We start from the raw sequence: 72089 nt of genomic DNA, 5'->3' as shown, positions 1-72089 counted from the left end.
ACGCCGCAACCTGCTCCTCTGTTGTCTGTTATCCTCGTCATCCAGCTCTCTGGACTACTGGCTCTCCACCCCACTCAGCTCCTACCCCGGCCTGAAGCTACTCCACCCTGAACTGCTTCTCTCTGCCAAGACACGCTGAATAAATTACATCCTAATCCACCCTCTTTGTCCGTGTGTCCGTCTCTGCACCTGAGTCCCCCACCCAACCTAATATGTATATTCTTTTCTCCTTCCTTCTTTTCTCTATTTCTCTTTCCTTCTTTCTCTTTATTTCTCTTTCCTTCCTTCTTTCTTGACATATCATTCACACAAATCACTGGAGACACCCAGGGAGCTAGGCTATCAATAAAGTTGCTAGGGTAAATATTTGAATAGGCTATTTTATATTCCGCTGTTCTGATAGTAGGTAGACCTACAGTGGGGAGAACAAGTATTTGATACACTGCCGATGTTGCATGTTTTCCTACTTGTAATTTTTATCATAGGTACACTTCAACTGTGAGAGATGGAATCTTAAACAAAAATCCAGAAAATCACATTGTATGATTTTTAAGTAATGAATTTGCATTTTATTGCATGACATAAGTATTTGATCACCTACCAACCAGTAAGAATTCCGGCTCTCACAGACCTGTTAGTTTTTCTTTAAGAAGCCCTCCTGTTCTCCATTCATTACCTGTATTAACTGCACCTGTTTGAACTCGTTACCTGCATAAAAGACACCTGTCCACACACTCAATCAAACAGACTCCAACCTCTCCACAATGGCCAAGTCCAGAGAGCTGTGTAAGGACATCAGGGATACAATTGTAGACCTGCACAAGACTGGGATGGGCTACAGGACAATAGGCAAGCAGCTTGGTGAGAAGGCAACAACTGTTGGCGCAATTATTAGAAAATGGAAGAAATTCAAGATGACGGCCAATCACCCTCGGTCTGGGGCTCCATGCAAGATCTCACCTCGTGGGGCATCAATGATCATGAGGAAGGTGAGGGATCAACCCAGAACTACACGGCAGGACCTGGTCAATGACCTGAACAGAGCTGGGACCACAGTCTCAAAGAAAACCATTAGTAACACACTACGCCGTCATGGATTAAAATTCTGCAGCGCACTCAAGGTCCCCCTGCTCAAGCCAGCGCATGTCCAGGCCCGTCTGAAGTTTGCCAATGACCATCTGGATGATCCAGAGGAGGAATGGGAGAAGGTCATGTGGTCAAAAATAGAGCTTTTTGGTCTAAACTCCACTCGCCGTGTTTAGAGGAAGAAGAAGGATGAGTACAACCCCAAGAACACCATCCCAACCGTGAAGCATGGAGGTGGAAACATCATTCTTTGGGTATGCTTTTCTGCAAAGGGGACAGGACGACTGCACCGTATTGAGGGGAGGATGGATGGGGCCATGTATCGTGAGATCTTGGCCAACAACCTCCTTCCCTCAGTAAGAGCATTGAAGATGGGTCGTGGCTGGGTCTTCCAGCATGGCAACAACCCGAAACACACAGCCAGGGCAACTAAGGAGTGGCTCCGTAAGAAGCATCTCAAGGTCCTGGAGTGGCCTAGCCAGTCTCCAGACCTGAACCCAATAGAAAATCTTTGGAGGGGAGCTGAAAGTCCGTATTGCCCAGCGACAGCCCCGAAACCCTGAAGGATCTGGAGAAGGTCTGTATGGAGGAGTGGGCCAAAATCCCTGCTGCAGTGTGTGCAAACCTGGTCAAGACCTACAGGAAACGTATGATCTCTGTAATTGCAAACAAAGGTTTCTGCACCAAATATTAAGTTCTGCTTTTCTGATGTATCAAATACTTATGTCACGCAATAAAATGCAAATTAATTACTTAAAAATCATACAATGTGATTTTCTGGATGTTTGTTTTAGATTCCGTCTCTCACAGTTGAAGTGTACCTATGATAAAAATTACAGACCTCTACATGCTTTGTAAGTAGGAAAACCTGCAAAATCGGCAGTGTATCAAATACTTGTTCTCCCCACTGTATACTCTTATTCAGAGCTGTTGATGTCATAAAACACTGTCATTAGTCTGGCTTTTATTGGTCCTAATACCTACATCTATTTTATTTGAATTTATTATGGATGCCAAGGCAGCAGCTACTCTTCCTGGGGTCCAGCAACATTATTGTACCTTCTCAAGAAGTAATGTCTAATGACTAAGGCCCAGAGCTTTTCATGGTCAGGTCATGTGTTCAGGAAAACCTCCTGGTCCTACACATAAGGAATTCCAAACATGACTTTTATAGCAAAGGGCTATTGTCTTAGCGTGGAGAAAATTGGAGACATACGTTTCATAATAAAACACCCTGTGATGGTAATCAGAGCTCCTTCCTGTCAACGTTTATTAGCAGGAAAGTTTAATCACCTATTTAGAACACTTTGCTTTACTTCTGTAGCAGCAGCAACAGCAGCACAGGATCTAATGCTCTAGTCGATAGTGTTCTGGAATGCTCCGTTTTACTGTGGTAGCCACAGACCAACGACCTACACTACCAGTCAAAAGTTTGGACACACCTACTCATTCAAGGGTTTTTCTTTATTTTTACTATTTTCTACATTGTAGAATAATAGTGAAGACATCAAAACTATGAAATAACACATATGTAATCATGTAGTAACCACAAAAGTGTTAAACAAATCTGAACATATTTTATATTTGAGATTCTTCAAATAACCACCCTTTGCCTTGATGACAGCTTTGCACACTCTTGGCATTCTCTCAACCAGCTTCACCTGGAATGCTTTTCCAACAGTCTTGAAGGGGTTCCCACATATGCTTAGCACTTGTTGGCTGCTTTTCACACATAAATCATGAAGTGAAACATGTGGGAGTGGTAAATATGACGACACAGTGAGAGCGCTGGGGAAGACAGAGGGAGACTACTGCAGCACTGAGATGACATATAGACACTTCTGGACGACGGGCTTTATTTTCCAAAACATGCATTGCCTTTTCATAGTCACACTGAAACAATATTGCTTTTACATCGTAAAGTCCACTTTGATTCAGGCAAAATTCACTTTGATTGAGAGATTGTATTTCATTTATAAAATATTGTGTTTCATTGATAAAATGTTGTATTTCATTGATAAGAGATGGTATTCCACTGATGACAAGCCACCTGGGTCTGACAACTTGGATGGAAAATTACTGAGGATAATAGCAGACGATATTGCCACTCCTATTTGCCATCTCTTCAATCTAAGCCTACTAGAATGTGTGTGCCCTCAGGCCTGGAGGGAAGAAAAAGTAATTCCAACAGTAGCTAAGATTGGGAGAGGTCTGACCATAATAAAGCGCTGTGCTGCCTTCTTCACAACGCTATCAACAAGGCAGGTCCTACAGGCCCTAGTTTTGTCACACCCGGACTAATGTCCAGTCTTGTGGTCAGATGCCACAAAGAGGGACTTAGGAAAATTACAATTGGCTCAGGACAGGGCAGCACGGCTGGCTCTTAAATGTAGACAGAGAGCTAACATTAATAATATGCATGTCAATCTCTCCTGGCTCAAAATATAAGAGATATCGACTTCATCACTACTTGTATTTGTGAGAGGTATTGACATGTTGAATGCACCGAGCTGTCTGTTTAAACGACTAGCACACAACTCAGACACTCATGCATACCCCACAAGACATGTCACCAGAGGTCTCTTCACAGTCCCCAAGTCCAGAACAGACTATGGGAGGAGCACAGTACTACATAGAGCCATGACTACATGGAACTCTATTCCACATCAAGTAACTCATGCAAGCAGTAAAATTAGATTTAAAAAACAGATACAAATGCACCTTATGGAACAGCGGGGACTGTGAAGAGACACACACACAGGCACAGACACATGCATACACACACACGATAACATACTATACACACACGTACACATGGATTGTGTGTTGTAGATATGTGGTAGTAGAGTAGGGCACACACTTAATGTGTTGTAAAATCTGTTGCGAAATGTAATGTCATGTTTTTAATTGTATATAACTTCCTTAATTTTGCTGGATCCCAGGCAGAGTAGCTGCTGACTTCGCAGGAACTAATGGGGATCCATAGTAAATCATAATAAATAAATAATAAATACAAATATAAATACAAAACCAATTTTTTTAATGCTTCAAATCTGACTCTACCCAGAGAGAACTGGAAGTGACTGTAGACAATCATCAAACGCACACCACTGTTTCATATCCTGTTTTGATGGAGCTTCTCGTAACCATGGCACAGGACACACAACCCTGATAAATAATTACCCGTTGCCTAGGAAACCGTTATTTTAATCCTGTTGTTTGTTTGTTTGGGGATTTTCTGACAAATAGTTGTGTTCTTGCCAACACCGTGCCCGACATGAAGTTGCTCTTTATGACAACTGTTTGAGGGTGGTGGGTTTGAGTTTAGATAATTGTTTTCTGAACCTATTCTCAATGGCTTCCATGTGATTGTATCACGGATTCTGCCGAGACTGCCCTTCCTTCTGGTTCGGGCAGGCTACGGCGTTCGTCGTCACCGGAATACTAGCTGCTGCCGATCTATGTTCTATGTTTCTATGTTCACCTGGTTGTTGTCTAGTGTTGCACCTGTTTCCCATTATGGTATTATCTCCTTCCCTATTTAACCTGTTCGCCCCACTGTGTGTTGTGCATGTTTGTTACTTGTTACCAGTGTCGTTTGTGAGCGGGTTTGCTCCTCCCTGTGTTTAGAGGTTTTGCTTGTTTCTTTACTATTCAGTAAAGTAGATTTTCATTTCATTCTGTGTCCTGCGCTTGACTCTGGCCTACCGCATTCCACAGACATTCATGACAGATTGTCCTATTATTGTCATGCACGTTGACTGATGACTCGTGGAACCAAGGCGCAGCGTGATAAGCGTAAATTTTATTTCGTACACAACACACGAACAAAACAACAAAACGATACGTGAAGTCCTGAGGTTACACAACACAAACCTTTACGGAACAAGATCCCACAAACTAACTGGTGCCAACAGGCTGCCTAAGTATGGTCCCCAATCAGAGACAACGAGCTACAGCTGTCTCTGATTGGGAACCACCCTGGCCAACATAGATCAACACGATCTAGAACAAAAACATAGAAACCTAAACAATGAAAATCCACACCCTGGCTCAACATTTAAGAGTCCCCAGAGCCAGGGCGTGACAGTAGCCCCCCCCCAAAGGCGCGGACTGCGACCGCGCCACACAAACACAAGAGGGTAGGGGCCGGGTGGGCATTCCGCCTCGGAGGCGGATCCGGCTCCGGGCGTGACCACCACCTTTTCTCCACCTCCCCATTGCGCCCCTGGTCTGGTCTGGCCCCGCTGACTGGAGCTGGACCCGACGACGGTGGACCAAACCTTACCGGCTCTGGACTGGAGCCGCTGGCCAGAGCTGGACTGGACACCGGTGGAGCGGATTGCTCTGACTCCGGAGTGGAGCAGCTGACCGGTGCCGGACCAGGCACCGGTGGAACAGGCACGGCTTGGTGCGGGGAGCAGGAACAGGCCGGACCGGGCTGGCGACGCGCACCACTGGCTTGGTGCGGGGAGCAGGAACAGGCCGCACCGGGCTGACGACGCGCACCACTGGCTTGGTGCAAGGGACAGGAACAGGCCGGACCGGGCTGGCGACGCGCACCACTGGCTTGGTGCAGGGAGCAGGAACAGGCCGGACCGGGCTGGCGACGCGCACCACTGGCTTGGTGCGGGGAGCAGGAACAGGCCGCACCGGGCTGATGACGCGCACCACTGGCTTGGTGCGAGGGACAGGAACAGACCGGGCTGGCGACGCGCACCACTGGCTTGGTGCGGGGAGCAGGAACAGGCCGGACCGGGCTGGCGACGCACACCACTGGCTTGGTGCGGGGAGCAGGAACAGGCCGCACCGGGCTGACGACGCGCACCACTGGCTTGGTGCGAGGGACAGGAACAGGCCGGACCGGGCTGGCGACGCGCACCACTGGCTTGGTGCTGGGAGCAGGAACAGGCCGGACCGGGCTGGCGACGCGCACCACTGGCTTGGTGCGGGGAGCAGGAACAGGCTGCACCGGGCTGATGACGCGCACCACTGGCTTGGTGCGAGGGACAGGAACAGACCGGGCTGGCAACGCGCACCACTGGCTTGGTGCGGGGAGCAGGAACAGGCCGGACCGGGCTGGCGACGCACACCACTGGCTTGGTGCGGGGAGCAGGAACGGGACGGACCGGGCTGACGACACGCACCACTGGCTTGGTGCGGGGAGCAGGAACAGGCCGGACCGGGCTGGCGACGCGCACCACAGGCTTGGTGCGGGGAGCAGGAACAGGCCGGACCGGGCTGGCGACGCGCACCACTGGCTTGGTGCGAGGGGCAGAAACAGGCCGGACCGGGCTGTGGAGGCGGACTGGAGGTCTGGAGCGGAGAGCTGACACAACCCGTCCTGGCTGAATGCCTATTTCCACACAATATGTGTGAGGCATCAGCACAGGACGCACAGGGCTGTGCACTCGTACTGGCGCTACAGCACGTGGCACTGGCGCAGGATATACGGGACCGAGGAGGTGTACTGGAGGCCATGAGCGTTGAGCCGGCACACCCCGTCCTGGCTGCATGCCCATCTTAGCACGACACGTGCGTGGTGCTAGCACCGGACGTACAGGACTGTGCCGGAACACTCGCGGCACAGTACGTGGAGCCTGCCCAGTCTCACGCTTCCTAGCCTGAGTACGGGGAGTTGGCTCTGCTCTAACTCTAGGCTCCGCCAACCACCCTTTTAGCCCCCCCAAATATTGGGGCTGTCTCTCGGGCTTCCTCCTCGGCCGGTACCCTCTGCGTTGCCGCTGCTCCTCTCTGTAGCGCGCCTCCACAGTCTCCTCCCAAGGACGGCGATCCATTCCGGCCTGAATCTCTTCCCAAGTCCAGGATCCCTTCCCGTCCAGGATCTCCTCCCAAGTCCAGGCTGTCTGTTCCTGGACACGCTGCTTGGTCCTCTTTAGGTGGGATCTTCTGTCACGCACGTTGACTGATGACTCGTGGAACCAAGGCGCAGCGTGATAAGCGTACATTTTATTTCGTACACAACACACGAACAAAACAACAAAACGATACGTGAAGTCCTGAGGTTACACAACACAAACCTTTACGGAACAAGATCCCACAAACTAACTGGTGCCAACAGGCTGCCTAAGTATGGTCCCCAATCAGAGACAACGAGCTACAGCTGTCTCTGATTGGGAACCACCCTGGCCAACATAGATCAACACGATCTAGAACAAAAACATAGAAACCTAAACAATGAAAATCCACACCCTGGCTCAACATTTAAGAGTCCCCAGAGCCAGGGCGTGACATTTATTCAATTATGAGAAACTTCTGTGAAATGTTCTTGTTTCATGTTGCTTTTGATTGTAGATCACCTCACAAATACTAAATGCAAATATTAAACACTCACATATACTGTACATGCTTAGAACCCAGTGCACACAAGGACAGATACATTATTTACATGTGCCCATATTGGTGTCCAGAATGTGTGAGAGTGTGTGTCTGCATGTGGGCGTAGGATATTTCTTTTGACAGTAAGCCACTTCTTGACACATGTCAAACAAAAATTGAACTTGTCTGCAGTCTCTCACTTCTTGCAGAGAGGCTCTGGAATGTTTTCTATGTGAGACCGTGAGCTGAGCAATCATCCAACAAAGGGATTGCCAACCTACACAGAAACATCACTCATAATACTATGACGCAAAGTCGAAAAGTCACACGTGGTCCTCTGTAGCTCAATTGGTAGAGCAGGGCGCTTGTAACGCCAGGGTAGTGGGTTCGATCCCCGGGACCACCCATACATAAAAATGTATGCACACATGACTGTAAGTCGCTTTGGATAAAAGCGTCTGCTAAATGGCATATTATATTATATTATTACAAACAATACAAGTTGTTGTTACTGCAGCCGTCAACTCTTTCACAGAGTCAACTGTTTCTGTAACAACAAGGATGCAGCCAACATGTTGATCTCTATGACTTGTTGGTCCTGGATCTGCTGTGAAGTCCTACAGCTATTCATGATGACTGTAGCGTATGTGGACAGGCTGGATCTGCTCTGAGGGGCTGGAGGTATGAAAGGAAGGAAGAAAGCTAAGCCTCAGATAAAATGACATGATACAAAAGGCCTACATAAATCCCATAAACATGTCAATTATAATAGTAAGAGCAACGTTTAGGGCTTTTGGGTAAAAACTCTTTGTGGATATGATGTGTTTAAATTCTACAGTATATCAATAAAAAGGGGTTGTTTCAGTGCTATGATTTTACCACCAAAGCTGCCACTGGAAGATGTTTGTAACATTTGAAGCATGGGTGTGGTACACAGTGGTTACTGTCCTGTCTGCAAGTTAATGATGTGTCATTACCCTGTTGATTGACAGCACAGGTGTTTATGGAGCCAATCAGGACAAGCTCTGATGTGGTGGGAACATTAATCCGCCTAGCAACCTCATCAAAGCGTAGCTAGTGGCTCAACGTTTCCCATGCTGATGACATCATAATGTGGGGTTATCAGTATAATGAGGTAATGGGAGTATTAAGAGAGAAGAGATAGGACAGCCACAGGTGGTGACTCTACAGAACATATCCTGTGTGTGTGTGTGTGTGTGTGTGTGTGTGAGAGAGAGAGAGAGAGAGCATGTGAATAACAATCACTTCCCATGCTCTGACAGCACCTCACTGTCCCTTTGTCTCTGTTCAAGCCTCAAAGAAGAGGACATTGAGTCCTGTAGCTTGAATCTACTGGCCAACAGTCCTGGCCGGCCTCCCTCCCTGTATCCCTCTCTCCCTCCCTCTCTCTCCCTCTCTCTCCCTCCCTGTATCCCTCTCTCTCTCCCTCCCTCTCCCTCCCTCTCTCCCCCTCCCTCTCTCTGTCTGCAGCATGTTATCCTCTCAATCCTGGCTCTTTCTCTCTCCATCTCTCTCTCCATCTCTCTCTCCATCTCTCTCTCCTTCTCTGTCTGACAGATTTGCAGGACTGGTTTGTTTTACTAATAGTCTTGATCCCAGCCTGTATGTTTTGTGTTGAACTCTCCTCTCTCTCCGCTGTCACCCTGCTGGATGGACCCCTATCCATCATTCTGTGGAGTTAAGCTACTCCCGCAAATAAAAGAGGCCAACAATGTCCCGGTTCAAATAAAACAAGCTACTGGAGATTCTTAACAGATTCATCGCAGGATTGATTTTATTAGCTCAGAGAGAGGGAGTTGATCAGTACTTACCCACTGTCCACTGTCAACATCAGTATATATAGCGTGCCTGGTTGGTCCACTGTCAACATCAGTCTATATAGCGTGCCTGGTTGGTCCACTGCCAACATCAGTCTATATAGCGTGCCTGGTTGGTCCACTGTCAACATCAGTCTATATAGCGTGCCTGGTTGGTCCACTGTCAACATCAGTCTATATGGCGTGCCTGGTTGGTCCACTGTCAATATCAGTCTATATAGCATGCCTGGTTGGTCTACTGTCAACATCAGTCTATATAGCGTGCCTGGTTGGTCTACTGTCAACATCAGTCTATATAGCGTGCCTGGTTGGTCCACTGTCAACATCAGTCTATATAGCGTGCCTGGTTGGTCCACTGTCAACATCAGTCTATATAGCGTGCCTGGTTGGTCTACTGCCAACATCAGTCTATATAGCGTGCCTGGTTGGTCCACTGCCAACATCAGTCTATATAGCGTGCCTGATTGGTCCACTGCCAACATCAGTCTATATAGCGTGCCTGGTTGGTCCACTGTCAACATCAGTCTATATAGCGTGCCTGGTTGGGTCACTGTCAACGTCAGTCTATATAGCGTGCCTGGTTGGTCCACTGTCAACATCAGTCTATATAGCGTGCCTGGTTGGTCCACTGCCAACATCAGTCTATATAGCGTGCCTGGTTGGTCCACTGCCAACATCAGTCTATATACCATGCCTGGTTGGTCCACTGTCAACATCAGTCTATATAGCGTGCCTGGTTGGTCTACTGCCAACATCAGTCTATATACCGTGCCTGGTTGGTCCACTGTCAACATCAGTCTATATAGCGTGCCTGGTTGGTCCACTGTCAACATCAGTCTATATAGCGTGCCTGGTTGGTCCACTGCCAACATCAGTCTATATAGCGTGCCTGGTTGGTCCACTGTCAACATCAGTCTATATAGTGTGCCTGGTTGGTTCACTGTCAACACCAGTCTATATGGCATGCCTGGTTGGTTCACTGTCAACATCAGTCTATATGGTGTGCCTGGTTGGTCCACTGTCAACATCAGTCTATATAGCATGCCTGGTTGGTCCACTGTCAACATCAGTCTATATAGCGTGCCTGGTTGGTCTACTTTCAACATCAGTCTATATGGCGTGCCTGGTTGGGCCACTGTCAACATCAGTCTATAAAGCGTGCCTTGTTGGTCCACTGCCAACATCAGTCTATATAGCGTGCCTGGTTGGTCCACTGCCAACATCAGTCTATATGGCATGCCTGGTTGGTCCACTGCCAACATCAGTCTATATAGCGTGCCTGGTTGGTCCACTGTCAACATCAGTCTATATGGCATGCCTGGTTGGTCCACTGCCAACATCAGTCTATATAGCGTGCCTAGTTGGTCTACTTTCAACATCAGTCTACATAGCATGCCTGGTTGGTCCACTGCCAACATCAGTCTATATACCATGCCTGGTTGGTCCACTGCCAACATCAGTCTATATACCGTGCCTGGTTAGTCCACTGCCAACATCAGTCTATATAGCGTGCCTGGTTGGTCCACTGTCAACATCAGTCTATATAGTGTGCCTGGTTGGTTCACTGTCAACATCAGTCTATATAGCGTGCCTGATTGGTCCACTGCCAACATCAGTCTATATGGTGTGCCTGGTTGATTCACTGTCAACATCACTCTATATAGCGCGCCTGGTTGGTCCACTGCCAACATCAGTCTATATGGTGTGCCTGGTTGGTCCACTGTCAACATCAGTCTATATAGCGTGCCTGGTTGGTCCACTGTCAACATCAGTATATATAGCGTGCCTGATTGGTCTACATTCAACATCAGTCTATATAGCGTGCCTGGTTGGTCCACTGTCAAGATCAGTATATATAGCGTGCCTGGTTGGTCCACTGCCAACATCAGTCTATATGGTGTGCCTGGTTGGTCCACTGTCAACATCAGTCTATATAGCGTGCCTGGTTGGTCTACTTTCAACATCAGTCTATATAGCGTGCCTGGTTGGTCCACTGTCAACATCAGTCTATATAGCGTGCCTGGTTGGTCCACTGTCAACATCAGTATATATAGCGTGCCTGGTTGGTCTACTTTCAACATCAGTCTATATAGCGTGCCTGGTTGGTCCACTGCCAACATCAGTCTATATGGTGTGCCTGGTTGGTCCACTGTCAACATCAGTCTATATAGCGTGCCTGGTTGGTCTACTTTCAACATCAGTCTATATAGCGTGCCTGGTAGGTCCACTGTCAACATCAGTCTATATAGCGTGCCTGGTTGGTCCACTGTCAACATCAGTCTATATGGGGTGCCTGGTTGGTCCACTGTCAATATCAGTCTATATAGCATGCCTGGTTGGTCTACTGTCAACATCAGTCTATATAGCGTGCCTGGTTGGTCTACTGTCAACATCAGTCTAGGTGGAGAAAGGAGGAGAGGGAGCTCTAGTACACAAAACCTCCATGAACAAGTCAAAGGATGTGTGGTGGTGTTGTGGGGTGTGGTGTGTGGTGTGGTGGGGTGGTGGTGTTGTGGTGGTGTGGTGGGGTGTGTGGTGTGTGTTGTGGTGGTGGTGTGGTGTGTGGTGGTGTGGTGATGTGGTGTGTGGTGGTGTTGTGGGGTGTGGTGGTGGTGTGGTGGTGTGTGGTGGTGTTGTGGGGTGTGTGGTGTGTGGTGTGGTGGTGGTGTGGTGGTGTGGTGGTGTGGTGGTGTGGTGGTGTTGTGGGGTGTGTGGTGGTGTTTTGGTGTGGTGTGTGGTGGTGTTGTGGGGTGTGGTGGTGTGTGGTGATGTTGTGGGGTGTGTGGTGTGTGGTGTGGTGGTGGTGTGGTGGTGTGGTTGTGTGGTGGTGTGGTGGTGTGGTGGTGTTGTGGGGTGTGTGGTGGTGTTTTGGTGTGATGTGTGGTGGTGTTGTGGGGGTGTGGTGTGTGGTGTGTGGTGTGTGGTGTGTGGTGTGTGGTGTGGTGGTGGTGTGGTGGTGTGTGGTGGTGTTCTGGGGGTGTGGTGTGTGGTGTGGTGGTGTGGTGGTGTGGTGGTGTGGTGGTGTTGTGGGGTGTGTGGTGGTGTTTTGGTGTGGTGTGTGGTGGTGTTTTAGGGTGTGTGGTGTGTGGTGTGGTGGTGGTGTGGTGGTGTGGTGTGTGGTGGTGTTGTGGGATGTGTGGTGTGTGGTGTGGTGGTGGTGTGGTGTGTTGTGGTGTGGTGGTGTGGTGTGTGGTGGTGTTGTGGGGTGTGTGGTGTGGTGGTGTTGTGGTGTTGTGGTGGTGTGGAGGTGTGGTGTTGTGGTGATGTGTGAGCTTGGTAGATGTTTGCAATTTAATCACACACTTCACATACTGTAGATTCAAGTGTCTGTGTTTTAACTGGTTGCCTATGAGTTAAGAATACAAGCTCAGGTTATGACCAAGTAATATTAATTGATCAAGGCTAAAGTATTAGAAAAGGTTAAAGTCTTGTTCTCTGGTCCTAGGCGTGGTGTAATCATTACACAAGCCTGACAGGGCTGGCCCGGATCGGCATTCACACGTTCAAAACACTCCCTGTCTCTTTGGCAAAGACATTTGTGACGACACCACACCGTAATCACTGTAGTCACAAGTCAATGAAACTCCTACACTGTCCTAGATTGTCTGTTAGAGACCGTAACCAACAAACAAACAGTAGCTTTGGTCACATGGATAGAAGCATGGTTACTAGGCTGTAGTAAAGGTCAACTACAGCCTAACCCAAGAACAGGGGCATGATCAATGCTGCCGTGATTGTATAATTGTTGTGTAATTTGTGAGATGCAGGGCTCCCTTGCAAAATAGACCTTGGTCTCAATGGGACTCAATGGGGTAAAATAAATATTAAACATTGTGGAAGGTTGCAGATACAAATGTCATGATTATAGAGTCCATGTTCTACATGTCAGAGAAGCATGTTTATTCTACATATATATTTCTGCCTGAGTGTTCCACAACGTTGTGCCCTGCTGAACGCAGCCCAGGCCAAGAGGATGTCTTCAATCATCTATAAAAATGAGGTAACCTCACTCCCTGGGCATGATCATTTATCAGCTAAAGGTTCCCTGTAATTCAGGTGGAACAGGTAGGAGGGTCAGATCATATTGTTGCAGTGCAGACAGGTCCCGATGTGTTAACAATCCATTGAAAGGTGAGGCACTCTCTCCATTAATAAAATATGTTTGCTATAAAGTAATTATTATACGTTTATTATAAAGTTTTAAAAATGATGGTCATATTCTGCTCAAAACAACTTCATATTCTCTCACATTGCTTTTCCTGTTTGATTTTCTATCAGCGTTGAGTCACTGCGGTGTTCAGTAGGCTACAGCTTGCGGTGGACATGGGAGTGGGTTGTATTGAAACATCCGCACCTGCACACTAAGGAAGGAAACTGAACTTTGAAGCTGGGTGTTGCCTAGTGCCTAGTGAGCAGAATACTGTGACCTTATAAGCATGCAAATTATGACCCTTCATATACAGTGTCTTCAGAAAGTATTCACACCCCTTGACTTTTTCCTTATTTTGTTGTGTTACAGCCTGAATTGTAAAAAAAAAAAAAAAAATGTCACTGGCCTACACACAATACCCCATAATAACAAAGTGGAATTATGTTTTTAGACATTTTTACAAATTAATTAAAAATTAAATAACTATTCAACCTCTTTGTTATGGCAAGCCTAAATAAGTTCAGGAGTAAAAATGTGCTTAACAACTCACATAATAAGTTGCATGGACTCACTCTGTGTGCAATAACAGTGTTTAACATGATTTTTTAATGACTACGTCATTAAATCTGTAAGGTCCCTCAGTCGAGCAGTGAATTTCAAACACAGATTCAACCACAAAGACCATTGAGGTTTTCAAATGCCTCTCAAAGAATGGCACCTATTGGTAGATGGGTAAACATTTTTAAAAAGCAGACATTGAATATCCCTTTGAGCATGGTGAAGTTATTAATTACACCTTGGATGGTGTTTCAATATACTGTACCAAGTCACTACAAAGATACAGGAGTCATTCCTAGCTCAGTTGCCGGAGAGGAAGGAAACCAATCAGGTATTTCACCATGAGTCCAATGATGACTTTAAAACAGTTACAGAGTTGAATGGCTGTGATAGGAGAAAACTGAGGATGGATCAACAACATTGTAGTTACTCCACAGTACTAACCTAATTGACAGAGTGAAAAGAAGGAAGCCTATACAAAATACAAATATTCAAAAACATGCATCCTGTTTGCAACAAGGCACTAAAGTAATCCTGCATAAAATGTGACAAAATGAATGTACTTTTTGTCCTGAATACAAAGTGTTATGTTTGGGGCAAATCCAACACATCACTGAGTACCACTCTCCATATTTTCAAGCATAGTGCTTGCTGCATCATGTTATGGGTATGCTTGTAATTGTTAAGGACTGGGGAGTTTTTCAGGATAAAAAATAAACGGAATGGAGCTAAGCACAGGCAAAATCCTACAGGAAAACCTGGTTCAGTCTGCTTTACACCAGACACTGGGAGATGAATTCACCCTTCAGCAGGAAAATAACCTAAAACACAAGGCGTAATCTACACTGGAGTTGCTTACCAAGGAGACAGGGAATGTTCCTGAGTGGCTGAATTACAGTTTTGAATGAAATCTGCTTGAAAATCTATGGCAAGACTTAAAAATGGTTGTCTAGCAATGATCAACAACCAATTTGACAGAACTTGAAGAATTTTGAAAATAATAATGGGCAAATTTTGTACTATCCAGGTGTGCAAAGCTCTTAGAGACTTACCCAGAAAGACTCACAACTGTAATCGCTGCCAAAGGTAATTCTAACATGTTTTGACTCAAGGGTGTGAATACTTATGTAAATTAGATATTTCTGTATTTCATTTTCAATACATTTGCAAATTATCTAAAAATATGTTTTCACTTTGTCATTATTGTGTGTAGATGGGTGAGAAAAATATATATATAATCGATTTTAAATTCAGGCTGTAGCACAACAAAATGTGGGAAAAGTCAAGGGGTGTGAATACTTTCTGAAGGCACTGTATGTTGCAAACATGTTTTTAATAACTGATATATATATGTATATATATATTGATTAAATTCAATTATTTAGAATATAGCCTATATGAACAGAAAGGGGTGAATAAAACTTTAACTATCCAAAAGGAATAGGGTAGTGCACAAAAGCGTTTCTGACATGATTTCCTGACTTGATCTTAGAGGCACACTGACTCAACTCCAAAAATCGCTCTCTCTGTCTCTGTCTCTGTCTCTCTCTCTCGCTCGCTCTCGCTCTCGCTCTCTCTCTCTCTTTCACTCGCTCTCTCTCTCTCTCTCTCTCTCTCTCTCTCTCTCTCTCTCTCTCTCTCTCTCTCTCTCTCGCTCTCTCTCTCTCTCTCTATATATATATATATATATATATATATATCTCACACACAAACACACACGCATGCACGCACACACACGCACACACACACACACACACACACTGTCAAAGCCTCACCCTCTATTCAGTTACACCGAGCGCAACTATTTCCTGAGCGGTATAAATACGAAGGCGCGCAAACATCTGCACTTCACAACGAGGCGTGGTTTAGAACGGACAGGTGGGCTGCTGCTGTATAACTGCTGTGAACATTAATTCAACTAGGATACTTCTTTCTATCCCGGAGACCAACACTTCACCATGCCAAAGTGCCCAAAATGCACGAAGGAAGTTTACTTCGGTAAGACATCTTTATTGTGTGGATCAAAATTATTATTCACTATTTTTGCTAAACATTTTGCATTTAATTTATTCAACATACCTGCTCGGAGTTATCGTACCGTATTTTACATTTGACGAAACCTGCAGACAGTTCAATACAATTTAGTTAACCAACTTGTCTGCAGCTGTAAAAAAACGCTTGAGAGATTATGAGAGAGATAAGGAGCAATGCTTCACTTGAGCAATTTCCTGTTAGGAGTTATATATAGAATGAACATGTCTGTGACTGCAAAATATTTTTGGGGTGCAAACTTTTAATAACTAGTTAATAACAATTTTAGTAATACTAGTTGACTAAATGGTTAATGACTGCAATGTTTATTTGCCCTTCCCAAAAGAGGAAGACACAATTCTACTCAAATCCGATGCAGTGAAAGCTATGCATAGAATTTAATGGGAGTCTTTTCCCCCTCAGACTCTGGAGATTTTCCAAAAGTGTTAACATCTTTACAACAGACTAGCTGTGGTGCTGCAGGTCCTGCCAAGTCAGTGGCTTAGCATACGGCACTTACTGCATTAGGAAGAGAGGGGATCAAATAACACAGGGATAAAGGCTACAGCGGGCAGTAAGACATCCTAATACAATATATCTCTCAGACTTTTATTGGACTATGAAATCATTATCTATATATCAGGTTTGAAATGTGAAATTCATACATGGTCAAGTCGGCAGTAACCATCAGTCAGATTAATTGACCCTGCAGTCAGATTAATTTTTCCTCTCTGCGGATCAACTTTCTCGTTTTTTTAATGTACTTCTGAAAAAGCCCCCGTGAAAAAACAGCTCTGTGTCTCTCTGCAGCTCTTGAATAAAACGTCTCAGAGCAAAAGGGCGTTGAAACTAAGCTTTGTTTCTTTAGCTTGTTTTTTCAGTTTTCACTTTCATAAATCTATGAAATAGTTGTTTTCAGAAAGTATCTGTCATTGCTCAAGGGAGCAGCTATACTAAATTACATTTTAGTAGATACTCCTATCAAGAGCAATTAGGATAAACTGCTTTGCTCAAGGGCACATTTTTCACCTAGTAGGCTTGGGGATTCAAACCAGCAACCTTTCGGTTCATGGCCCAACAATCTTAACCGCTAGGCTACCTGCCACCCGATCTAGCTTGGGAATGCTTGTGCAGCAACTCTCTATCCTATCGTAAGTAGCTTTTCATGACCTGTTCCACTGTAGGCCTGTTTTACTACCTGACCGGGCCTATTTCCGATTCTATACATATAATTTACCTCCACATCTCCTTTCTTGCTAAACTGTCTTTTTCCTTGGCTGATCTTCTCTCATCCCACCTCATAGCTCCCCCAGCTCCCTCTCTCTCTCTACCCACCCCATCTTGACTCTCCAAAGCCCCCAGCTCCCTCTCTCTCTCTACCCACCCCATCTCGACTCTCCAAAGCCCCCAGCTCCATGTCTCTCTCTCTCTACCCACCCCATCTCGACTCTCCAAAGCCCCCAGCTCCATGTCTCTCTCTCTACCCACCCCATCTCGACTCTCCAAAGCCCCCAGCTCCATGTCTCTCTCTCTACCCACCCCATCTCGACTCTCCAAAGCCCCCAGCTCCATGTCTCTCTCTACCCACCCCATCTCGACTCTCCAAAGCCCCCAGCTCCATGTCTCTCTCTCTACCCACCCCATCTCGACTCTCCAAAGCCCCCAGCTCCATGTCTCTCTCTCTACCCACCCCATATCGACTCTCCAAAGCCCCCAGCTCCATGTCTCTCTCTCTCTACCCACCCCATCTCGACTCTCCAAAGCCCCCCAGCTCCATGTCTCTCTCTTCCTACCCACCCCATATCGACTCTCCAAAGCCCCCCAGCTCCATGTCTCTCTCTCTTACCCACCCCATCTCGACTCTCCAAAGCCCCCAGCTCCATGTCTCTCTCTCTCTACCCACCCCATCTCGACTCTCCAAAGCCCCCAGCTCCATGTCTCTCTCTCTACCCACCCCATCTCGACTCTCCAAAGCCCCCAGCTCCATGTCTCTCTCTCTACCCACCCCATCTCGACTCTCCAAAGCCCCCAGCTCCCTCTCTCTCTCTACCCACCCCATCTCGACTCTCCAAAGCCCCCCAGCTCCCTCTCTCTCTCTACCCACCCCATCTCGACTCTCCAAAGCCCCCAGCTCCCTCTCTCTCTCTACCCACCCCATCTCGACTCTCCAAAGCCCCCAGCTCCCTCTCTCTCTCTACCCACCCCATCTCGACTCTCCAAAGCCCCCAGCTCCCTCTCTCTCTCTACCCACCCCATCTCGACTCTCCAAAGCCCCCAGCTCCCTCTCTCTCTCTACCCACCCCATCTCGACTCTCCAGAGCCCCCAGCTCCCTGCCTCTCTCTCCCAGGGGTGGCTGAGCTCTCAGATGGAAGCAATCATTCTACTGCTGCCTAAGTCAATGACTGATGGAGGGAAAGTACTGTCTTCTTCCAGAGAGAGGAGAGGGAGGAGGGAGGGAGGCCAGAAAACAATCAAACGTACCCACCCTCCCTGTAACGACAAAGAGACAGATAGAGAGAGAAAGACAGAGACAGAGAGAAGAGAGGAGGAGAGAGAGCGTAAGAGCTAAGGAGGAGCTCCAACCGTCACAGTGTGCAGAGAATTACCCAGGAACCACAAATAGATGTCACTTTAACTACGTGGTCCATTAAGATACATTATCTTAATGGACCATTTAGATTAAGATCTGAACCAATCCAGGGTTATTCAGGGTAGTTGGAGTGGTGTAAGAAGTGTTATTCAGCATAGTTGGAGTGTTGTGAGGAGTGTTATTTTGTAACATTGCTTCTCAAAGGCCTGTATTGTCTCAGTCAGGACATAGAATAACATATGAATAGACAAGCATTACAATTCTAGCACCTCTGAAGCATCTATCCGTAGTCTTTATACATTATAGCCTGACATTGTAGGTGTCCCCTGTACTAATTCAACCATAGAACACGTGAAAGTAAAAATGAAAAATTAGAGACGGAAAACAGAAGTGCTTCACTTCCTGTCACGTGACCCAGGTGTCATATGAATAATTCTTTAAGAGGATGACACGTAGAGGTACAGGAACATCTCCATCCATCATTCTGTCTTCTGTGGGTTGGACATAGTGAGTGAAGGGTTGAATGCTTCCCCGTTGGGGTGTTTTTTCATCCGTGTGTGTGTGTGTGTGTGTGTGTGTGTGTGTGTGTGTGTGTGTGTGTGTGTGTGTGTGTGTGTGTGTGTATGGGAGGGACCATTCATATTATTGCTTCACAGTAATGAGCTAATTGATGCAGACAGCAGATCTAGTCCCCCGTCTCGTTCGCACACACCCCAATTACAGTAGACACACCCCAATTACAGTAGACACACCCCAATTACAGTAGACACACCCCAGTTACAGTAGACACTCCCCAGTTACAGTAGACACACCCCAGTTACAGTAGACACACCCCAGTTACAGTAGACACATCCCAGTTACAGTAGACACACCCCAATTACAGTAGACACACCCCAGTTACAGTAGACACACCCCAATTACAGTAGACACACCCCATGACATTGACATCAGGGGAACTGATCGATCTATGTCTGTACATAAACTTCATTCACACACCCACCCTACAGACAGACAGATGGACAACAGCTCTGAGTGCCTGAGGAATGAGCTGACCATTCACAACCAGTGGTGACAACAGAAATGAAGGAATGTTGCTAGATTAATCAGAATAGACCTTATTCACGTGTCGGCCATGATTGTTCCAGAGTAGGAATTAATACCCCTGTGTGAATAAGGTCTATTACTGTAACCCAACAGGGCCTCTGTTACCCTCTGACACTATAACTCAACCTAGAGCACTTCAGACACAGCAGCACCATTATATTCTGTCCCAGGGTAGTGGAGAGGGACATCCTTTCTCTGTTTCCTCATCATGTTAGTGGAAGTACAGTAATTACTGTGGCCCAGAGGGAGGCCAAAACCCTTGGCCCTGGTTCCATTCCACCCAGCCTCTACAGAGCCATCTGGAATGCTGTAGGACTGACTGACTGACTGACTGACTGGCTGACTGGCTGACTGGCTGACTGACTGACTGTCTGACTGATTGGCTGACTGGATGGCTGGCTGACTGACTGGCTGACTGGCTGACTGACTGGCTGACTGACTGGCTGACTGGCTAACTGGCTGTCTTACTGACTGCACTGAGACACTGATTGGCTGACTGACTGACTGACTGACTGACTGGCTGACTGGCTGGCTGACTGGCTGACTGGCTGACTGACTGACTGTCTGACTGATTGGCTGACTGGATGGCTGGCTGACTGACTGGCTGACTGGCTGACTGACTGGCTGACTGACTGGCTGACTGGCTAACTGGCTGTCTTACTGACTGCACTGAGACACTGATTGGCTGACTGACTGACTGACTGACTGACTGGCTGACTGACTGGCTGACTGACTGTCTTACTGACTGACTGACTGACTGACTGATTGGCTGACTAACTGACTGACTGACTGACTGGCTGGCTGACTGGCTGACTGGCTGGCTGACTGGCTGACTGGCTGACTGCACTGAGACACTGATTGGCTGACTGACTGACTGACTGACTGACTGACTGACTGGCTGACTGGCTGGCTGACTGGCTGACTGGCTGACTGACTGACTGTCTGACTGATTGGCTGACTGGCTGGCTGACTGACTGACTGTCTGACTGATTGGCTGACTGGCTGGCTGGCTGACTGACTGGCTGACTGGCTGACTGACTGGCTGACTGACTGGCTGACTGGCTAACTGGCTGTCTTACTGACTGCACTGAGACACTGATTGGCTGACTGACTGACTGACTGACTGACTGGCTGACTGGCTGACTGACTGTCTTACTGACTGACTGACTGACTGATTGGCTGACTAACTGACTGACTGACTGACTGGCTGGCTGACTGGCTGACTGGCTGGCTGACTGGCTGACTGGCTGACTGACTGTCTTACTGACTGCACTGAGACACTGATTGGCTGACTGACTGCACTGACTGACTGCACTGACTGACTGACTGACTGACTGACTGCACTGACTGACTGACTGACTGGCTGACTGGCTGACTGACTGCACTGACTGACTGACTGCACTGGCTGACTGACTGCACTGACTGACTGGCTGACTGACTGCACTGAGACACTGATTGGCTGACTGACTGACTGACCGACCGACTGATTGCACTGACTGACCGACTGACCGTCTGATTGCACTGAGACACTGAAAAAGATAATCTAACAGCAGTTGCAAGAATGGATCCATACTCACACTAGGGGCTCGATTTAATCTGCAGCGCTGAAGAATCGTGCTATAGCTCCATAGAAATTTAAAGGCAATGCTCCCACGTTCACGGAGACTGGATTAAGGGTAAATGCTGCATATGTCGGCTCAATCGGAAATTACCTTTCAATTTAATTTGCGCTACAGTGCGGATCTTCAGCGCTACGGAATGAATCGAGCCCTAAATCACTGACATGACAAATACCTAATGATACATAGGCCTACTGTGCATGAACTCAGTTATACAGTATAGTCAAATGCAATTCTACAATATGTAGAGACCTTCAGAATAATTTACAGTAATTCCAAAAGTGAAGCAAGTGTTCACATGATGGATCTGTCATTTATTGGTTAAACATTTGCTTTAAATCATGTCTTGAGTAAGACTTTAGCAGGACCCTCACGCCCATTCATATCCACAGATTGTAGTAATAATGTTATGCTCCAGTGTGTTTAGAATTTTCTCTAGTTTATGTATGACTTTATTAGAATGTTTTTTGTGCTTTCAGCACCTCCTGTCCTTGTGTTTTGGAGTTGGCCTCTTGATTTGGCATGTGTTTTTGCGATGCTTTGCATGTATGTATGTGTATATGTGCTTGCGTGTGTGTGTGCTCAGTTTTATGAACTGTACAGCATTTGGCTCCCATCAGACACAGCAGATGCTTAGTTGGCCCTCTCTCCCATTGCATCGTGGGATAGGTCTCAGCAGGCTGCCCTCCGAGCTTGAACATTTCTGCTCATAAAAACTATGGCTTTCCCCCTGTTTAACGACCGTCTCCATGATGGCTGTTTGATGCAAATCGTTCCTCACAGCTCAGCCCAAAGATAAATACTCTCTTTATCGGGTTTTTATGATGCCAAGGGAGGAGGGGAAATAGGGAGGGAAGAAAGATTCCTCAGGGAGTCTCCTATCGCTCTCCTCGGACACTCAGCCAAGCACCACACCCTCCCAATGTTCTTGTGACTAACGTGTTATCTGTGTGCTGGTCTAAACTAGGTCTGTAACGTTACATCATGGAGCTCACATGCAGTATCCTCACCAGACTACAGTCTCACATCCAGACAGTATCCTCACCAGACTACAGTCTCACATCCAGACAGTATCCTCACCAGACTACAGTCTCACATCCAGACAGTATCCTCACCAGACTACAGTCTCACATCCAGACAGTATCCTCACCAGACTACAGTCTCACATCCAGACAGTATCCTCACCAGACTACAGTCTCACATCCAGACAGTATCCTCACCAGACTACAGTCTCACATCCAGACAGTATCCTCACCAGACTACAGTCTCACATCCAGACAGTATCCTCACCAGACTACAGTCTCACATCCAGACAGTATCCTCACCAGACTACAGTCTCACATCGAGACAGTATCCTCACCAGACTACAGTCTGACATCCAGACAGAATCCTCACCAGACTACAGTCTCACATCCAGACAGTATCCTCACCAGACTACAGTCTGACATCCAGACAGTATCCTCACCAGACTACAGTCTCACATCCAGACAGCATCCTCACCAGACTACAGTCTCACATCCAGACAGTATCCTCACCAGACTACAGTCTCACATCCAGACAGTATCCTCACCAGACTACAGTCTCACATCCAGACAGTATCCTCACCAGACTACAGTCTGACATCCAGACAGAATCCTCACCAGACTACAGTCTCACATCCAGACAGTATCCTCACCAGACTACAGTCTGACATCCAGACAGTATCCTCACCAGACTACAGTCTCACATCCAGACAGTATCCTCACCAGACTGCAGTCTCACATCCAGACAGTATCCTCACCAGACTACAGTCTGACATCCAGACAGTATCCTCACCAGACTACAGTCTCACATCCAGACAGTATCCTCACCAGACTACAGTCTGACATCCAGACAGTATCCTCACCAGACTACAGTCTCACATCCAGACAGTATCCTCACCAGACTACAGTCTCACATCCAGACAGTATCCTCACCAGACTACAGTCTCACATCCAGACAGTATCCTCACCAGACTACAGTCTCACATCCAGACAGTATCCTCACCAGACTACAGTCTCACATCCAGACAGTATCCTCACCAGACTACAGTCTGACATCCAGACAGTATCCTCACCAGACTACAGGCTGACATCCAGACAGAATCCTCACCAGACTACAGTCTCACATCCAGACAGTATCCTCACCAGACTACAGTCTGACATCCAGACAGTATCCTCACCAGACTACAGTCTCACATCCAGACAGTATCCTCACCAGACTACAGTCTCACATCCAGACAGTATCCTCACCAGACTACAGTCTCACATCCAGACAGTATCCTCACCAGACTACAGTCTGAGATCCAGACAGTATCCTCACCAGACTACAGTCTCACATCCAGACAGTATCCTCACCAGACTACAGTCTCACATCCAGACAGTATCCTCACCAGACTACAGTCTCACATCCAGACAGTATCCTCACCAGACTACAGTCTCACATCCAGACAGTATCCTCACCAGACTACAGTCTCACATCCAGACAGTATCCTCACCAGACTACAGTCTCACATCCAGACAGTATCCTCACCAGACTACAGTCTCACATCCAGACAGTATCCTCACCAGACTACAGTCTGACATCCAGACAGTATCCTCACCAGACTACAGTCTGACATCCAGACAGTATCCTCACCAGACTACAGTGCCCTTCTCGGTGTGGTGTGGTGTGATGTGAGAATATGCATGTCATTGTGAGTGGGTCATTGTCCATTAGCTAAACGTGTCCTCTTATCTCTTTGTCTCACAGCGGAGCGAGTGACATCACTGGGGAAGGACTGGCACAGACCCTGTCTGAAGTGTGAGAAGTGTAACAAGACGCTATCGGCCGGATCACATGCAGAGGTCAGCCGACACACACACACGTGCACACACAAACACACACACACACTCACGCGTGGGCAAACACATAACCGCGTGCAAGCATGCACACACACACACTTCACACATTCCTCACACAACACACAATTAATTATTAGCTGACAAATGTTTTAATGAAATAATTAAGGATATTCTGGTCCATTAATATTTCATAAAAACGTTTGGCTTTTTATCTGGATACAATCAAATGCTGGTATTTTCAGTCAGTCAGCATGGTACTAATACAGCCTATACCATCTCTCTATCTCTCTCTCTCTCTCTCTCTCTCTGTCTGTCTCTGTCTCTGTCTCTCTCTCTCTCTCTCTCTCTGTCTCTGTCTCTGTCTCTGTCTCTCTCTCTCTCCTCTCTCTCTCTCTCTCTCTCTCTCTCTCTGTCTCTGTCTCTGTCTCTGTCTCTCTCTCTCTCTCTCTCTCTCTCCCTCTCTCTCTCTCTCTCTCTCTCTCTCTCTCTCTCTCTCTCTCTCTCTGTCTCTCTGTCTCTGTCTCTGTCTCTGTCTCTGTCTCTGTCTCTGTCTCTGTCTCTGTCTGTCTCTCTCTCTCTCTCTCTCTCGCTGTCTCTCTCTCTCTCTCTCTCTCTCTCTCTCCTGTCCTCTTCTCTCTCTCTCTCTCTCTCTCTCTCTCTCTCTCTCTCTGTCTCTGTCTCTCTCTCTCTCTCTCTCTTTCTCTCTCTATCTCTCTCTATTTTCTCTCTCTCTCTCTCTCTCTCTCTCTCTCTCTCTCTCTCTCTCTCTCTCTCTCTCTCTCTCTCCCCTCTCTCCCCCTCTCTCCCCTCCCCCCTCCCTCTCTCTCTCCCCCCCCTCTCTCTCTCTGTAGCATGAGGGCAAGCCTTACTGTAACAACCCCTGCTACTCTGCACTATTTGGGCCTAAAGGTGAGTTCTTATTCTTACTGTAACGACCCTACAGTATAGGTGACAGGTGCCTTAACAATCTATCTCAATGAGGATATCATAACTGGGAGAGATCATGAACCAATTATGATAACCCATATTACCAAGGGTTGTTATATGTTTTTGGTTCAAAGTACAAAGTCAATGTAAGAAGATAACAGTTGATATATAAATTGAGCTCAGTGATATGGGCACCACGTGTATATACATAGCCTGATAAAGCTCCACTCTGTAATCTTTGGGAGGAGAACTTCCCTATAGGGTATTCCTGACCCTAACATCCTGTATGGAAAGTCCAGTTCATTGTGAACTTGTGACAGAATTAGCTTGTTTTAACCTTTACGATACCCACCTCAGTGGGTAAGATTCAGGCTTCCACAAAGAACACTGGGGTATTAACGTCTTATCGATCAATATATCTTATCTACTGATAACCTAGAAACTCTCTCCTCAAAATACAGTCAATGTCTCTGAAAAGTGGGCTAGTCGGACCCCTTACATAATTGTCTTGAGTTTTCTCAGCAGTGCATTGACAGATATCCTGAATGTGAGAAATAGTTGGAAATTTCAGTTGGAATTGGAAAAGCGGTAGTCATAGCAAAGGTCATGTTGCCTGGTCATGTTGGTTCCATTTGGTGGTTCTAGAAGGGCTGCTGTGGAACGGGGTCAGGGACCCCAGGAGTTTCCATTGTTGTGGTTCCGCTGTTCCGATGCTCCCATTTCCTCCTGAAACATAATCCCAGAATGATTTGTCGACGTACAGTATGCAGTCCCCTGACCCAATACTCTCTTTCTTTCTTTCTCTCTCTCTCTCTCACTCGCTCCCTCTCTCTCTCTCTGTTGCTCTCCCTCTCCCTCTTTCGCTCTTTCTCTAACTCTGTCTGTCTGTCTGTCTGTCTGTCTGTCTCTCTCTCTCTCTCTCTCTCTCTCTCTCTCTCTCTCTCTCTCTCTCTCTCTCTCCCTCTCTCTCTCTCTGTTGCTCTCCCTCTCGCTCTCTCTCTCTCTCTCTCTCTCTCTCTCTCTCTCTCTCTCTCTCTCTCTCTTTCTCTCCCCCCAAAGGATTTGGACGTGGGGGAGCTGAAAGCCACACATTCACCAAGTAGACCAACTCAGGTACAGTACAGGCTGTTCAGTGCACACATTCAAATATAGACCAACCACGTTAATTTAAATCACATTCAAATAGATCTTACTAACAATGACAATAATCATTTTGGGGTGCTTATATTTGTCCTGTTACACACAAATGTGTAATAGAAAATGTGTTTCTTGCACATCCCAACTCCTCCTGAGACACCTGCAGGTCACAGCCAGGGTAACCATTGTCCAGAACCCCTGGAGCAATTAAGGTTAAGTGCCTTGCTCAAGGGTACAGCAACAGATTTTTCACCTTGCAAGGTCCGGAACTCGAACGCTCTAACCTCGAGGCTACCTGCCACCAACCACCAACCTCAACCTTACAAATGCTACAAACATTAGAGATTGTTGTTTCATTTGACAAAATACAAATCTAACATGTTTTCTCCTTTGTTTGCAGGTTCATCCACCACACCAAATGGGTTACAAGAAGAAGGCAACTCAGCATTCTACAGCATCCTCCATACTATACGAAGCAAAAACAAACAACCAAAAAGGCTCCTTTTTGGAACCACCATTTTGTGTTATTTTCTGTCTTTGTGTTGTCTAGGAATCAGCCTTAATACACATGTTAATTGGCTATAGTGAGATGTTCACTATAGTCCCACTAGTGGAGCAGAGGGTTAAACAATAACCTCTCCGTTCCTGTACTTGTTTTTAAATTCTGATTAAAAACTCTTTTTCAAAACATTTTTCTCTCTTATTCATTAATTCCTCATTGCCATACTCAGATTGTACTTCAGTATACTTTTTGTGTTATAGCATGTCTCCTGTCTCATTTCCTCCATAATACACTTGATAGTTACATACAGAGCAATATGAGAGTGTTCCTGTGACTTCTACTTGCTACAAGCCATGGAAACTTGGACATGTTCACTATGTCCACTGTGTCCACTATGTCCACCCACTATGTCCACTGTGTCCACTATGTCCACCCACTATGTCCACTGTGTCCACTGTGTCCACTATGTCCACTATGTCCACTGTGTCCACTATTTCCACTGTGTCTGCTGTGTCCACTGTGTCAACTATGTCCACTATTTCCACTGTGTCCACTGTGTCCACTGTGTCCACTATGTCCACATCTGCAAGAAGAAAAACAGAACACATCACATCGGCATCAGGCCACCCGTAGATAATGCTCCCTTATATTGTTAGTGTCCACATTCCTTGGCAGTTGGCACAATCACTAACTCAATCAGTAGTGTAATTTGATTAGGATCTGGACACATCATTATGGATGTGAGCAGGAATAGAAAGGTTTCTTTCAACATTGCAGTAAATACATGGGTAATCTACTTTGATTCAAATTCCAGTTATTGATGAGGATGGAGTCTGGAAACTGTCATCCTCTCTGCAGTCGACTGTGGCTTCGCCAGATCACACATAAACTAACGTTAACATTTAGCTAATGACCGTAGCATAGATCAACATTATGACATTATACTTGTGAAAAAGTCCCTATCTATTTCCATGGGCCAGGCAATTGTCGTTAACCCTTAATGACATTAAGTGATATAAATGTGATGTAAACATGATGACATTATCCTTGTGAGATGAACGCGTTGGCTTTAGGTAGTTAGTAGCTACTGTGCTCGAAATGTAGCTAGCTTGTTGCTACCTGGATAGCTAACTTGACAATAGCTGGAACGACCTAGCGAACAGACGCGAACTGGCTGAGTCGATTCAGTGGCTAGCTTTGCACTTCGCTGGCTAACAGTAGCTGCTAGGGGTAAGTTATAACCTACATTTGTGTTTTGTTTTTACATACTGGTAACCAGAGTCGTTCAAGGGAATTCGGGACATGGGTGACTAGTTAACGTTAGCTTGGCTCTCTCTGTGTGTTCGTGCCGTGGGAGGAGGGTTTTTTTCATTGGCAGAAAGCAATGGCTAGCTAGTATGCTAACTATTCTAGCTAACTAACTGGCTGAATAAGTTGACGACGGACTCGCTCAAGCTGTCGGGACTAACCCAGAACTTTACACAACGTTAGGCACAGACACGGATGATCTGCTTGGCGTGTTGACACACTGGTGGTTTGTTGTGGCCGAGTATTGGTGCTAAACCGTGTTGTTGGAGGCTGGCTTGCTAGTTGGCTATGGCATCATAGGATTCGGTGCCCTGGACGGTTTTCACGGAAGAATACTGTACCAAGTTAGCTAGCTGAATAAACTAAGTTAGTCTATTCCTAGAAACATTGAACCGCTGTAGTTTACAACAATTATAGTTTCTGAGGTGGAAGTTGGGAGAGTTATAGTTGGGTGTTTCAGTGAAACGTAAGTGAGGGAGGCCCCGCTCTCTCGCTTTCCCAGATGTTTAGTACATTTCATTCCGATCTCCTTTGCATTATTGTAGCCATTTTCTGTAGCCTGTCAACTATGCGTCTGTCTATCCCTGTTCTCTGCTCTCCGCACAGGCTATACAAACGCCTCACACCGCGTGGCTGCTGCCACTCTAACCTGGTAGTCCCTGCACGCACGACCCACGTGGAGTTCCAGGTCTCCGGCAGCCTCTGGAACTGCCGTTCTGCGGCCAACAAGGCAGAGTTCATCTCAGCCTATGCTACCCTCCAGTCCCTCGACTTCTTGGCGCTGACGGAAACATGGATTACCACTGAAAACACTGCTACTCCTACTGCTCTCTCCTCGTCTGACCATGTGTTCTCGCATGCCCCGAGAGCATCTGGTCAGCGGGGTGGTGGCACAGGAATCCTCATCTCTCCCAAGTGGATATTCTCTCTTTCTCCCCTGACCCATCTGTCTATCTCCTCATTTGAATTCCATGCTGTCACAGTCACTAGCCCATTCAAGCTTAACATCCTTAACATTTATAGCCCTCCAGGTTCCCTTGGAGAGTTCAACAATGAGCTTGATGCCTTGATAAGTTCCTTTCCTGAGGATGGCTCACCCCTCACAGTTCTGGGTGACTTTAACCTCCCTACGTCTACCTTTGACTAATTTCTCTCTGCCTCCTTCTTTCCACTCCTCTCCTCTTTTGACCTCACCCTCTCACCGTCCCCCCCTACTCACAACGCAGGCAATACGCTTGACCTCATCTTTACTAGATGCTGTTCTTCTACTAATCTCACTGCAACTCCCCTCCAAGTCTCCGACCACTACTTTGTATCCTTTTCTTTTTCGCTCTCCTCCAACACTACTCACTCTGCCCCTACTCAGATGGTAATGCGCCGTAGCAACCTTCGCTCTCTCTCCCGCTACTCTCTCCTCTTCCATCCTATCATCTCTTCCCTCTGCTAAATCCTTCTCCCTCCAATCTCCTGATTCTGCCTCCTCAACCCTCCTCTCCTCCCTTTCTGCATCCTTTGACTCTCTATGTCCCCTATCCTCCCGGCCGGCTCAGTCCTCCCCTCCTGCTCCGTGGCTTGACGACTCATTGCGAGCTCACAGAACAGGGCTCCGGGCAGCCGAGCGGAAATGGAGGAATACTAGACTCCCGGCGGACCTGGCATCTTTTCACTCCCTCCTCTCTACATTTTCTTCCTCTTTTCTCTCCAAAACTCTTGAGCGTGGCGTCTTTAGCCAACTCTCTTGCTATCTCTCTCAGAATGACCTTCTTGATCCAAACCAGTCAGGTTTCAAGACTGGTCATTCAACTGAGACTGCTCTTCTCTGTGTCACGGAGGCTCTCCGCACTGCTAAAGCTAACTCTCTCTCCTCTGCTCTCGTCCTTCTAGACCTATCTGCTGCCTTTGATACTGTGAACAATCAGATCCTCCTCTCCACCCTCTCCGAGTTGGGCATCTCCGGAGCGGCTCACTCTTGGATTGCGTCCTACCTGACAGGTCGCTCCTACCAGGTGGCGTGGCGAGAATCTGTCTCCGCCCCACGTGCTCTCACCACTGGTGTCCCCCAGGGCTCAGTTCTAGGCCCTCTCCTATTCTCGCTATACACCAAGTCACTTGGCTCTGTCAAATCCTCACATGGCCTCTCCTATCATTGCTATGCAGACGACACACAACTAATCTTCTCTTTTCCCCCTTCTGATAACCAGGTGGCGAATCCCATCTCTGCATGTCTGGCAGACATATCAGTGTGGATGACGGATCACCACCTCAAGCTGAACCTCGGCAAGACGGAGCTGCTCTTCCTCCCGGGGAAGGACTGCCCGTTCCATGATCTCGCCATCACGGTTGACAACTCCATTGTGTCCTCCTCCCAGAGTGCAAAGAGCCTTGGCGTGACCCTGGACAACACCCTGTCGTTCTCCGTTAACATCAATGCGGTGACCCGATCCTGTAGGTTCATGCTCTACAACATTCGCAGAGTACGACCCTGCCTTACACAGGAAGCGGCACAGGTCCTAATCCAGGCATCTCCCGTCTGGATTACTGCAACTCGCTGTTGGCTGGGCTCCCTGCCTGTGCCATTAAACCCCTACAACTCATCCAGAATGCCACAGCCCGTCTGGTGTTCAACCTTCCCAAGTTCTCTCACGTCACCCCGCTCCTCCGCACACTCCACTCGCTTCCAGTTGAAGCTCGCATCTGCTACAAGACCATAGTGCTTGCCTACGGAGCTGTGAGGGGAACGGCACCTCCGTACCTTCAGGCTCTGATCAGTCCCTACACCCAAACGAGGGCATTGCGTTCATCCACCTCTGGCCTGCTGGCCCCCCTACCTTTGCGGAAGCACAGTTCCCGCTCAGCCCAGTCAAAACTGTTCACTGCTCTGGCACCCCAATGGTGGAACAAGCTCCCTCACGACGCCAGGACAGCGGAGTCACTCACCACCTTCCGGAGACACGTGAAACCCCACCTCTTTAAGGAATACCTGGGATAGGATAAAGTAATCCTTCTACCCCCCCTTACCCCACCCCCTATCCCTATCCACTTCCACGATACAAACATTATGACATTTTCCTTCTGAATAAGTCCCTATCCACTTCCCTTGGACAGCCCCATCCACTCTTAGAGACATGACTCATGGAACACAGCCCTCACACCCAGCCAGCCTGTCTTGAAGGGAGGGAGGTTAGGGGAGGGAGGGAGGCAGGGAGGGATTGAGGGAGGGCTTGAGGGAGGGATGTAGGGAGGGAGAGATGGAGGGAGGGGAGTGAGCAAGGGAGGCCTGGCTAGACCAGAGTCCTAAAGGGAGGCATGGCTAGACCAGAGTCCTAAAGGGAGGCCTAGCTAGACCAGAGTCCTAAAGGCAGATGAAGGGAAAGGAGGGTCTGGGATTTTTCCCAAACTATCCCATGGCCAGAAGGGAAGGCCAGAAGGGAAGGCCAGAAGGGCAGGCCAGAAGGAAGGCCAGAAGGGAAAGCCAGAAGGGCAGGCCAGAAGGGAAGGCCAGAAGGGAAGGGAAGAAGGGCAGGCCAGAAGGGAAGGCCAGAAGGGAAGGCCAGAAGGGCAGGCCAGAAGGGAAGGCCAGAAGGGAAGGTCAGAAGGGAAAGCCAGAAGCGCAGGCCAGAAGGGAAGGCCAGAAGGGAAGGCAAGAAGGGTAGGCCAGAAGGGAAGGCCAGAAGGGAAGGCCAGAAGGGCAGGCCAGAAGGAAAGGCCAGAAGGAAAGGCCAGAAGGGAAGGCCAGAAGGGAAGGCCAGAAGGAAAGGCCAGAAGGGCAGGCCAGAAGGGCAGGCCAGAAGGGAAGGCCAGAAGGGCAGGCCAGAAGGGCAGGCCAGAAGGAAAGGCCAGAAGGGCAGGCCAGAAGGGAAGGCCAGAAGGGAAGGCCAGAAGGGCAGGCCAGAAGGGAAGGCCAGAAGGGAAGGCCAGAAGGGAAGGCCAGAAGTGCAGGCAAGAAGGGAAGGCCAGATCCTCCCTCGTGGCCTTTGTGGCTTCCGCTGCCACACCCTGTTCTGAGGACATTGCCTTCAGCTCAGAGTTCACGACCAGCCACCCGTCCGCCCACCATCACCCAGCAACTGGCTGGCAGCCGCCTCACTAACCTCCCTCCCTCCCCTCCGTTGTTACAGGGCCGACCCACCGCCCACTGTTACCACGGTAACAGACACAAACAAGACCCAACAGACACCCGACAACCCAGACCCCCCCCATCTCTCTCGCTCTCTCCCTCTCTCCCTCCCACCCTCGCCCATTCCTCTTTGAACAAAGACCTTCAGTGTCACACAGACCTCCACCAAGCCATACCACAGACAGGGGGGCATGCCCAACTGATGAGGCCACAGAGAGAGGAGGGGGGAGAGAAGGAGGGAGTGATCCGTAATCTGTGAAAGTTGCATTTATCTCCCAACTCTTTTGTTATCCCTAATCTTCCCCTAACTGACAACTATAATGAAAATATAATATAAAGTACATACACAAAATCCATGCATAGCACACTCAGATAAAATATACAAATTGACTTCAGTTGTGGTTGGAATATTTGTTACATACTTGCATGCTCAGTGCCAACCATGTCAAAAGAACCTGTCAAGTTCCACAGGATCACAAAAGACAAAAGTGTTCTTTCCAAAAACTTCTGGAAGAATGGGGGACAACATCTAACTGTGAGGGGGCTGGAAAGGGGGTTGCATAGAAAAATATCAATATCAAAAAGACAGGGGAATGAGGGTCAGTATGTGTATCTCTCTCTCTCTCTCTCTCTCTCTCTCTCTCTCTCTCTCTCTCTCTCTCTCTCTCTCTCTCTCTCTCTCTCTCTCTCTCTCCCCTCCCTCTCTCTCTCTCTCTCTTCATGCCAATGATCTTTTAACACTGGAAGGACAGACATTAAGCGGGGGCTGAACTTCCTGATTTGACCTTGTTTTTTGGGTGAGTGACTGTAACTGCGTACTGTTTTGGCAGAGTGACTGTACAAATGCTTCACATGTGCGAACACACACACACACACAAGAGACACCCACATTACATCTTGGGTGCTGCCAGCTGTGGGCATGTGGGCAGGACTGAAATAAACCCAACCCAAGGAAAACTGTTACGGTACCCTTCATTCCATGATAAACTATTTTTTCCTATCATCTTGCAAATCTCAGTTTTAGATGAGAGCGAGACTGACTTTACGACCAAAATGATCTTATTTACACGTTGAAGTAAATTTTGACAATAGACGCTTTATCGATGCGACATAAGCTGTTTTCAAAACGAGAAGTTGCTTTTCAGGGGGCAGTCGCTCTTTAACTGCCACCATGGTAGTCATGGTGACACTTCTCATTTGACATCACGCTCTGGAAGTGAAGACTGCGGTGTTCCTATAGTCTAGAATCCTAATGTTTTGTGCACTCAGTGTATACTGTAGACCCTACTCATACTGGATAACATGCAGAAATGCAGATGAGTGTTCAAAGTGGAAATCTCATATAAGGCCTCTCAGTTGTGTGTAGAATGAGGTGGTGTGTGGGGCCACACATCTGTTTGGATCACTCGCTAAGAAGCCTACTGTTCTACCACATTACCATCCTATGTGCTATGGCATTGTTCTAGTGAGAGAGCGTCAGGGCCAGCTGCACTGTTGAGTAAGAAAGAGCTTGAGGCCTCCTGAACTCCACAACTCAGCAAGATTACAACAGCAGGTCGACTGAGGTTAAAAGGCTGTGCTTTTTAACTTCACTGCTTTATGGCAGGATATTTCTCAACTTCCCCTCAGTAAAACAGACTTTAACGGGGAAAACACAAAACCATCGGAATGAAAGGAGGTTTATTTCCTTTCCTCCAGCGTCCCACAGAATTCTTTAAGACGTTATCTGACGCACTCAGAGTCACTGAGTCATGGAATTCATATAAAAGAAGTGGACCCGGCCAATTCTAACGGCTCTGTAATAAACACGCACACCTTTTCCAGCACGTTTCAACTCATCATCGGTTTGAAAGCATCTCTTTACTGCAAAACTATTTATTTTTGTTGTAAGTCGTTTTTGAGTTGTTAGTATGGTTCATACAGTATGGTTCTAGTTCTAGCATCTGGTAACTGAAGTGCTACTGTGATTTCACGGTATGAAGTAGATGCACAGGAAAGCAACCCTATACTTTTCACTCTCTCAAGACAACTCCTGAAGTGGAGAAATAAAGACTCATTACCATACAGACTCTAAACATGAAGGCCAGAGTTTTTTTACTTTTTCCACTTCACAGACAGATGTATTTGCGCTTTGGGTACCATAATTGAGTCTTTATATATAATGTTGTCAGTTTGTCCAAGGATTGTGTCACGGATCCTCCCGGTACTGCTGCTCATTCCGTTCACCAGCTCCGGAGGTCTACGTCACCGGCCTTCTAGGCGTCACTGATCTGGTTCATTACCAACAACCCCGGACTGTCTTGTCTCATTACGCACACCTGGTTCCCATTCCCCCTGATTAGTATGTGTATATACAGTGGGGAAAAAAGTATTTAGTCAGCCACCAATTGTGCAAGTTCTCCCACTTAAAAAGATGAGAGAGGCCTGTAATTTTCATCATAGGTACACGTCAACTATGACAGACAAAATGAGGAAAAACAATCCAGAAAATCACATTGTAGGATTTTTAATGAATTTATTTGCAAATTATGATGGAAAATAAGTATTTGGTCAATAACAAAAGTTTTTCAATACTTTGTTATATACCCTTTGTTGGCAATGACACAGGTCAAATGTTTTCTGTAAGTCTTCACAAGGTTTTCACACACTGTTGCTGGTATTTTGGCCCATTCCTCCATGCAGATCTCCTCTAGAGCAGTGATGTTTTGGGGCTGTCGCTGGGCAACACAGACTTTCAACTCCCTCCAAAGATTTTCTATGGGGTTGAGATCTGGAGACTGGCTAGGCCACTCCAGGACCTTGAAATGCTTCTTACGAAGCCACTCCTTCGTTGCCCGGGCGGTGTGTTTGGGATCATTGTCATGCTGAAAGACCCAGCCACGTTTCATCTTCAATGCCCTTGCTGATGGAAGGAGGTTTTCACTCAAAATCTCACGATACATGGCCCCATTCATTCTTTCCTTTACACGGATCAGTCGTCCTGGTCCCTTTGCAGAAAAAACAGCCCCAAAAGCATGATGTTTCCACCCCCCATGCTTCACAGTAGGTATGGTGTTCTTTGGATGCAACTCAGCATTCTTTGTCCTCCAAACAAGACGAGTTGAGTTTTTACCAAAAAGTGATATTTTGGTTTCATCTGACCATATGACATTCTCCCAATCCTCTTCTGGATCATCCAAATGCACTCTAGCAAACTTCAGACGGGCCTGGACATGTACTGGCTTAAGCAGGGGGACACGTCTGGCACTGCAGGATTTGAGTCCCTGGCAGCGTAGTGTGTTACTGATGGTAGGCTTTGTTACTTTGGTCCCAGCTCTCTGCAGGTCATTCACTAGGTCCCCCCGTGTGGTTCTGGGATTTTTGCTCACCGTGTGATCATTTTGACCCCACGGGGTGAGATCTTGCGTGGAGCCCCAGATCGAGGGAGATTATCAGTGGTCTTGTATGTCTTCCATTTCCTAATAATTGCTCCCACAGTTGATTTCTTCAAACCAAGCTGCTTACCTATTGCAGATTCAGTCTTCCCAGCCTGGTGCAGGTCTACAATGTTGTTTCTGGTGTCCTTTGACAGCTCTTTGGTCTTGGCCATAGTGGAGTTTGGAGTGTGACTGTTTGAGGTTGTGGACAGGTGTCTTTTATACTGATAACAAGTTCAAACAGGTGCCATTAATACAGGTAACGAGTGGAGGACAGAGGAGCCTCTTAAAGAAGAAGTTACAGGTCTGTGAGAGCCAGAAATCTTGCTTGTTTGTAGGTGACCAAATACTTATTTTCCACCATAATTTGCAAATAAATTCATTAAAAATCCTACAATGTGATTTTCTGGATTTTTTTCTTCTCAATTTGTCTGTCATAGTTGACGTGTACCTATGATGAAAATTACAGGCCTCTCTCATCTTTTTAAGTGGGAGAATCTGCACAATTGGTGGCTGACTAAATACTTTTTTCCCCCACTGTAAGTGCCCTCTGTTCCCAATTGTTCTTGTCGATTATTGTCCCATGTCGGTTGGTCTCGTGAGTACCGTGTATTGTGCTCTTGGTATTACTGGTCTCGTCCCGTGTATTGTTTCGAGATTGTGCTCTTGTTATTACGGGTCTCCTCCCATGTATTGTGTAGAGGTTTACACCTCGCTCTTTTGTTTGGGTTACAGCCCTGTGTTATACAGTGAAAACAGAAAAACGCATGTCAAAAATGTTATAAATTGATTTGCATTTTAATGAGGGAAATAAGTATTTGACCCCTCTGCAAAACATTACTTAGTACTTGGTGGCAAAACCCTTGTTGGCAATCAGAGGTCAGACGTTTCTTGTAGTTGGCCACCAGGTTTGCACACATCTCAGGAGGGATTTTGTCCCACTCCTCTTTGCAGATCTTCTCCAAGTCATTAAGGTTTTGAGACTGACGTTTGGCAACTCAAACCTTCAGCTCCCTCCACAGATTTTCTATGGGATTAAGGTCTGGAGACTGGCTAGGCCACTCCAGGACCTTAATGTGCTTCTTCTTGAGCCACTCCTTTGTTGCCTTGGCTGTGTGTTTTGGGTCATTGTCATGCTGGAATACCCATCCACAACCCATTTTCAATGCCCTGCCTGAGGGAAGGAGGGTCTCACCCAAGATTTGACGGTACATGGCCCCGTCCATCGTCCCTTTGATGCGGTGAAGTTGTCCTGTCCCCTTAGCAGAAAAACACCCCCAAAGCATAATGTTTCCACCTCCATGTTTGATGGTGGGGATGGTGTTGTGGTCATAGGCAACATTGCTCCTCCTCCAAACACGGGGAGTTGAGTTGATGCCAAAGAGCTCCATTTTGGTCTCATCTGACCACAACACTTTCACCCAGTTCTCCTCTGAATCATTCAGATGTTCATTGGCAAACTTCAGACGGGCCTGTATATGTGCTTTCCTGAGCAGGGGGACCTTGCGTGCGCTGCAGGATTTCAGTTCTTCACGGCGTAGTGTGTTACCAATTGTTTTCTTGGTGACTATGGTCCCAGCTGCCTTGAGATCATTGACAAGATCCTCCCGTGTAGTTCTGGGCTGATTCCTCACCATTCTCATGATCATTGCAACTCCACGAGGTGAGATCTTGCATGGAGCCCCAGGCCGAGGGAGATTGACAGTTATTTTGTGTTTCTTCCATTTTGCGAATAATTGCACCAACTGTTGTCACCTTCTCACCATGCTGCTTGGCGATGGTCTTGTAGCCCATTCCAGCCTTGTGTAGGTCTACAATCTTGTCCCTGACATCCTTGGAGAGCTCTTTGGTCTTGGCCATGGTGGAGAGTTTGGAATCTGATTGATCGCTTCTGTGGACAGGTGTCTTTTATACAGGTAACAAACTGAGATCAGGAGCACTCCCTTTAAGAGTGTGCTCTTATCTCAGCTCGTTACCTGTATAAAAGACACCTGGGAGCCAGAAATCTTTCTGATTGAGAGGGGGTCAAATACTTATTTCCCTCATTAAAATGCAAATAAATGTATAACATTTTTGACATGCGTTTTTCTGGATTTTTTTGTTGTTATTCTGTCTCTCACTGTTCAAATAAACATACCATTAAAATTATAGACTGATCATTTCTTTGTCAGTGGGCAAATGTACAAAATCAGCAGGGGATCAAATACTTTTTCCCTCACTGTGTGTATATGTGTTTGTTTTGGGCTTTGTCCCCGTCGTTGTACATGACGTACCTTGTGTTGGGTGGAGAAAATAAAACCCCTATTACGTATTCCTGCGCCTGTCTTCAAATCCTTATACATGACAGATTAGCTCGGAGAAAAGAAACTGTATGGTCATTTTCCCTCTGTACAGTATGAAATTGCAGTGACAGCTTATGGAACAGATGCATTTAATGACCGCAATACCAGGTGCTAGCAGCTACCGTGTCACTTGGATATCCTACTTAAAATTGCAATAATGGTCAATTTCTGTACACAGGCTGCATTTCTCAGGAGGAATAATAATTCTCTCTCCATCTGGACTGAACTGAACATGCATGCTTGGTGTTAAATCCCATGTTTCTCACTTGAGAACAGAACACTGAATACACCACCTCCGCAACCCGTTCGAACCACATTAAACAAATAATTGAGTGTCTTGAGGAATGGCAACTCAGAAAGTGCTTTGCTTGAACCCCCCCACCCATGAGATATCTTTAACATATAAATTGTGTGTAGAGACTAACTGTCTTCAACAGTGAGCCATTCATTCAGTGTGGCTTCTCCGGGCCCGCGTTGGAGGGATGAGTGTGTGTGGTTTCGCCAAGCTAGTGTTGCAGGGATGGATGAGAGTAATGGTGGTTACAGTCAAATCTGGACCTGCTTTCAGTAATTGAATAGGCATGGCAGTTTCAGATATTCCCATCCCTCCCTCCCTCCCTCCAGTGACAGGGCAGGCCTGGTGATGATTCTAGCTGTTAGATGCATCAGGATGGAGTACAACACACTTCAGCAGATGTGCATAAATAGGGCCTGTTGTTAATGCTAATAAGGATGAAGTATAGAGAAGAGGACTGTCTCAGCTGCCATAAGCACTCTGTCAGGCAGCCAGTTATGCCATAAGCACTCTATCAGGCAGCCAGCACTCCCATAATCATTCTGTCAGGTAGCCAGCAGCACTCCTTAATTTCTCCACTCTGAGGGATTCATCAGATGGTCCAAGGAGGAAATCTCTGGCCCCAGGAAGCAGCAGCATGATGATGAGCCTGGTTGGCTGTAAGACTTCCTGTCTTCACCAGTCTATAGCCTGGCTGACACAAGCTATACAAGCTACACTCCAGACCTGGGGTCAAATAGGAGAAGTTTCCTTCAACATGGTTTAGCTGCGCTTGATTGAAAAAAAAGCTTTTGCAAAAAAATTGCCAACAGAATAGTCCCAAAAGTGCAAACTTCACCCATCTGCCATTCCAGGCACCTCAATCAAATGTTCAAAGCATTTTGAAAAGAAAACGGATAGTATTTGAACCCAGTCAGGCTCCTGTAGGTTTTAATGAGGACCTCCTCATTAATGAGCAATTAAACCCTGCACTAGCAAAATAACATGATATTTAAACACATTTACATCCCTCTATATTCTGTAGTTAATATCATTATGTTGTAAAGTAGGAATGTAACTACTCAGACAGAAACCCTGCCCTGTAATAATAATAATAATAATAATATGCCATTTAGCAGACGCTTTTATCCAAAGCGACTTACAGTCATGCGTGCATACATTTTTGTGTATGGGTGGTCCCGGGGATCGAACCCACTACCTTGGCGTTACAAGCGCCGTGCTCTACCAGTTGAGCTACAGAGGACCACCCTGTGGTGGATTCAATAGGCTTGTTCTGGACCAGAGCGCAAACCTCACCTAGTGTACACCTCAGTGCGGACAGACAGACCTCCCTTGCCCTTGGGAGCTGAGGGGAGTCCCCTGCCCTCACACAGAGAGAGCTCGGCTTGGGCCTGGCTCTGACTTCATGTCTGGGAATATCCTGTTGTTCTGTGTGTTTGTGTGTCTAGGCTTGAAAATTGGGTATTAGTATTAATTTATAACTAAAAACATTAGGGCTGTAAATCATCAGAACCAGCCCAGCATTCTAAGTCAGTAAACCTTACACACAATAACACATAACATGGTCATACGAAACACATCGTTATTTTTGAGTCTACACAGGGAGAGGGATATACACTGTGTGTACAAAACATTTGGAACACCTTCCTAATATTGAGTTGCACCCCTCCTTTTGCCCTCAGAACAGCTTCAATTTGTTGGGGCATGGACTCTACAAGGTGTCTAAAGCGTTCCACAGGGATGCTGGCCCATGTTGACTCCAAGGCTTCCCACAGTTGTGTCATGTTGGCTGGATGTCCATTGGGTGGTGGACCATTCTTGATACAAATGGGAAACTGTTGAGCGTGAAAAACCAAGCAGCATTGCAGTTCTTGACACAAACCGGTGAGCCTGGCACCTACTACCATACCCCGTTCAAAGGCACTTAAATCTTTTGTCTTGCCCATTCACTCTCTGAATGGCACACATACACAATCCATGTCTCAATTGTTTCAAGGCTTAAAAAATCCTTCTTTAACCTGTCTCCTCCCCTTCATCTACACTGATTGAAGTGGATTTAACAGGTGACATCAATAAGGGATCATAGCTTTCACCTGGTCAGTCTATGTCATGGAAAGAGCAATAATGTTTTGTCCACTCAGTGTATCTTTATTTTGTTGACAGACAGAAGCTGATTCCTGGGGTAATGGAGCAGTGAATAGGTTGTGTGTTTGTGTGTATTGTGACAACCACCCTACAAACTGCCCACAAGGCATTCATAATGGTGTGTATTGTGAATAAAGAGGCAGGATTGGCCTAGCTGTGAATAGGGTTAGGATGGGTTGAGCTCAGCAGACTACAGGGTGGGGTTGGGCCAAGGTCATTATTGTGATTGTGAGCTACATGGTCTGTTGTATTGACTGTATGGGTTACACCAGTCATATTTATGACTCTGGGTTACACTGGGTGTGGGCATGACACAGGCAAGCAAACAACTATTAATAAGTTAATACCGTTTCTAAATAAATACCCATTTGTGTGTTCTTAAGCCTTTATAGCCTTTAAGTACTTGACACAGCCCTATTAGGTTAAAAACAAATGCCAGATGATGTCATGATTACAGTAGAAGGAAAACCAATCCCATGATGTGTGTATTGTAAGAGGTTAATGTACTGTAGGAGAAACCACATGGGTATTACAGCCTGGGACAAACCACAGCCATAAATGTATATACAGTACTGCTTGTCGAACATCTCATTACAAAATCATGGGCATTAATATGGAGTTGGTCCCCACTTTGCTGCTACAACAGCCTCCACTCTTCTGGGAAGGCTTTCCACTAAATGTTGGAACATTGCTTTTGGGACTTGCTTCCATTCAGCCACAAGAGCATTAGTGAGTTCGGGCACCGATGTTGGCCGATTAGGCCTGGCTCGCAGTCGGTGTTCCATTTCATCCCAAAGGTGTTCGATGGGGTCGAGGTCAGGGCTCTGTACAGGCCAGTCAAGTTCTTCCACACCGATCTTGTCAAACAATTTCTGTATGGACCTCGCTTTACGCACGGGGGCATTGTCATGCTGAAACAGGAAAGGGCCTTCCCCCAACTGTTGCCACGAAGTTGGAATCAAAGAATCATCTAGAATGTGATTGTACGCTGTGGCGTTAAGATTTCCCTTCACTGGAACGAAGGGGCCTAGCCCAAACCATGAAAAACAGCCCCAGACCATTATTCCTCCTCCACCAAACTTTACAGTTGGCCCTATGCATTGGGGCAGGTAGCGTTCTCTTGGAATCCATACTAACCCAAATTCGTCCCTCGGACTGCCAGATGGTTAAGCAAGATTCATCACTCCAGAGAACACGTTTCCACTGCTCCAGAGTCCAATGGCGGCGAGCTTTACACCACTCCAGCCGACGCTTGGCATTGCGCATGGTGATCTTAAGCTTGTGTGCGGCTGCTCGGCCATGGAAACCCATTTCATGAAGCTCCCTACGAACAGTTATTGTGCTGACATTGCTTCCAGAGGCAGTTTGGAACTCGGTAGTGAGTGTTGCAACCGAGGACAGACGATTTTTACGCGCTACGCATTTCAGCACTCGAGGGTCCCGTTCCGAGTTTGTGTGACCTACCACTTCGCAGCTGTGCCGTTGTTGCTCCTAGACGTTTCCACTTCACAATAACAGCACTTACAGTTGACCGGGGCAGCTTTAGCAGGGCAGAAATCTGACAAACTGACTTGTTGGAAAAGTGGCATCCTATTGCAGTGCCACGTTGAAAGTCACTGAGCTCTTCAGTAAGGCCATTTTACTGCCAATGTTTGTCTATGGAGATTGCATGGCTGTGTGCTCGATTTTATACACCTGTCAGCAACAGGTGTGGCTGAAATAGTCGAATCCACTAATTTGAAGGGGTGTCCACATACTTTTGGTGTATAGTGGGGTCCTGGGACACACACACAGGTCAAACCACAGGAGATCATATCAAAAGTATATATAGAAAGTTTAATTAATGGATTCAAAAGACAGAAGCAACATGACTGAAGAAGTGCAGCCATTTTATTTTTTATTTTTCCTCTACAAACAGTATTTTAAAGGCCTACTACACAAAACAGATCATAACTGATCATCATAATCAAAACATCGCAAAAACAGTCATACTATATATAATACTAATGCACATTCTAACAGAATGCTTTGTCTGCAGTGTGTCAATTACTCTGTGTGCGTCCAGAATCGCACCCTATTCCCTGTATAGTTTAATCCTTTTGACCAGGCCACTAAATAGGGAACAAGGTGCCATTTCAGACACACAGGTTTCTATAGGCTACCTCCAACTATATTACTTCAGCTCATAGTAATCTCAGGGTGGAATACGTCCGGGTTTCTTACTACAGTAATACTTCGACCATATAAAATTGTACAGCTTTTGGATGGTCTATATTCTACGAGTTTGTTTAGTCACTGTTGCCTCACCTTCTTTCCTTCCTTCATATGTCCCATTGGGGTAGCCGTAGTACAATGCAATTTCCTTATGCAATTTTACTGGTATATTCTTATTCTTAACCAATCAATAAATACATCCTGTGTATTTGGCTGTCAATTAAACCAATTTAAAAGGATTTCCATGCCTGGACTCCACACAGTACCGTACATACACAATCTACCCTGCCAAACCTGTAACAGGACCCTCAGAATAGCCTGGGTCCAGATGTGTTTGTTCTGTATAGCATACTCCTATGGTATCCATTGGAAATACAGGAATCTGGAACCAGGCTACCCTCAAAAACCCACCACCCTAAAATACCATATTTTAACATCATCCAGACTCTTCCTGAAACCTAAACCCCACAGAGAGACTTTTTTTTTTAGATCATCCATTTGATCAGGAATGTAGTTGGGCGTCCAAAACGGTATACATCTGGGTCTTTAAATCCCTGCTGTTAAGATGAATGGTTGAAGTAGTGCTCCTGTCCTGAATCAGCACCATCTGCACCTGCAGACAGATTACTCCCTCTCTCCCAGGTGTGCTAGGCCAGGGGTAGGGATCTGTCAGCATGTTACCGTGACAACGCAGCACCTTCCTTTAAACGCCATGTATCACTACTCTGAGGAAAGCCTAAAATGAGTTACGTTTACAGACAGGGATTATTTTTAAACTTTTCACATGGTCTCTAAACTCCCCCTCAACGGATGTATGCTGAACTGTCCCGTTAAGGGTACTTAAAATGAAAGGGAAATAAAATATGTTTTATTGCAATTCTTAAAGTAAAAGTTAACATTGGGTTGTAATACGTATATATCCACACTCGTAAATATACATAAACATGACAATCTGATCATGAGCTCATAAAAGTGAAGAATGGGCTTCTTGGCCCTTATGTTTTAGTGGGGAGAGAGAATGGCATTCACATTCAGTAATGTGGTGCTTTGGTTTTCACTATGGACCCACTCAGGGTTAAATTGTTTTCAATAAATATAATTTGTACAAAATTAAGTGTAAATAAAATATAATTTAATTCTGAAGTGTCTGGAAGCATCAATCTATATTAGAAGGCTGCTGTGCTAGGAGGCTGAAGTGGGCGTAGCCAGATGGTACAGGTTTGGGGTCAGGGGTTAAAGAGGAGGAAATAGAGGCTAGTGGCAGGGTCTCAGGTCTCTGGGCTGCTTATAGAAGGAGCTATAGAGGCTAGTGGCAGGGTCTCAGGTCTCTGGGCTGCTTATAGAAGGAGCTATAGAGGCTAGTGGCAGGGTCTCAGGTCTCTGGGCTGCTTTTGGAAGGAGCTATAGAGGCTAATTTAGTGATAATAACACTGTGTTGGATTGTGGTAGTAGTATTGGAGAGGTCAGGTTGGTCTCGGAGGCTGGGGACTGGACGGGACAGACAAACAGACCGCAGCAGCTCAGGGCTGGGTCTCTGTACTGACATCCTTCTCGTAGATGTAGCTGCCTACACCACCAGTGTTCACCCCTGGAGAGACAAGAACACCACAGACATACAGGTGTCCAGGCAGCGTCACATGCTGAAAATGTATCGCAGTATAACTAATCATTTATTTTCAGTTGGTGGTTTTGAAACAGCCTAAGTTGCATCACTTTTGTGTCGGAAGAGCAATACGAGTAGGTTCTTTAAAAAGCTATTGTACACCGCATAGACTACTGTTACAGTATAGCTAATACTTATGTGAGACAACAGCACCACCTGGTGGTTGAATAAAGAAGACAAGCGAAGCGCCTACCTTTGGGTCCAAAGAGACAAGCATAGCATGGCTTGTGGCAGTATGGCTGGCCATCATGCTGTAAAAAAAAAATAACCCACACATGAAAACGTCATCATGCCATGTATTCATTGTTAACATCCACATTAGAATGCTTTTATCCCATTCAGGTGCATTCAAGAAGACCTGCCTGAACAAGGTGTTGTGTAAATTCCCTAATTTTGATATTAATAATGAGTAGTTATTTACGATGCAAGATGATTTGTAGATCAGTGATTCTGTGCTATCAGGGCCTTGTTCAGGCCGACTCCCTTGAACACTGTGATTGTCTTTTTATAGCTGGCCCCTTCCTGTTTAAATGCCCTTCCTCTTTCACCCTCCTCCTCATCCCTTTTCCCTCCATCACCTCCCCTCCTTCCATCCATCCCTCTATCTCTCCTACCTCTGCATGGCTGCCGGCGGCCAGGGTCTTGCTGCACCTCTCACAGCGGAGACAGGGCCGATGCCAGTCCTTCCCCAGGGACGTCACCTTCTCAGCTGTCAAACACACACACACACACACACACACACACACACACACAAGCTTAGAAATGAGATGCATTCATCTCAGGGTTGCTCCAGCAGGTGCCTCGGATATGTTTCAAATTTAATTCAAAGGAATGACACACAGGAGCACACGATACCATGGCAACTGCACGACAGATAATTCTCACCCTTGTAGTGTGATAGATACTTAATATAATGGCTACTTACCAAAGTAGACCTTCTTGTTGCACCTGGGACACAGGTTGGCCTCACCGGAGAAGGTGGTGATGCTGGAAGCTGCACACACACACAAAGTAGTATGGCCTCTGGCCTGCAACTGTGCAAAAACCCAGGGTGAACAGCTAAAGAAACTACCCTGTGACCGTCCCTGGTGTTAGCCTGGTGTTAGCCTGGTGCTAGCCTGGTGTGAGCCGGGTCTGTATAGTAGGGCCTGTATAGTAGGGCCTGTATAGTAGGGCCTGTATAGTAGGGCCTGTATAGTAGGGTCTGTATAGTAGGGCCTGTATAGTAGGGCCTGTATAGTAGGGTCTGTATAGTAGGGCCTGTATAGTAGGGTCTGTATAGTAGGGCCTGTATAGTAGGGTCTGTATAGTAGGGCCTGTATAGTAGGGCCTGTATAGTAGGGTCTGTATAGTAGGGCCTGTATAGTAGGGTCTGTATAGTAGGGCCTGTATAGTAGGGTCTGTATAGTAGGGCCTGTATAGTAGGGCCTGTATAGTAGGGCCTGTATAGTAGGGCCTGTATAGTAGAGTCTGTATAGTAGGGCCTGTATAGTAGGGTCTGTATAGTAGGGCCTGTATAGTAGGGCCTGTATAGTAGGGCCTGTATAGTAGGGCCTGTATAGTAGGGCCTGTATAGTAGGGCCTGTATAGTAGGGCCTGTATAGTAGGGCCTGTATAGTAGGGTCTGTATAGTAGGGCCTGTATAGTAGGGCCTGTATAGTAGGGTCTGTATAGTAGGGCCTGTATAGTAGGGCCTGTATAGTAGGGTCTGTATAGTAGGGCCTGTATAGTAGGGCTTGAGTCAGCAGGAAGACAACACAGTCTGCTACTCCTTTCTAACAAAGTCAGCTCCTTCGGAAGCTACTTCCACTATTTCACAGCTTTTCCCACGTCATCACTTACACAAGTGGACACGTAAACATGCATGCGCGAAAGAACGCGCACACGTAGCATGTACCTTTAACAGGAGGCCTGGGTGCGAACACCTTCTTCTCCTCAGCAGGTTTGGGGGGGGCATCCACGTCAGTAGGGGCTGGGCTATTGTTAACGGGGGCTTCATAAACATAGGACCCTGCTCCTCCGATGTTCACACCTACAGAGGTCAGAGGTTAGGTTCAGCCCAGAGCCATATCTATATAGATACCATAAGATACATGATATTTCATATAACATATTACAAACATTTAACAATCATAACATATGGCTGTGGTTCAGCCCATCTGCATACTACACAACAGTGTGTTTCGAAACAGTACAATCAAACTGGAGGTTATCAGGAAGTCAGTTTGAAGTTCTTCAGATACTTTTAACCACTGGGCTTTGGACAGACGTACAAGTGTACTGCACCTTTTGGTCCGAAGAGGGCAGCATAGCATGGTTTGTGGCAGAATGGCTTCCCATCGTGCTGTTGAGGGAACAAAGAGAAGGAGAATGACAGACAGTGAGTAAATAACAATTGTAAACTAGGTGGCTCCAGCCCTGAATGCTGATTGGCTGAAAGCCGAGGTATATCAGACCGTATACCACAGGTATGACAAAACATTTATTTTTACTGCTCTAATTACGTTGGTAACCAGTTTATAATAACAATAAGGCACCTCGGGGGTTTGTGGTATATGGACAATATACCACGGCTAAGGGCTGTGTCCAGGCACTCCGCGTTGCGTCATGCTTAAGAACAGCCCTTAGCTGTGGTATATTGGCCATATACCACACCCCCTCGGGCGTTATTGCTTAAGTCTAAAACACAAGACTAACAATCATAGCTTGGCAATTTCTGTTTTCTAGCCACTCATGCATTTTGGAAAAAATGGTTATTGGATTGTGTGTGTGTGTGTGTGAGAGAGAGAGAGAGAGAGAGAGAGAGAGAGAGAGAGAGAGAGAGAGAGAGAGAGAGAGAGAGAGAGAGAGAGAGAGGAGAGAGAGAGAGAGAGAGAGAGAGAGAGAGAGAGAGAGAGAGAGCAAAAAGAGAGAGAGAGAGAGAGAGAGAGAGAGAGAGAGAGAGAGAGAGAGAGAGATAAAAACACCACAGCCTCCTGAGAAAGGGAGAAAGAAAGGGAGTCTGGCTTGATCCCCACTATCCATTCTACCATGTCTGTGTGTTGTATCTACACTGCGGTTGTAACCAGGAGACCAGTACTGTTGATTTATCAAACGCCTCACATCAGGGTCCTGTTCAGGAGATGGGAATGGTTTTGAAACCTACTGAAAATTACCCAGGATAAGGGTTGGAAAATTCTGGTAACTTACCCAAAACTCCCAGGTTTTCCAGAAAATGCAGGATTTTCCTGTTTATTCCCTCATGTTTCCAGGAATTTTCCAACCGGGATTTCTATCAATGCTGGGAATTTTGGGAAAGCTACAGTTTTTTTTTGCAACCCTATCCAGGATCAAATCAAAATCAAATCACTTTTCATTGGTCATATATTTTGAAGATATTATAGCATGTGCAGCGAAAATGCTTTTCAGAAGTCGTCACACCTCTCCTGGCGTCAGTGACCCAAGGACTTCTGTGGGAACATCTCTTCCTGGAGATTGCCACGGTGAAGGTGTGGCTCTCTTCCGTGAGATACAAATATACAGCCATCCATCCAGACAATGCCATATTGAATCAACACGCCAGGCTGGCATCAGCAAGTCGCTACACGCTTCTTCATCACTGGCCTTCATCATCACTCATATTTGTTCTCTCTATTTTTCGACTACATCATCATCTCCATCCTCCTCATCTCCATCCTCATCCTCATCTCCATCCCCATCCTCCTCTCCATCCTCCTCTCCAGCCCCATCTCCATCCTCCTCTCCATCCTCCTTTCCATCTCATCCTCATCTCCATCTCATCCTCATCTCCATCCTCATCCTCATCTCCATCCTCCTCTCCATCCTCATCTCATCTCCATCCTCATCTCATCTCTATCCTCCTCTCCATCCTCATCTCATCTCTATCCTCATCTCCATCCTCATCTCATCTCCATCCTCATCTCCATCCTCATCTCAACTCCATCCTCATCTCATCTCTATCCTCCTCTCCATCCTCATCTCAACTCCATCCTCATCTCATCTCTATCCTCCTCTCCATCCTCATCTCATCTCCATCCTCATCTCTATCCTCATCTCCATCCTCATCTCATCTCCATCCTCATCTCATCTCTATCCTCCTCTCCATCCTCATCTCAACTCCATCCTCATCTCATCTCTATCCTCCTCTCCATCCTCATCTCATCTCTATCCTCCTCTCATCCTCATCTCATCTCCATCCTCACCTCATCTCTATCCTCATCTCATCTCCATCCTCATCTCCATCCTCATCTCATCTCTATCCTCCTCTCCATCCTCATCTCATCTACATCCTCATCTCATCTCCATCCTCATCTCTATCCTCCTCTCCATCCTCATCTCATCTCCATCCTCATCTCCATCCTCATCTCATCTCTATCCTCCTCTCCATCCTCATCTCATCTACATCCTCATCTCATCTCCATCCTCATCTCTATCCTCCTCTCCATCCTCATCTCATCTATATCCTCCTCTTCATCCTCATCTCATCTCCATCCTCATCTCCATCCTCATCTACATCCTCATCGAGTTAAACAAATACCTTTCCTGGCAAAAAAAACCCTCTATTGCAGACATGAGACGCAGATGTCCAGCACTTCGACCAGAAATCCGACCTTCCTGAACTGGATCCCTTGTTCGCACCCCCTGAGGCAACTCCACTGATCCCAGTGTTTGCGTACGTGTATGAGCCTTGTAAGATGACAGAGATCCCAGGCAGTCTCAGGCTTAGAGATGGCTCTGTCAGAACCCTGTGTCCCTCTCTAATGCATGCTGGGCCGACGGTGGTCATGTAATAGTAGTCAGTGGTCAAATCAAACAGTCACGTAACAGACTGGACAGGCAGCCAGGGCCTGGGACAGATACCAGACCATCGTCCAGAAGAGAAGAGGAGACGTCCAAGTAAGTAGAACCTTGTCCAGAATAGCCACGGAACAGTGGTGATGTAACTACAGAGTAGCCTGGGTCAGCCAGCCAGCCAGCCAGCCAGCCAGCCAGCCAGCCAGCCAGCCAGTCAGTCAGCCAGTCAGCCAGTCAGCCAGCCAGCCAGCCAGCCAGCCAGCCAACCAGCCAGGGAGCAGGAGGATCATCAGGATCTAGACCAGAGAGCAGACATGCAGTCCTAATTCATCTTTCCTCCACTCCTCCATTTCTCACCTCGAAGGTTCGAGGGGAGGGACCTTGGATATTCTCCTCCAATACAGTTGAGGAGGAGTCGAGGAGAGAGGATGTAAGAGGGATTTCCTCACAGGAGATATGTGCTTTACTGGGCCTAGGAGTGGGATCTCCTCACAGCAGATATCACACTGGCTACATTCCTAGTGCTTTACTGGGCCTGGGATCTCCTCACAGCAGATATCACACTGGCTACATTCCTAGTGCTTTACTGGGCCTGGGATCTCCTCACAGCAGATATCACACTGGCTACATTCCTAGTGCTTTACTGGGCCTGGGATCTCCTCACAGCAGATATCACACTGGCTACATTCCTAGTGCTTTACTGGGCCTGGGATCTCCTCACAGCGGATATCACACTGGCTACATTCATTTACATTTACATTTTAGTCATTTAGCAGACGTGCTTATCTAGTGCTTTACTGGGCCTGGGATCTCCTCACAGCGGATATCACACTGGCTACATTCCTAGTCGTCTTATTGTGTTATAGTACACTAATATACCACCCCCCTGGTCCCAGATGTGTTTGTGCTGTATTGGAGTTGGTTATAGCCTGGTCCCAGATGTGTTTGTGCTGTATTGGAGTTGGTTATAGCCTGGTCTCAGATGTGTTTGTGCTGTATAGGAGTTGGTTATAGCCTGGTCCCAGATGTGTTTGCGCTGTATAGGAGTTGGTTATAGCCTGATCCCAGATGTGTTTGTGCTGTATTGGAGTTGGTTATAGCCTGGTCTCAGATGTGTTTGTGCTGTATTGGAGTTGGTTATAGCCTGGTCCCAGATGTGTTTGCGCTGTATAGGAGTTGGTTATAGCCTGATCCCAGATGTGTTTGTGCTGTATTGGAGTTGGTTATAGCCTGGTCTCAGATGTGTTTGTGCTGTATTGGAGTTGGTTATAGCCTGGTTCCAGATCTGTTTGTGCTGTATAGGAGTTGGTTATAGCCTGGTCCCAGATGTGTTTGTGCTTTATTGGAGTTGGTTATACAGCACAAACCGATCTGGGACCAGGCTAATCTACTACTGGGGTCTGGAGGGAAATTGTGGCGAGGACAGAGAGAGGACATTTAACATGTATGATGTAATCATTTATAGAGATGAAACAACCCAGGCCAGGTCTGCATCTAGTATCTACTGATGACTGTCTGAGGTCTGGTCTGGGGGGAAATTGCTTTTCGGATTTTGCTGCAGAATTCCCATCCTTCCTTACTTCCTGTTCTTTTCTGATCCAGGCCCAGGGACAGTGCTGTTTCACACAGCAGGGGATGTCCACTATAACACACAGACATGGTGGAAATAGAATGGTTGGCTGCTAGGCCATGAAAAAGCCTGTTCTGATCCAGGAAGCAGTGCAGTTTCACAGTAACAGCATGTGTGGAGGAGATATGAGAGAGGACTGGAGGGGATATATTGTATATTCACTATAAAACACAAATATAAAATAGAATGGCTGTCTTACAGAGTTAAATAGAACAGTTTTACAATATATTATACTTGTATTTCTATGGGCTGGCTTGCTAGGTCATAAAGTGACTAGACAAACAGCTAACCTTCAGCAAGGACATAGGCCGCACATCTACAGTGTACAGTGATAGTAATGTTTCAGTGTCATTCTGAGAGCTGTTGATCCATCTGGATGTGTGTGTGTGTGTGTCAAATAGTCAATACAAAACTGAGGCCTGCATTGGATTTTACCATTACGCTATACCACGTGGATCTACAGATGTTGGATCTTAATTTGATCCCCCTGATGCAGGAAAACTTTCCTGCAATACAGGACATTTAAAACTTGAAGTTTGTAATTTCCACTTTGAAATTGCAGACTTCATTTTCCATTACAAAATATGTATCAACCCCTTCAAATATGTCCATGAATTATAATCCACATAATAATTCCCATTTCCTGTTGCTGCCGGATTATTTTCCTGCTGTAACAAACTGGCTCAAATTAAGATCCTACATCTGTATAGGGACTGATCCTACATGTGTGAACCTACAGACCTACATACCCACAGAAGTTGATGTCATTGTTCATCACTCACCTCAGCATGTCCTCCTGCGTTCAGGGTTTTGTTACAGCGGCCACACTTCAGACAGAATTTATGCCAGTCCTTCCCCAGTGATGACACCTTCTCAGCTAGAGAGAAAGAAAGAAAGAAAGAAAGAAAGAAAGAAAGAAAGAAAGAAAGAAAGAAAGAAAGAAAGAAAGAAAGAAAGAAAGAAAGAAAGAAAGAAAGAAAGAAAGTATTAGAGAAAACAGAGAAAACATTAGAGAAAACATTTGAATAAAGCAGCATTTCCTCCTTTCATTGAAATCCAACAACTTCACTTCCTTTTCTCAGTCTTCTTAAGAGGTCTTTATATACATCCTATATACACCCATTGTAACTGTCACTCCTTTACAGTAGATCACACTGTAGTTAGTATAATGATTTTCTGTGTGCTCCACTGATTCCTATTTGGTAGCCTATTAGGCAATTAGAGAAGTGGGTATTATGATCCTGAGCGTGCTTGTAGTGCACAATATACTGTAGGATGCTGCTGTGAGGTCATCAGGCAGGGTACAGCTGGACAGCAGGGTCTCAACAGCAGCTAACCCAAATCCCTTAATATCTCTCTCCCCCTATTCCCCTTCTCCTCCTCCCTCTGTCCGACCCCAACTCCGTTCCCATCCCCTTTTACCACCAGTCTCTCTTCCAGATCAGTCCAGACGCATCGCCAGACAAGAGTTGTCCTAATTGTCCTAATTATACCCTTTCCAATTTTACAACCCTCTCTCCCTCCCTCTCCCTCTCCCTCTCTCTCTCTCTCCCTCCCCTCCAGACAATGGTCCAGAGGAGGTCTGCAGGACCAGCTAACCTCCCTACAGGAAACACCTTCTCTTACAATGGCAAGGCACAATCAGCCGGAAGTTAGGCCAGACCCCGCTTCCTACACCTCCCTCATCCCCCTCCTCCCTCATCTCCTTCCCTCTCTTCTCCCTCCTCCTCTCCTTTCCTCCTCTCCTTCCCTCTCTTCTCCCTCCTCCTCTCCTTCCCTCTCTTCCCTCTCTTCTCCCTCCTCCTCTCCTTCCCTCTCTTCTCCCTCCTCCTCTCCTTCCCTCTCTTCCCTCTCTTCTCCCTCCTCCTCTCCTTTCCCCCTCTCTTCCCTCTCCCTCCCTCTCTTCTCCCTCCTCCTCTCCTTCCCTCTCTTCTCCCTCCTCCTCTCCTTCCCTCTCTTCTCCCTCCTCCTCTCCTCCCCTCTCTTCTCCCCCTCCTCTCCTCCCCTCTCCTTCCCTCTCTTCTCCCTCCTCATCTCCTTCCCTCTCTTCCCTCTCTTCTCCCTCCTCCTCTCCTTCCCTCTCCTTCCCTCTCTTCTCCCTCCTCCTCTCCCTCCCTCTCTTCTCCCTCCACTCTCATCTCCCTCGGCTCCTTCCCTCTCTTCTCCCTCCTCCTCTCCTTCCCTCTCTTCTCCCTCCTCCTCCCTCCTCTCCTTCCCTCTCTTCTCCCTCCTCTCCTTCCCTCTCTTCTCCCTCCTCCTCTCCTTTCCTCCTCTCCTTCCCTATCTTCTCCCTCCTCCTCTCCTTCCCTCTCTTCTCCCTCCTCCTCTACTTTCCCCCTCTCTTCCCTCTCCTTCCCTCTCTTCTCCCTCCTCCTCTCCTCCCCTCTCCCCCTCCTCTCCTCCCCTCCCCTCTCCTTCCCTCTCTTCTCCCTCCTCATCTCCTTTCCTCCTCTCCTTCCCTCTCTTCTCCCTCCTCCTCTCCTTCCCTCCTCCTCTCCTTTCCCCCTCTCTTCCCCCCTCCTTCCCTCTCTTCTCCCTCCTCCTCTCCTTCCCTCTCTCTTCTCCCTCCTCCTCTCCTTCCCTCTCTTCTCCCTCCTCCTTATCCTCCCCCTCTCTTCTCCCCCTCCTCTCCTCCCCTCTCCTTCCCTCTCTTCTCCCTCCTCATCTCCTTCCCTCTCTTCCCTCTCTTCTCCCTCCTCCTCTCCTTCCCTCTCTTCCCTCTCCTTCCCTCTCTTCTCCCTCCTCCTCTCCCTCCCTCTCTTCTCCCTCCACTCTCATCTCCCTCGGCTCCTTCCCTCTCTTCTCCCTCCTCCTCTCCTTCCCTCTCTTCTCCCTCCTCCTCCCTCCTCTCCTTCCCTCTCTTCTCCCTCCTCTCCTTCCCTCTCTTCTCCCTCTTCCTCTCCTTTCCTCCTCTCCTTCCCTCTCTTCTCCCTCCTCCTCTCCTTCCCTCTCTTCTCCCTCCTCCTCTCCTTTCCCCTCTTCTCCCTCCTCCTCTCCTTTCCCCCTCTCTTCCCTCTCCTTCCCTCTCTTCTCTCTCCTCCTCCCCTCTCTTCTCCCTCCTCCTCTACTTCCCTCTCTTCCCTCTCCTTCCCTCTCTTCTCCCTCCTCCTCTCCTTTCCCCCTCTCTTCCCTCTCCTCCACAAACAGAACTGCACAGTGACAGTAGAACACAGCTCCAGCGTAATCTAACCAAATCGGGCGGCAGGTAGCTTAGTGGTTAAGAGCGTTGTGCCAGTAACCGAAAGGTCGCTGGTTCTAATCCCCGAGCCGACTAGGTGAAAAATCTGTTGATGTGCCCTTAAGCAAGGCACTTAACCCTAATTGCTCCTGTAAGTCGCTCTGGATAAGAGCGTCTGCTAAATGACGTAAATGTAAATCACAGAATAGCCTAGATCAATGATTTCTTACCAAATGGGAGTGATTACAGACAATGTAGGCCTATGAGTAGGATGGGACAGAAGGCTATGCCAGCCAACACTGTATCATTGTGTGAGGGATAGGTTAGCTAGATGATAAACAGGCCAGCTAAGAGATGTATGAGTGAGATGGGACGGGAGGCTATGCCAGCCAGCCAGCCAGTCCTCTGTCATTGTCTGAGGGATAGGTGATAAAGAGGCCAGTTAAAACAGCTCTTCAGTTTAAAGGGTTGCTGTTATTGTTAGAGGAGAGACGTGGTGAGAGGAGTGTCTGGGTTATGAGTGTGTGAGATACAGTGTGTGTGTGTGTTTTAGTAGAAGAGGAAGATGCCCAGCTGTCTATCCCCTGGCTGTCCTCCAAACAACCACTTCCCCTATACGATACCACACACACACACACACACACACACACACACACACACACACACACACACACACACACACTAGGAATGGGCATTTGGACATTATTTCACTATTCGAATAATATCATTATATTTTTTCAGATATCCGGATAATACAAAATTAAATAAACATCTCTTCAATCTCTTGACCAATCAGAATGACGCAAATGCACATGGCAGCGGTGTCACGCCCTGGTTCTGGGGACTATGTTATGTTGAGCCAGGGTGTTTATTCTATGTTTGTATATCTATGTTGGCCTGAGTGACTCCCAATCAGAGGCAACGAGTGTCAGCTGGTTGTCTCTGATTGGGAGCCATATTTAACTATCGGTCTTTTCACTTTGTGTTGTGGTTTCTTGTTCCGTTAAGGTTTGTTCGTGTTGTAACCTTAGACGTCACGCATCGTTGGTTATTGTTTTGATCGTGTGATCAGTAAATAAATATATATTATGTTCACCTTCAACGCTGCGCATTGGTCCTCTCTCGTAGACGATCGTGACAGAAGAAACCACCAGAACTGGACCAAGCAGCCTAGTGAGGAGCAGAGTAGGTGGACTTGGCAACAGTGGAGGCAGAGCTTCGACTGGGTCAAGCCGAATGAGGAGCTGAATGACGGAGATTGGAAGCAGAGGAGCGAGAGGTGGGCGAGAATTATCGAGGCCTGGCCCACCGGGGAAGAGAGACTCCCAGAAATTTTTTTAGGGGGGCTCACGACGTCGGACCAGCAGGAGGCCGCGATAGAGCGGCCCAGTGGGTTGCCAGAGGAGGCCGCCAGGTTACGGGGGGCCACTGGTCGAAGAGGGGATGGAGGATGTAGAGGCTTCGGCGAGAGGTACTGGCGTGTGTTGCCAGTCCGGTCGGCCCGTTCCAGATCCCGTGTAGGGCCAGTGGTGTGTGTCCCCAGTACGGTCGGTCTGTTCCTGCTCCCCGCACCAAGTCAGGGGTGCGCATCGTCAGCCCGGTTCGGCCCGTTCCTACTCCACGCACCAAGCCTACGGTGTGCGTCGACAGCCCAGCCCAGCCCGTTCCTGCTCTCCGCACCAAGTCTGTGGTGCGCGCGCCAGCCCAGTCCGGCCCATCCAAGCTCCCGCACTAAGCCAGTGGTGTGCGTCGTCAGTCGGCACGGCCCGTTGCCTGCTCTCCGCACCAAGTCTGTGGTGCGTTTCGTCCAGCCCTGTCGGGCCCGTTCCTGCTCCCCGCACCAAGTCTGTGGTGCGTTTGCGTCAGCCCTGTCCGGCCCGTTCCTGCTCCCGCACCAAGTCTGTGGTGCGTTTGCGTCAGCCCTGTCCGGCCCGTTCCTGCTCTCCGCACCAAGTCGGTGGTGCGCGTCGCCAGCCCAGTCCGGCCTGTCCCTGCTCCATGCACCAAGCCTACGGTGTGCGTCGTCCCAGCCTGGTAAGGCCCGTTCCTCCTCCACGCACCAAGCCAGGGGTGCGCGTCGTCAGTCCAGCACAACCGTGCCTGGGTCATGTCCGAGCCGGATCCGCCGCGGCGGAGTGCCCACCCGGTCCCTCCCCTGTTGTGGTTGTTTGGCGCGGTCGGAGTCCGCGCCTTTGGGGGGTACTGTCACGCCCTGGTTCTGGGGACTATGTTATGTTGAGCCAGGGTGTGTATTCTATGTTTGTATATCTATGTTGGCCTGAGTGACTCCCCAATCAGAGGCAACAGTGTCAGCTGGTTGTCTCTGATTGGGAGCCATATTTAACTATCGGTCTTTTCACTTTGTGTTGTGGTTTCTTGTTCCGTTAAGGTTTGTTCGTGTTGTAACCTTAGACGTCACGCATCGTTGGTTATTGTTTTGATCGTGTGATCAGTAAATAAATATATATTATGTTCACCTTCAACGCTGCGCATTGGTCCTCTCTCGTAGACGATCGTGACAAGCGGACAGGCTGCTTTTCTCTGTAGTTTTTCGCTAAAAGCAACAGTGAAAGAGAAGTCCGATTTTCGCCATGATAGAACTGATTCTGTTACAAAAATACTTTCTGGTGAGTGTTTTGCATTGATCTGTGTCAGGTCTTGTGGACACTCCATTAGGTGCCCCCCGGTAATTGCTAGTTAAAGTGGGGCAAATAGCATACCGATGTCAGGGCAGCCTGGAGGGATATGTGTGCAGCATAGCTCAACGCACGGTTCTAAAAACTACATTCAAAAGTTTGTTTTATTAAATTAAGTATTTCAAATGTCATGGTATATCCTTGTAGGTAACAATGTCACAAGCACCATCTAATTTAATTCATAACAAAGCTTTTTCATTGTCAAAATAGGCCTATTTTTATTTGTATTTTTTATTAACACACTCAAGTAATCGAATACTAACGTCCGTTAGGATATCCGGATAGCCGTGTCCATCCCTAACACACACACACACGGCAGAGTCGAGTAAAAATTCTACATTTTGAAAAGGCTCCATCTTGACCCGCTAATGAAAGGTCACCACCATCAACCCTGCCTCGTTATGGTAATAAGTGAACATACTAGCGTAAACAAACACACCGGAGCTCAGAGGGAAATCCTCAGGATATGCTGGTTAACAAGGTAAACACTGCTAAGGATGTTGAAAGTCCTAAAGGATAGCTGTGAGTTTGATGACAGCAGAACTGAAAATATTATGCTTAGCTCTAATGGGCTAGTGTTCCAAACAGCTTGATTACAGCTGCTTAATTATCAACACTAACGAGCCAGAAGCACCCAAACACCATAACTCCCACACACACGCGACGCACACATCACACACAGTCATTCAAACACAGTCTCACACACACACACACACACTGTCTCACAGACGTACGTGCACGCACGCACACACACACACGCACACACGCACAACCCAGGCCAAGTGGATGAGCTGAGCTTACCCTGGATCTCTGAGTCTGTTAAACAAAGTCTAAGAAGTCATCACAGACCAATAATGACTAGACTACACCGCCTTGAACAACATTGACACAGCTGAACTACATGCAACACTACTGCAGCAGGAACAGGAAGGAATGTCCAGTGGGATAGTGATTCCCTCTTATGACATCACTCGATAACTGGATTACAATTTAACTCAAATCCAGTCAGCAGGAAGACAGCATATGACTGCCCTCTCATATCTGATGTGTGTGTGTGTGTGTTACTGTGTGTTACTGTGTTTCAATCTAGGCATCATGCATATAGTCCTACAGTAGCCCCATAGATTGCCAACAGCTCCAGCATTTCCACAGTCGGCTAGATGTGAGAACCGAATTCTACTAACTATAGCCCTCCATCACATTAAGTTATCTCTGTAAAATTAGCAAGGCGGTTAACCCCCAACAACAACTGCTCCCCGGGCGCCGATGACGTGGATGTCGATTAAGGCAGCCTCCCGCACCTCTCTGATTCAGAGGGGTTGGGTTAAATGCGGAAGACACATTTGGGTTGAATGCATTGAGTTGTGCAACTGACTAGTGATCCCGTTTCCCCTACCCCCTTTCATTATGGAGTTCATCTATCACTCAGGCTAGGCTACATTCTTTCCCACCAGCATCTGGAGAAGCTCTATTTAAAACACTACATGCCCTGGATGAAGAACATTCTTCTTGTGACAAATATTTAATTATTAGGTTACAATAAGGGACTCTACACTTGTAATATTGTCAGATTCTTGATAAAATCCATTTAAGTCTATTTTATTTATTTATTTGTTACGTTGATTTGGCAACAAAACATACATCTCAGAGTATGAGAACTGGTGCGTTGCACCAGATTTAGCTGGCAGCTAATACCAGTCCCCGCTATTCAGGAAGTAAACTGAAAATCATTTCAAATTTTCCTCAAAACAATTTTAATGGAATTGACCCCAATGCTGAATACAGAATATAAATTGTGTGTTTTTTGTTGAATGAACAGTATGATGCTATTTACATGTGTACAAGTGTACTGTAGGCTAAATAGTTCCAAATTACAGTTGGTTAGATTTCTACACAAGCCATCATTAATGTGGACCAGTCTGTTCTTCAGCCCTTCCATACTATAACCCCCCCTTTCCCTTCATGTCCCAACCCCCCCTTCCCTCTATCCCTCTCTCCCCCTTCCCTCTATCCCTCTCTCCCCCTTCCCTCTATCCCCCTCTCCCCCTTCCCTCCATCCCCCTCTCCCCCTTCCCTCCATCCCCCTCTCCTCTATCCTCTCCAGCTGAGTCCATGCAGGCGTTTGTAGTGTAGTGCTCTCCTTTGTACTATTCCAGCCCTCCTCTGATAACAGTCCTATTCCAGCCCTCCTCTGATAACAGTACTATTCCAGCCCTCCTCTGATAACAGTACTATTCCAGCCCTCCTCTGATAACAGTACTATTCCAGCCCTCCTCTGATAACAGTACTATTCCAGCCCTCCTCTGATAACAGAACTATTCCAGCCTTCCTCTGATAAACGGCATGTCCCAGTACCCACCATGGACCTGACTCCTGAGGGCTGGGGGGCTATAGGGTCGGTGGCGTGAGTGCGTATGCATCCGACCTCCTCTCCCGCAGCAGACACGAAGGAACAACATTCAGCCTATGTACCCTCTGCATCCTCTCTTCATTCTACTCTTTTAAATACACTGCCTGACTGATAGTAAAAAGAAATACACACCCTCGAGGCCAAATCACCTTTGCTGTGTTTAAGACAATGGCTATTCAACATTCACACAGTCCCATGGCAAAGGTTGGCATTGTAGCCTAAATCTACTGACATTCTTTACCTGACCCTGGCTTTGAATGTGGTTTGATTTAGTGAGGTACCAGTTACATCCAATTGAACACTAGGGTCAAAGTCACTCTCAGACTGTGTAGTCTACATATATTACATTACAACTGATTTCCAGTATCCAGCTCCCTAAAATCTGAATTTCTAATTATCCCCAAGGCCATAGCCATTACAGTAATATTGTAGCTTAAAGCGTTATCTTTATTTTATGCCATCTGATTGGCTGGGTGGACAGGTCGTATATACAGTGGGGGAAAAAAGTATTTAGTCAGCCAACAATTGTGCAAGTTCTCCCACTTAAAAAGATGAGAGAGGCCTGTAATTTTCATCATATGTACACGTCAACTATGACAGACAAATTGAGAATTTTTTTTCCAGAAAATCACATTGTAGGATTTTTTATGAATTTATTTGCAAATTATGGTGGAAAATAAGTATTTGGTCACCTACAAACAAGCAAGATTTCTGGCTCTCACAGACCTGTAACTTCTTCTTTAAGAGGCTCCCCTGTCCTCCACTCGTTACCTGTATTAATGGCACCTGTTTGAACTTGTTATCAGTATAAAAGACACCTGTCCACAACCTCAAACAGTCACACTCCAAACTCCACTATGGCCAAGACCAAAGAGCTGTCAAAGGACACCAGAAACAAAATTGTAGACCTGCACCAGGCTGGGAAGACTGAATCTCGCAATAGGTAAGCAGCTTGGTTTGAAGAAATCAACTGTGGGAGCAATTATTAGGAAATGGAAGACATACAAGACCACTGATAATCTCCCTCGATCTGGGGCTCCACGCAAGATCTCACCCCGTGGGGTCAAAATGATCACAAGAACGGTGAGCAAAATCCCAGAACCACACGGGGGGACCTAGTGAATGACCTGCAGAGAGCTGGGACCAAAGTAACAAAGCCTACCATCAGTAACACACTACGCCGCCAGGGACTCAAATCCTGCAGTGCCAGACGTGTCCCCCTGCTTAAGCCAGTACATGTCCAGGCCCGTCTGAAGTTTGCTAGAGTGCATTTGGATGATCCAGAAGAGGATTGGGAGAATGTCATATGGTCAGATGAAACCAAAATAGAACTTTTTGGTAAAAACTCAACTTGTCGTGTTTGGAGGACAAAGAATGCTGAGTTGCATCCAAAGAACACCATACCTACTGTGAAGCATGGGGGTGGAAACATCATGCTTTGGGGCTGTTTTTCTGCAAAGGGACCAGGACGACTGATCCGTGTAAAGGAAAGAATGAATGGGGCCTGTATCGTGAGATTTTGAGTGAAAACCTCCTTCCATCAGCAAGGGCATTGAAGATGAAACGTGGCTGGGTCTTTCAGCATGACAATGATCCCAAACACACCGCCCGGGCAACGAAGGAGTGGCTTCGTAAGAAGCATTTCAAGGTCCTGGAGTGGCCTAGCCAGTCTCCAGATCTCAACCCCATAGAAAATCTTTGGAGGGAGTTGAAAGTCCGTGTTGCCCAGCGACAGCCCCAAAACATCACTGCTCTAGAGGAGATCTGCATGGAGGAATGGGCCAAAATACCAGCAACAGTGTGTGAAAACCTTGTGAAGACTTACAGAAAACGTTTGACCTGTGTCATTGCCAACAAAGGGTATATAACAAAGTATTGCGTAACTTTTGTTATTGACCAAATACTTATTTTCCACCATCATTTGCAAATAAATTCATTAAAAATCCTACAATGTGATTTTCTGGATTTTTTTTTCTCATTTTGTCTGTCATAGTTGACGTGTACCTATGATGAAAATTACAGGCCTCTCTCATCTTTTTAAGTGGGAGAACATGCACAATTGGTGGCTGACTAAATACTTTTTTCCCCCACTGTACAGCATATTGCTTCCACCCCTCTAATCCTCTCAGATCTATTGAAGTGGCTCAACAGTAGGGGGTTGATTTGTGATTCAGCATTAGACGTGTCCCTCTGTAGGATGTGACTGGTGCAGCCTCTGGGACACGTGTTTTGGTCAGGACCAGCACCGCTTCCCTCAGGCTGGCTGATGCAACACAAGTGCAAAATAAACTTAGTCTGCATCCCAAATGGCACCCTATATTCCCTATGTAGTGCACTACTTTTGACCAGGATCCATAGGGACACAGCCTAACTTCCTTTGGAGGTCGCCTGTTGCCTCAGTCAAGGCCAGGTTTCCTCCCTCTCTCTCTCTCCATCCGTCCCCCTCTCTCTCTGCGCTCCCTTCGTGAATTTCGTGACCTCGTGATTTGGGCTTGCTGACGTAAATGTTCTCTCCAGGCTGCAGCCTGGAGCGCAGTGAAGCAGCTAAATAACGGTCTTCCTGTCTGGCTGACTGTACTGGTCAAGAGCAGAGCAGAGGACAGAGGAGCCTCAAACAAAGCACAATTTGTTTCTATAGACTCTCTGCCTTGCCTCGTTCACCTTTGCTCGCTCTCACCCCAGCCTCTCACCCTCAATCCTAACTCATGTGCAACCACTAACCAGCCAGGACTTTGTGTTCTGAACTGGAGGGTCTACATATGGGCCAACATGTCTCTTTTCCAGAGAACTACTTGGCTGGCATGTTACAATGGAATCGGGACTGTGTGACTGCTAACGGCACCCTATTCTTACAAGAGTCAGAGAGCAAACGTAGCTAGCTAAAACAATTCACCAACTAGGCCTAGATGTTTTGCCCATATCATGCAGCCCTGCGTGGCACAGTGTGGAAATGATAATAAAAGTGTAGAAATTGATGAAAATGCAGGAGAATAAAAAATTGTTTGGAGTTGGATTGAACAGTATAAAACAATCAGAATGGAGAAGGCCCCGTTTGAAATCACTTATAATGTATGTGTTGCCACCCTAGGGTCATGAACTACTCATAAAGCATATTTAGAACTTTTATTATTCAAAAACATAAAATACCATCCCAAATGTGAAAAATATCGTGATATTTGGCCCATATCACCCAGCCTTATTACTGGCTAATGAAAACCCTGCTCTGTGTACATAGGATAAAGGAGTATTTACTGTACTGTGTGGGAAATAGGGTATTCTTCTCTTCTGCCCTGACAGAGCCTGTCTAAGAGGAGGACTAAGGTATTCTAGAACCCTGAAAGCACACAGGTGTAGGTACTATACAGACAAAGACAGACAGAAAGAACCTTGTGTGTCTCGCTTTAAATAAAGACCCCCCCACCCCGCCTCACTCACTTAAATTCAGGCGAGGAATTCAAGGCCTGGCACTAGAAAGAGAAAGTAGGATAGAAAGAGAGAGCGAGAGAGAGAAATAAGATTCAACATAGAAGAGTTTCATGGCAGCACAACATCATTCTCTTCCTAGTTTGTTCACACTTACCATGCTGTGCACAAGAGATGCTGCCTGCCATTATATTGGGCCCCTTAGGCTAATTCGGGTTCAAGTTTGGTTTACTGAGCTGTGCCACCACACAAACACACACACACACACACACACCCCTCCCTCTGGGTATCTGTCCTGGTCACATATTAATCAATAGTCCCTGTGCATTTAATTTCCAATACAGATTCACATCTGTGAAGCTGCAGCAGTTGGAACACTCGAACTTTCATCTAACAGATGTGCAGCCATGCACTCTGGGAGTTAGAGTTCATGTCAATAACTGAAGGGGTCATTCTGCATTATTTCTCTGCCAACCCTTAGGCTTTATTTTGGATTTCATGAAATTAGCCTAAATCCATGAGAATCCTGAATATAGGTTAAACATCACCCTACTTTATATTATTGATTCTTTAATCCGGCACAGATTCTCTACATGGAATAGAAAGCTATGAATAAGTAGAGACAGGCTAAGCAGAGATTTAACATGAGAAATAAGATGATTGTAAAGTCTTTAAACACCTCTAATACAGTCAACATTTGCCTTAAGTTAGAGGTGACAAAATATCATCATCTGCTAACAGTAGCACAATAAAATAATACAACATTTCCTTTAGAAGCCAAAGTTTGCATTCCAGACAGTGACACCACCAAGGGTTTAAAATGATAGTCTCCAGAAAGAGAGGTAGGGATAAAACACCCAGTGTTCCAATATTGGGCGATGCTAGCTGCTGGAGGACTAGGGTGCGTGCAGACAGGGCAGTTCCTTCTCTACAGATGGCAAAGGCAAACCATACTGGCAAACATAGCTCAAGCAATTTCTACATCAAATTCTAAAATTATTTTCAGATGCATTATTTTGCTTTGGCATAGCCATTCTCCATAGTAGGGGGCAAGGTGCATAGCGGTCCTGATCTATAAGGCGCATGTCAACCCCCATGCTGCTTGAATTCATGCAGCACATCCAGTAGCAACACTTTCTTCCAGCTAAAGGGAGTTAGGTCAGGTGGTTAAAGAGAGTTGTGTAGGTGGTATTGTAGCAAGGCAGGAAGCCCAGCTCCTTCATTCTAGAGTAGCATTCTAGAATTCCTGAGTGACATCACCCTGACGTTCCAAGTTCCGACTAAGCAGAGGGCAGCATAGCCAAGAACAGTACCAGACCTCGCCCAGACCAGACCTCATCACTTCCTGCACCAAAACTGTTATTACACCTAGTTACTCACTCACTCTCCAATAATCCCTTATAATGCAGACAAACCCACAGTCTCTACCCTGACTGTTCTCTCAGGCCTAGCCCCTATAATCAACTAGGCTAGTCCCATTAAAACTGTTACTATAGTTATACTGTACAAAAATATAAAACCAGCATGCAACAATTTAAAAGATTTTACTGAGTTACAGTTCATAGAAGGAAATCAGTCAATTGAAATAAATTCATTAGGCAGGGACACAGTCATGGGTGGGCCTTGGAGGGCATAGACCCACCCACTTGGGAGCCAGGTCCACCCACTGGGGAGCCAGGCCCAGCCACTGGGGAGCCAGGCCCACCCACTGGGGAGCCAGGCCCAGCCAATCAGAATGAGTTTTTCCCCACAAAGCAACTTTATTACATAAATAAATACTCCTTAGCTCCACCCCTCCCCCTCCTCAGACGATCCCGCAGGTGAAGAAGCCGGATGTGGCGGTGACATGGTTACACGTGGTCTGCAGTTGTGAGGCTGGTTGGATGTACTGCCAAATGCTCTAAAACGAAGTTGGCAACAGCTCTGGCAACAGCTCTGTTGGACATTCCTGCTAATTGCACGCTCCATCAAAACTTGAGACATCTGTGGCGTTGTGTGACAAAACTGCACATTTTAGAGTGGCCTTTTATTGTCCCCAGCACAAGGTGCACCTGTTTAATAATCATGCTGTTTAATCAGCTTCTTGATATGCCACACCTGTCAGGTGGATGGATTATCTTGGCAAAGGAGAAATGTGTATGGAAAATGTCTGGGATCTTTTATTTCAGCTCATGAAAAATGGGACCAACACTTTACATGTTGCGTTTATATTTTTGTTCAGTATAGTTACTTACTTACTCACTCTCCAATCCTCCATTCGGACTCCAACACAAACCTCCTAGGCTAGTCGCTGTGCACAGTGACCCCAGCATCAACTGTACATTTTTACTATAGTTAGACCTAGTTACGCACTCACCCACTCACTGACCTGCTCTCAAATCCTGACTTCCTATGCAAACACAAACCCCAACAGGTTGAAGTGTAGCACCCTCTATAGCAGGGGTCTCCAACAGGTTGACCGCGAGCTCTCGCAGCCCACCTATGAGTAGGTCGCCAAACAATTCTGAAAGTACATGCAATTTTCACGTGTTCCACCGCAAACTGTCATAAACAAATCTCACAAGTATCAGACACCGGAAACTCCCAGCTGCTATCTAATCAACGCAAGTTTGACATTATCCCACCCCTGGTTAGCCACTATTGGCTTAAAAAGCCAAACTTAACACCATATCTGGCTATTAATTTCCAGCAATATTACCGCTGTATGTCTGTGTGGTGCACGCATTTGTCTATCACTCCGTGTCCCAGTTAGCAACAAGCAATCGGCAGGCAGACGGCCCTTCAAAGTGATAATGGTGCGCCGTCAGTAAAGTGATAATGGTGCGCCGTCAGTAAAGTGATAATGGTGCGCCGTCAGTAAAGGGATAATGGTGCGCCGTCAGTAAAGTGATAATGGTGTGCCGTCAGTAAAGTGATAATGGTGCGCCGTCAGTAAAGTGATAATGGTGCGCCGTCAGTAGACTTGCTCATTACCCTTACTGGCGGGGCGCCAGCTTGTGGGTGCAAATTGCCCCATCAGAGATGCAAATCAACTGATCAGAGATGCAAATCAACCCATCAGAGATGCAAATCAACCCATCAGAGATACAAATCACGTCATAAGCGGCAAACTCTGTTCACCCGCTGGTGGTAGGACTTGATAGCCATCTGCATTAGGAAGGCGTATCATAGCAAGCGGCACACTTTTTTTTTTGCGTGCTGGGGGTGTAGCCAGTTTGATGTGATAACCGTCTTGTGGGTTGACAGAAATACTTTTCCAAAACCTTCTCAATTAAATGTTAAATGTAGGCTTACCTGGCAGAAGTATATCATGAGGAAGTATATCATTTGTATCTATTATTTGTTATTTGCTAACTTTGCCACGAAATGAGCAGCAGCAATACAGAACCATCGCTAGACCGGTACATTAGCGTCACATTCCTCACTCGCTAGACCGGTACATTAGCGTCACATTCCTCACTCGCTAGACCGATACATTAGCGTCACATTCCTCACTTAAGGGGAATTAAAGGGAAAATACACTCAAATCAAAATTTGTTAATTTTTGTCCAGACCTTTAAAAAAAATGGTCTCCTGATGTGATTTTAGCATTGACATGGACTCAGAACATCCAATTTCATTGTTTCTCTATGAACAATTGTAATTTTGAGAGTGAAAAACAAACAAAAATCTAAAACCAGGAAAAATACAACTGAGAAAACATCACAGATTTTATAGGGCCCCCCCTTAGAATAGATTATTAAACATTATTTTACTAGGTATATTGACAGAAAACATAGTGCACTACTTTCTCTTGTAGACTAAGGACCCGGGGAAGGGTTGCAGGGGAGAGAATTGAAGAATGTGCCTATTTTAAAGCTAGAAAAAATTTTGTAGCTTGTGCCATGTTTAATTTTTTAAAAGTAGCTTTCATGCTAGAAAAAGTTGGAGACCCATTCTCTATAGCCATGGTGGGTATTATCTGACCCTGCTGGTCATCTATGAAGGTTTGAACATCCTGAAACCCGGTACCACCAGAAGAGGACTGGCCAAACCTCAGAGCCTGGTTCCTCTCTAGGTTTCTTCCTTCGAGGGAGTTTTCCTAGCCACTGTGCTTCTACATCTGCATTGCTTGCTGTTTGGGGTTTTAGGCTGGGTATCTGTTAAGAACATTGTGACAACTGCTGATGTAAAAAGAGATTTATAAAATACATTTGATTGATTGATTTTGACCTAGGCTTGTCACTGTCTGTGGTCAGTTACAGCTACTGTTCCCAGCAGCCCCAGCATCAACCCCATACTGCACTACAGATAAATATGCGTGCCCCAGGCAGCACTCCACCCAACTGTGATGTGAACACTTCACCCCACCCCACCACACGCAGTCGCAGTAAAACATTTCTTCAATCAGGCTGTTTCCCTCCCTCTGTGCGCACACGTCTGTGTGTTACCTCCCTGTGTGTTACATAAAAATGAATAAATAAATGAGGGGCAATGACATGACTCACCAACGAACGGCTAACCTTATAAACGAGGCAGTGTTATACAGTGTGTCATATAATGGTATTTGGTGCTCATCTGAAATCGTATTTGCCTGCTGTACGCTTCCAATTGCCTGACTTGAGGGACTCTGGCATTGGCCCATAGGATGAGCAGAAGCTGAGATGTGCACAGCATGTTTTGCTGTTATAATATAACAGATGCTTCCACTCCCTTAATTGATTTGGACCCCATGGAAGCTTCATGTGCTGTGTTAGGTGGTGATGTGTGTGTGTGTGAGTGACTGAGTGGATAGTTCGAGACAGGATGAGAACTGGCCAGGAATAACTGTTTGTTCCATGCTGACAGCAAAACAACACACACGGATACACATGCACGCACAGACACACACACACACACACACAAACAGTACACACAGCAATATATAAATTATATATATTTTTACCTTTATTTAACTAGGCAAGTCAGTTAAGAACAAATTCTTATTTACAATGACGGCCTACCCTGGCCAAACCCTCCCCTAACCCGAATGATCAGGTGAATGCTTTTATCATGCCATCAACTTATATATGACACGTGTGTGTGTGTGTCCGTGTGTGTTTATAAATCACAGCTCTACACTGCCCAAGTTGATGTTTGGTTTCTTTGTTTGTGATCTGGGCATATGGTTGAGATAGAACAGCAGGTTTGGAACTGACACAGTTTGACCAGAACATAAGGCTACACTGCCTCCCTTCATATTGAGCATTTGGCATTATCACACACTAGGCAATGACTGAGTAAGCAAGGACTGACTGTGCAGCAACCTCCAAAGCCAACTGCCATAGACATATATATCCCAAGCACAACACATTTACTAGGCTATGTCATAGATCAGTGTCAGAGATTAATCCAATATTTTAGGAATTTTAAATCATTTTAATGGATACATACAGGGTAAATGTTCCACATATTTGCAAGGATGTTTTTGTGAGATTTAATGGATGTTTTTCAGGCACTAGTCTTATCCTCTATTGTTACTAAAGTAATTACACTGCAAAGTATTGGTCCACTAAAACGGTTGTTCTAAAAATGGGTAACCCTTATTTCAGGAATGTTAGGAACTTGACAGGCTGAATACTAGAGCACCATAAGGGTTTAGAAAAATAATCTAATTGAGTACATTTACAAATCCAAAGTAACTTAATTTATTTAATAAATTAGCTATTAAAAACAACAGCTATAATGCAGACTTACTACTGCTTATAAATGCTGGTCCTCCTTGATAATACATTTAAACTTTTAGCTAGCTTTTGTAAACAATGGAACATTGTGGCAATTTGTACCCACACATTTCGTAATTTCGGGTATGGATATTTTCTACATAATTCTTTGTATAAAACACAGCTTAAACTAGCTAAAACGGGGGTAAAGCCAATAACAACTTGGCTAGCCTAGCTGTAGCAGGTTGCACTGACTCTTCGCAGTGGTCTGAGTGGCGCATTGGTCTAAGGCACTGCATCGCAGTGCTAACTGTGCCACTAGAGATCCTGGTTCGAATCCAGGCTCTGTCGCAGCCGGCCGCGACCGGGAGACTCATGGGCGGCGCACAATTGGCCCAGCGTCTTCCAGGGTAGGGGAGGGAATGGCCGGCAGGGATGTAGCTCAGTTGATAGAGCATGGCGTTTGCAACGCCAGGGTTGTGGGTTCGATTCCCACGGGGGGCCATTATATATAAAACATATAAAAATAGGTGTTCACTAACTGTAAGTCGCTCTGGATAAGAGCGTCTGCTAAATGACTGTAAATGTGAAAATAATTTCCCACGGGTGTTTTTTCGCTAATAAATCTAAGCTAACCATGTGCACCAGAAACTAACGCTAGATAAGAGTCAGAAAATGAAGTTACTTACCAAAATACACTGTCTTGTCACACTTGGGACACTTTGAAGCCATGTTGCGATGGTTCTATCGACGAAAGATCAGAGAAAGTGGTCTGTTTACAAAGTGAAGTTCTGTGTCTATCTCATTCACGTTCTCTTTCTATCTCATTCAAGTGCAAGTGCTGCTCTGTTCCATGAAGCCGAGAGCATCTCTTTCACATCACCGCGCATCATTTGCATAAACCCCGCCTCTTGCGCCTCGTGGTCCCTCTTTGGTCCGGCTCACCGTCAGTCACAGACCGGGCGGGAGACCAGGAGCGCCTCGCGGGCAGTGATGTCTACGGACTCGAATTCAGACGGGAGCACTCCGTCGTTCCACATAACACCCACTTTCTACTTTCCTTTTCCCTTTCCATTTTTCCACCCGGCGAGTAGGCAGTGTTTGATTTAACCACAATGCGCTCTTTCACTGGAGATGAATAGCTTTTGACAGATGTTGAAATTTGAAATCAGTGTGCTGGCAGAATGAATGAATGAATGGATGATCATAGTCAGAAACATGGGGGTAATAGCTGAGATTTTTTTACTTGTTCAGGGAAGCTTAGTAATAATATAATACTTTATTTCATGACCAGTGCCCTGACATTTGACTGTTCAATCTGTAAACTCCCTAAAAACATGGGTTATGTTATCTGTATTAACATGGCATGCCTACAAGCAGCTGTTGAACTCTCACACATGCTCCCCTCACTGACTACATAATATGTTTGCCTTTATCTTTCATCAGAGGAGGGAATGCATGTATTTCTTTCCAAGCTACGTGACTGTTAGTTAGGTCACCCATTCACACGGTGCTGTCCTGTCTAGGCCCTGGCCTCTTGGTGACATTCTGCAGGTCCCAACCCAAGAACACCCACATTCTCCAGGTGGAAGCTATTTCCCAGAGCCCTGTGAGTTTCCCAGATGATTAGCAGCGTGCCTCAGCCTGTGACCACTTCATCTTATCTCACTCTCACTGACTGTTTTTCTAACCGTCTGTCTGTCTGTCTGTCTGTCTGTCTGTCTGTCTGTCTGTCTGTCTGTCTGTCTGTCTGTCTGTCTGTCTGTCTGTCTGTCTGCTGAGTGTCTGTCTGTCTGCTGCGTGTCTGTCTGTCTGTCTGCTGAGTGTCTGTCTGTCTGCTGAATGTCTGTCTGTCTGCTGAGTGTCTGTCTCGCAGGCTGGCTGTCGCAGGTGACTTTGTGTGTGTGTGTGTGTGTGTGTGTGTGTGCCAGAGAGGACATGACTTCATTACCAGTCGGTCGGTCACCTCCATCAAGTTGCTGTGGTTGCAGGTCTGTGTTCAGCTCATTCAGCTTCAGTGCAGAATCTGTCTCGGAACAAAACGATTGGCAGAAAGGTTCGGAGAGAGCTGGAAGAAAGAGAAAGAGAGTAGGGAAAGAGTAAAAAGGGTTCACTAACTAGTGATCTGAAAGAGATGCTTTCACCTCCCAGCTTCAGGGAACGGAACACTTACCTCATAACACTTCAATGTGATAGGGAATGAGTAGGATACTGACCGAACATGAGAGAGTTAGGCAGGACATAGGGAAAGAGTAGGATACTGACTGAACATGAGAGTTAGGCAGGACGACATAGGGAAAGAGTAGGATACTGACCGAACATGAGAGTTAGGCAGGACATAGGGAAAGAGTAGGATACTGACCGAACATGAGAGAGTTAGGCAGGACATAGGGAAAGAGTAGGATACTGACCGAACATGAGAGAGTTAGGCAGGACATAGGGAAAGAGTAGGATACTGACCGAACATGAGAGAGTTAGGCAGGACATAGGGAAAGAGTAGGATACTGACCGAACATGAGAGAGTTAGGCAGGACATAGGGAAAGAGTAGGATACTGACCGAACATGAGAGAGTTAGGCAGGACATAGGGAAAGAGTAGGATACTGACCGAACATGAGAGAGTTAGGCAGGACATAGGGAAAGAGTAGGATACTGACCGAACATGAGAGAGTTAGGCAGGACATAGGGAAAGAGTAGGATACTGACCGAACATGAGAGAGTTAGGCAGGACATAGGGAAAGAGTAGGATACTGACCGAACATGAGAGAGTTAGGCAGGACATAGGGAAAGAGAGCAAAAGAGATCAAGAGAAAAGGGGCAAAATGATTGTTATAAGGGAATGGATGAGAGGATGGATGGATGAGAGGATGGATGAGAGGATGGATGGATGGATGGATGGATGGATGGATGGATGGAGGCCGGAAAAAAGGGACAGTGTAAAGGGGATGAACTGTTGGATGAGAGGATGCTGCTGGGCTCTGAGGCACTGAGCCATGGTGAGGCCTGTTTATACAGTCTATGGCTATGTGCCTAGGCTGGATCTGGTCTGGAGGGGCACTGAAGTGGCTAAAGACAGATCCAGGTAAACATATCTCTGATCTGCTGCTTGCTTCAGACTTCACCACTAGCCTGGTCCCAGATCTGTTTGTGCTGTAAATTATAGCCAATGGCCTAGGAGTTGGCTATATGACAGAAACAGATCTGGGACCAGGCTACTACTCCACTGGCACTGAAGTAAACCAGTCAGTCCAGAGGGAGATAACAGGGGTGTGAACCAGAAACCAGGGATGTCAGCTTCCTGCCTCCTGTTTGTCTCCGGGCCTCTAGAGGTCATCTGTGTTCCCCTTTGCCTTAGTTCTTCCTCGTGTGTCCTAATTAGTTTGATCCAGGTCACCTGTGCCTTGTTTCCCCTTGTGTATTTTAGCTGTGTGTTTTCCCCTTGTTTCTCACTTGGTTATTGAGTCCTGGCTATGTGTCTCCTGCTTTGTTCCACCGTGTCTTTCCAAGTAAGGTTTTCTAAGTTATCTTTGGTTTGTTTTTCTCCCTCGTGGAGTTATTTTGTTTTGCCTCCTGTTTTGTTAGTATACCTCTTTCTGAGAAGAACTTTTGTTGGACTATTTTTGAAGTGCTAAGAACTTTTGTTTTTACATTAAATCTACTTGCCTGGAGTATTGCCTTGGGTGTTTCATTTGGGTCCTACTACACCTCCTCTGTGGCTAAGGGGTATTACCCCCAGCTCTCCACATCTGAGACCGGAGTTCAAGCCCAGCTTGTGACAGAATAACCAAGTCATCATGGACCCAGAAACACTCAGTTCCCAGGACCTGTTGGCGGTGATCACTCGACATGAGGCTTCTTTCCAGCGCCATGAAGCCGTTCTCAGCCGACAAGAGGAGCTGATGGCTGGACATTCTCAACTCCTGGCCGAAATGATGAGTTCCCTTCACCAGCTCTTTGAACGCCTCCTTGGTCCTCTCCCTTCCCCAGGTCACCTCCCAGTGACGACAGGCCTTCTCGGTTGGCGGAGCCCCGACT

The 72089-nt window shown here is 46.6% G+C and overlaps 2 protein-coding genes across 2 annotated transcripts; one reads left to right on the top strand and one right to left on the bottom strand.

Annotated features, from left to right (window-relative positions):
- Positions 1-15789: 15789 nt before the first annotated feature.
- LOC121544664 (cysteine-rich protein 1) lies at positions 15790-26931 on the top strand. The gene is made up of 5 exons (XM_041854699.2): positions 15790-15969; positions 24086-24180; positions 25029-25086; positions 26164-26217; positions 26642-26931. Exons 1-4 carry the CDS (start codon positions 15930-15932, stop codon positions 26205-26207), a joined length of 237 nt encoding a protein of 78 aa, XP_041710633.1. The 5' UTR covers positions 15790-15929; the 3' UTR covers positions 26208-26217; positions 26642-26931.
- A 15252-nt stretch (positions 26932-42183) lies between these two features.
- Positions 42184-68926, bottom strand: LOC121544663 (cysteine-rich protein 2). The gene is made up of 8 exons (XM_041854697.2): positions 68745-68926; positions 51450-51544; positions 46530-46587; positions 46141-46275; positions 45169-45237; positions 44858-44952; positions 44437-44494; positions 42184-44168 (listed from the first exon to the last, which is right to left on the bottom strand). Exons 1-8 carry the CDS (start codon positions 68785-68787, stop codon positions 44101-44103), a joined length of 621 nt encoding a protein of 206 aa, XP_041710631.1. The 5' UTR covers positions 68788-68926; the 3' UTR covers positions 42184-44100.
- Between the last annotated feature and the right edge of the window lie 3163 nt (positions 68927-72089).

This window comes from Coregonus clupeaformis, chromosome 29, assembly GCF_020615455.1.
Source record: "Coregonus clupeaformis isolate EN_2021a chromosome 29, ASM2061545v1, whole genome shotgun sequence".
NCBI classification, from domain to species: domain Eukaryota; kingdom Metazoa; phylum Chordata; class Actinopteri; order Salmoniformes; family Salmonidae; genus Coregonus; species Coregonus clupeaformis.
The sequence above is the reverse complement of the archived record's forward strand: the minus strand, read 5'-3'. Positions and strand labels throughout refer to the sequence as shown.

Bases quoted from the DNA above. Each gene is read 5' to 3' on its own strand.
- LOC121544664 (XM_041854699.2), top strand. From the start codon at position 15,930: ATGCCAAAGTGCCCAAAATGCACGAAGGAAGTTTACTTCG. The intron at 15,970-24,085 runs GTAAGACATCTT...TTTGTCTCACAG, and splicing joins CACGAAGGAAGTTTACTTCG to CGGAGCGAGTGACATCACTG. The intron at 24,181-25,028 runs GTCAGCCGACAC...CTCTCTCTGTAG, and splicing joins CGGCCGGATCACATGCAGAG to CATGAGGGCAAGCCTTACTG.
- LOC121544663 (XM_041854697.2), bottom strand. From the start codon at position 68,787: ATGGCTTCAAAGTGTCCCAAGTGTGACAAGACAGTGTATTTTG. The intron at 46,588-51,449 runs GTGAGTGATGAA...TTCCCTCAACAG, and splicing joins ACGCAGGAGGACATGCTGAG to CACGATGGGAAGCCATTCTG. The intron at 44,495-44,857 runs GTAGGAGAGATA...TTTTTTTTACAG, and splicing joins CCGCCGGCAGCCATGCAGAG to CATGATGGCCAGCCATACTG.